Below are 72,089 nucleotides of genomic sequence, written 5' to 3' on the forward strand. Positions count from 1 at the left end.
AGGGCTCTCTTAGTTTTTTGGGTTTGTTTTTTTTTTGTTTTTTTTTTTTATCATTAGCATTATTAAAGGCAAGCATATCTAAGAACTTTGCTTTCATGTCATCATCCAGATCAGGGTGAGCCATAATTGCGGTGTGCAACCGATCAATAAATTTCCCATATGGTTCTGTGGGACCTTGCCTTACTGACGTAAAGGCAGGTCCGGACTTTTCATTGTACACCCTAGCAAGCGCTCTATAAGCCAAATCTTGGCCCAGTTGTAACACTTCAGTAGCAAATTGTGCTTGCCAATCAGATCGTGTGTAGGGTCCCGCTCCCATCAGCATTTGAGTTTGCACCCCGAATAATGGATCACCCTGTTGTCAAGGAGTTGCAGTCTGCCAGTCTGCTGAAAAAACTGCAGCTGCTGTGACGGTAGCAAAAGCATCTGGACAATCATTCTAATATCATAAGGAGTTAACAACTGTGACAAAAAAATATGCTGCAACACAGATTGAGTATATGATGATTTTAGCCCATAGTGAGTAACTGCACTTTTAGCTTCCTTCAATATTTTCCAGTCTAATGCCTGCCACACACCTCTCCCAGGGTCACAACTGGAAATGCCATAGGCAAAGGCTCTCCTTCTATCAAAGCATCTCGAATCACCTCTTTCCACTGCACTATCGGATTCAAATCCCCGGCCCCTCCCGCCGGCGTCCCTTGCAAAGGTGCAAAAAGACTGATCTCACCCGATGCTCCGTTCGGAACGAATAGGTTGGATGCTGGCAGGTCTCGATGTGGCACAGGCGAAGGAGTTGACAAGTTTCCCAGCGACGCTTCTAGGCGAACCTCTAGGGCTTCCAGCCTTTCTAGCGTCTCTTGCAGCTGTGCATCCTTCAAGACGGATGAGTGTTCATCCCCCTCTTCCTCACGCCGTGGTGGCAGGGAAGAAGGTGGTAACGGGGGATAAACCGGAGCTGTTGGTGCCGGCGAAAAGGCTCGTGACTCTGAGCCTGCACTGGCGCAGCATGGCGGGGTGCCTAGCGGTGGTACAACTGATGGTGGTGAAAAGCCTTTGGCAGTTTTTCCCTCTGGTGCCCACATATCTATAGTTATAGGGGCTGTGGCTGCATTTCCTGGAGTCCTTGCTGGGGCTCGAACCCCCCCACCCTCAGCACCAGCCGGGGCGGCGGCAGGGCTCGTTAAACCCGAGAACAGCATGCTAGTAGTGGAGGTGGACCTGCCGGCTGGAGTTAAGGCCGCAAAAGCAGATGTGGCAACTGAACGTTCGGCTTTCATGCTTATCAATGTTTCATTAATTAGCCTCCACACGGTGGAGAGTTTGCTCGCCTCCTTTGATACTTTAGTTATTTCATCCCACAGCTCTTTTCCTATCTTTTCCCATGTCGGGAGTTCAAAAGCATCATCAACTGTGGAGATTAATTCCCTTTTCTTTGCCCACTGCAGCAAAGCTTCTAGGACAGCCAAGTCATAAATCAGTCCTCTCATAGAGAGCATATGTTGGAGGAGCTTAACCACTGCTGACTCCTCTTTGGTCAGTGTGGACCCCATCTCCTCCCCGGCCGCTCGCCTGGCCAAGACAAGATTCCCTCCGTACCTTTTGTACCTTTTTGCGCTATAGCGACTTCCCGAGTGCCGGGGCAGCACTCGCCTTCGACCGGCTTCCGCCCCCTCTTCTTTTCCTATTTCGGTTCCGTCGGGATGTCCAACGCCGATCTGAGGGTCCCTGTTCGGGTGCCACCTGTTGACGCAGAAGTAACGGACACTGCTGACGACCAATATGATCAAGCAAATGCCGATTTATTGTTGATACATCCCGGTTAATATAGCCCTTCTAATTCCGTATCATGCGCAAGCTCTCTACTAATTGGTTAACTATATCATGCACGCGCTCCTAGCTAAAATATGATTCGTTAAGTCTCTATGTTCACGCGCACGGCTCTCTCCACCTGCACCCTGCTTCACGTTCAGCCCCCAGTCACGTATGCCAGCTGTTTTCCTTCTTCTCAAGGTTGCTTCCTTTACTTTCTCACAGGAAGCTTCATTACTTTCTCACAGGTGGCTTCAGTACTTTCTTACAGGCAGCTTCAGTACTTTCTCACAAGTGGCTTCAGTGATGTCCTTGAGGCCTGCTGCTCACAAACATAACAATTCCATTCGGTCTGGATTGTTCAGTAAGTGTCCCTGATACTCCAGGTATCCAACAGAGTGATCTCACCCAAGATGATTTGCTCCATAACTTTCCCAGGTACTGAGGTCAGGCTGACAGGCCTGTAGTTCCCCGGATCCTCCTTATGGCCCTTCTTGTAGATGGGAGTCACATCGGCAAGCCTCCAGTCCTCCGGGACCTCCCCAGATAACCAGGACCGCTGGTAGATGGCCGAGAGCGGCTCGGCAATCACCCCCGCCAACTCCCTTAGCACCCTAGGATGGAGCCCGTCCGGTCCCATGGACTTGTGGCAGTCCAGATGGAGAAGGAGCTCTCTAACTGTCTCCACCTGTACCACAGGGGGTGTACTCGGCCTGGCATCCCAGACTTCCAGATTAGGGCATAAAGTGCCCTGAGGATAACTGATCTGCCTATTAAAGGCAGAAGTAAAGAAGGCGTTGAGGACCTCAGCCTTCTCCTTATCCTCAGTGATCACATTCCCCGCTGCATCAAGTAAAGGGTGTAAATGCTCCTTATTTCTTCTCTTACCACTAATGTATTTGTAAAAGGATTTCTTGTTCTCTTTTACTGCAGTGGCCAATCTGAGTTCATGCTGAGCTTTTGCCTTCCTAACTTCCTCCCTGCATACCTTAGAAACTTCTTTGTAATCTCCCCAAGTAGCCTGTCCCTTCTTCCAGAGGACATAGACTCTCTTTTTCTTCCAGAGCCTCAACAATAGTTCCCGGTTCATCCACACCGGTCTTCTTCCCCTACGGCTCGCCTTACAGCATTCAGGAACAGCCTGTTCTTGTGCCTTTAAGATCTCCATCTTGAGGAGCGTCCACCTCAAACTTGAGTGGCACATGCAAATATTAACTGAAGCTTTTTGTTTGAGAATGGTTTCCAAAATCGAAAGATCACCCTGCTTAGAGGCCAAGCGTAATTCTAGCACTGTTATTCAAATGACCTGAGCATTCTAGAGGACGCAAGGTGAGAAAGCACTGCTGAAGGCATAACTCAGTAGAAAACAGAATCAAGCTTTGAGAACTTTGCTAGTTCTGCAGCACTATCCTGAGAAATGAGAGACTGCAATTTGTGCAATCTCCATCACCCTGTGTAAAAGCAATGCAACTTTTAGAAACTTTCTCACTGCAATTTTTAAAGACAGTCCTGTACTGCAGATGGTGTTTTAAGATAGCATGGGAGGAAGAGAACGGAATGTAAACTTATTTAACAGTTACAAAAGAAACTATACAGTTTGCATAAACAACCTGATCACAAGAGCAGCAGAATTACTCAGGGACATTTCAAACTGCATTGCTGGTGAATCTGGTCTGATCATGTAGTTCCTACACGACTCTATCCTCAAATTCCACTAACACCAAGTCTGGTCTTTATCATGATACTCAGGTACTGATCCTAAATACGAGACTAAGCAAACAATATGACAAAATAAGACTGCTGTGACACATGGAATGAAGAAAGATGTACTCGTTTTTGCTAACCACTGAATTGATTTGCTGAATTTGAAGGAAAATATTTAAAGGCTTCATACAAGAATAAAAGGGGGCACAGGAAGACTGTAAACAGATGTAAGGATAACTACCTCTGAAGATATGTGTTCTGGTTTTGTTAGTGAGGGGAGGTCTAAGGTGGTAGCTTCTGTAGGAAACTGCTAGAAGTTGCTCCCCTTTGTTCAGTGGACTCGGCCGGGCCTAGGGCGGACCCGCTGCTGGCCAAGGCCTAGCCAATTGGAAGCAGAATGTCCCGTGATAATGCCTCTGCGATAACGTATTTAAGAAGGGGAAAACAGAAAAAAAAAGGAGAAGGAGAGATGTGAAGCAGCTGAGCGGGGGCAGAGAGGGGGAGGCGCGAGCCTTGTGGGCCTTGCAGGCCTCACCCTCTGGCCTCCCGCTGGGCAGCCGACTGGGCCCAACTTGGCCCGGCCTGGCTGCAAGAAGTGGAGAGGAGATGAGAAGTGAATAAGATATAAAAAAGATCCTGAGAGACGTCTGCCAGCCTGTTGTGAGGAACGGCTGCAGACGCCAAGGTCAGTGAAGAAGGAGGGGGAGGAGTAACGCGGCTCCTGGCCAAGATTCCCCTGCAGCCTGTGGTGACAACCATGGTGGAGCAGGTTGTCCCCCTGCAGCCCATGGAGGTCCACGGAGGGGCAGAGATCCACCTGCAGCCCGTGGAGGACCCCACGCCAGAGCAGGTGGAGGCCTGAAGGAGGCTGTGGCCCGTGGAGGGCCCGCTGGGACAGCTGTTCTAGAGGGACTGCACCCCGTGGAAGAGATGACCCACGCCGGAGCAGTTTCACGAAAGGACTGTGGCCTGTGGGAGGGACCCCACGCTGGAGCAGAGGAGGAATGCGAGGAGTTCTTCCCCTGACGATGACACAGCAGCATAAAACAACGCGTGATGAACTCACCGCAACCCCCATTCCCTTTTTCCCCTCCGTGCCGCTCGGGAGGGGAGGTAGTAGAGATAATGTTAAGCCTGGGAAGAGGGAGGGGTGGGGGGAGGTTATCTTGTTCCCTGTCTCATTCTCCTGCTAGTTTTAGAAATAAATGAAAACTTTTCCCCAGGTTGAGTCTGTTTTGCCCATAATGGTAACTTTAAGGATTTCTCCCTGTCCTTGTCTCAAACCTTGAGCTGTTTTTCTTATATTATCTCCCCCTATTCTCTCGGAGGGTGGGGGGAGTGAGAGAGAGACTGCGTTGACAGGTTTTCACTAAAGAAAGAAATTTGTTTTCTTTGCGGTATTAAGCCATCAACATGTATAATTCTTTCTTAAACATACTCTTTGTCCTTCCAGTCAAGAAGTCTCAATTTGCAGTTTGTTTCAGCAACTTGCCAAAACCCAGACTACTGTCACAGTTTAGACCTGTACTGCTTCCTTCGGTAGTACACAAAAGTATAGCTGGCTTCAGGACACCGGCAGCTGTGTCACGGTATTATGAAAAAAAATCAAGTAAATAACAGAGTAACATATCTTGAAGAGGTGAAGTTTAGCTGAGTGCTAAAATGCCCACTGATTAATTACTTTTAAGCTTCAAACTATTGCATTTGCAGTTATACATACAAAAAGTACAAAAAATTTATTTCAGAGAGTGGTTTTTTGGTTCTGAGTCTTCCCAGGAAACAGAAAAGTGTCTGCAATTTTTTCCCCTTCCAATTTCTCACTGTTAACCTGTGGATTTCTCTTCTAAAAAAACCCCATTTTGATATAAATTTTAAATGGCAACATCTATTTGCTCTGATGCATTAAAATTAAGTTTAGAAATAAGATCTCTACACCGAGACATAATATAAAAACTGTGTTTCTATTATCTAACAAAGTGTGCAAAAAACATGACTTCCTGTTGTTTTGTACTCCCCATAATAAACATGTATTTTTTTTTAATTCAAAGAGTCTTCAAGCTATGTTTGAAAGAAATAAAAATATTTTTCAGTTGATGTGATGTTTGCATTCTAATAGAAACTATTTCCATTTGCCACTGCTAACATGATGTTCCATACTTAAGAGAAAGTATGGAATATATCCATGCTCATCCACAAGTTGCAAGACTTCTGTTTAATAAACACCAAGTACAGTATTTAAGATTTCCACTATTTTCACATATACAGCAAATATTCAAGTCCATCTTATTTCCTTTACAAAAGCATCTTGGTCCAATTTTAATATAGATAGTATGCCAAAAAAATACAAATATATAGTACTTTTTTCTGTACATGTATGTGCAAGATCTCCTGACAAAAAGTAATATGAATATGGAATCCTACAGCTTCACCATTTACACCTCCTTTGGCAAACATAACTTTGTATCACATGATGTAAGTACCATCTTTGTAGTATTTCATGGATTCTAGCTGCTGAGTCATTGCAAGGACATCCTGAAATCCTGTACTGAGTCCAGACATGTGTTGAAAATAAGCTTCCTTCTCAACTTGGACACTTAGGTTGTTTATGCCAGCATCTTTCAGAATCGCTGTAACCTGAATAGAGTAGTATGGTTAACATTAGTATTACACTTGATATGCATCCCACAGTAACTTGCAGTATTCTGGCTCTGAAATACTGTAGATTAAAAAAAAAAATATCATAAAGAATTCAATTTTCTGGAAAGCGAAGACTAGCTTCAGAGGGTATGCTTTTGTAACTTCTGCATAATGGGTAATTCTCAGTGTCTTGCATAAGGAGATAATGTCTTTTTATGGAAAAGAAAAACTCAAGGCAGATAGGTATTAGTCAGCCAGTTATAAACACACGATTAGCATCCAGATATCCCTAGTGTTTACTGCCTGTTTTGCAGCATGAAATCCACCTCCTCTTCCTTTTCCCACAGCAGATGTAGTGCCACTTTCAACAGTGAGAAAAAACATCCCCACATTTTTTTGTTGTTGTGATTTTGGCAGATGTTTTAGGAAACAACTTTTTATGCAGCTAATTCCAAGCTAGCAGGCAAGGGGAAGTACAGCATTAGAGACCAGCTCTGAGACATAAATTAATAGCTACAAAAATGATCACAAACAGCAGCTTCAAACTTCAGTCTATGACTGAAAAAGGTCTACAGAGTAAGAAATTAAGACATTAGGGTCTAAAACCCTTGCAACTTACCTGCTGTATAATTCTTTGTTCCCGCACGACATCCTTCTTTCCCGCATGACATCCTTCTCTCTAAACTAGAGAGGCATGGGTTTGATGGACGGACCACTCGGTGGATAAGGAGTTGGCTGGATGGCCGCACTCAGAGAGTGGTGGTTAACGGCTCAATGTCCATGTGGAGACCGGTCACGAGTGGCGTCCCTCAGGGGTCCATGTTGGGCCCAGCCCTGTTCAACATCCTTGTCGGCAACATGGACAGTAGGATAGAGTGCACCCTCAGCAAGTTCGCCGACGACACCAAGTTGTGTGGTGCCGTCGACACGCTGGAAGGGAGGGATGCCATCCAGAGGGACCTTGACAGGCTGGAGAGGTGGGCCTGTGCCAACCTCATGAAGTTCAACCAGGCCAAGTGCAAGGTCCTGCACCTGGGTCATGACAATCCCAGGCACAAATACAGGCTGGGCGGGAAATGGATTGAGAGCAGCCCTGAGGAGAAGGACTTGGGAGTGCTGGTGGACGAGAAGCTTAACATGAGCAGGCAATGTGCCCTTGCGGCCCAGAAGGCCAACCGCATCCTGGGCTGCATCAAGAGAAGCGTGGCCAGCAGGTCGAGGGAGGTGATTCTCCCCCTCTACTCTGCCCTGGTGAGACCCCACCTGGAGTACTGTGTCCAGTTCTGGAGCCCCCAGCACAAGAAGGACATGGACCAGTTGGAGAAGGTCCGGAGGAGGGCCACGAAGATGATCAGAGGGCTGGAGCACCTCTCTTATGAGGACAGGCTGAGAGAGTTGGGGCTGTTCAGCCTGCAGAAGAGGAGGCTCCGGGGAGACCTGATAGTGGTCTTCCAGTACCTCAAGGGGGCCTACAGGAAAGATGGGGAGAGGCTGTTCAGTAGGGCCTGTTGCGATAGGGCAAGGAGTAATGGTTTTAAAATAGAGGGGGGTAGATTTAGATTGGATATTAGGAAAAAAATTTTTTACAATGCGAGTTGTAGAACACTGGAACAGGTTGCCCAGAGAGGTGGTGGAAGCCCCATCCCTGGAAACGTTCAAGGCCAGGTTGGATGAGGCTCTGAGCAACCTGGTCTAGTTGGGGATGTCCCTGCTCCTTGCAGGGGGGTTGGACTAGATGATCTTTGAAGGTCCCTTCCAACTCTAACCATTCTATGATTCTATATCTGATACTACTTGCACATATATTGTACCTGCCACAACAGGTGACACCAAAAATGAGGATCTCTGTAGGATATGACTCCCTCTGTTTTCTGAATCTGTAAAGAAATTACATTACTGACAATTAATTTAAGAATACATGTTAAACTTGTGTATGTACATGGATATTGGTGGTAAATATTTCACAGGGAAACAAAGCTGTATAGCAAAGCAGCTTTCCAGCTAAGCTGTATACAGAAATCTATAGTATTGAAAGGTCACCTTACTACTACTGTCAAAGACTAGAAGCTAAAAGTTAAAATAAATTAAAAACCCAGCAGAGTGAAATGCTAAAGAGGATGAGAAAAAACTGATTTAGTATACAGATCACAGTAACACCAATGGACAGACAAACCAGAAAGTTGGCAGGGCATTTAACCATTTCTAGGGCACCTCACTATTCAGGATAAGCAGCTATTTAGTTATCATAGCTGGACTTAATTCAGAGACATAATATCTTCCCATAATATATAATTTTTTGAAATTGATCTTTGTACTGGGTCTGGCTGAGATGGACTGATCTCTTTTCACAACAGTTGGTGAGGTGCTATGGTTTGGATTTGTGCCTAAACCAGTTTTGATAATGCACCAATGTTTTGGCTATTGCTGAACAATGCTTGGGCACTGTCAAGGCTTTCTCTCTCACTCTGCCCTCACCTCAGCAGGTAGGGTGGGGGCAGCTGGGACAGCTGACCCAAGTTGGCCAGAGGGATATTGCATGCCATGCTCGGCAATAAAAACTGGGGTACAGAAAGAAGGGGGTTTTTAGCTTCCAAGGTGGCTGTTGCTTGGAGACTGTCTGGGCATCAGTCTGCTTCTGGGAGATGGTGCACTGTTTTGGGTTTGTTTTTTTTTTCAGCTCTCTCCTTCACCTCTTAAATTGCCTTTATATTACTCCCAGATTTTTCTTGCTTTTGCTCTTCCTGTTATCTCCCCTGTCACAGTGGCAGGGGTGGTAATAAAGGGGGGAGCGAGCAAGTGGCTGTGTGGATGCCGGGCTGCTGTCTGAGGTCAACCTATAGCAAGCATATTGTTTTATTGTGATGTATTTTTTAAAATGCTTTTCTTATTATCTTTTAATGAATTGCTCTTTGACTGTTTTCAAAAAGTATTTTCTTCTTCCTCAGTCTCCCAGAATTGCTGTCTTCCCTCATCAAAAAGTGAAACCCCACTCTGCCTCACTTTCCTTTCACTACACAAGTCTCTCCCAGCCGATTTCCTTTTTTTTTTTTTTTCTCACACAGACAAGAACACATCTCCTCCTCTACTAATTGACAGGACACCATCAGAATAGTCTTCCTTGCTGACTCTAGTTGACAGCATCCTCAAAGATCATGTAACTAGTTCTTTGATAGAGAGCACTTCTCCACACTGAGGTCTGCATTACAATTCTGGGCAGGAACTTCAAATGAGCCAACAGTAAAGACTTAAGTACCACCTCAAAGTAGATATCCTACTGTGGCAGACAGGAAGAGAATGGACTAGAATTGTCGTAGTTCAGCCCGGATCAGGACCAGACTACGCAGTCTCTCTCTCACTCCCCCCACCCTCCGAGAGAACAGGGAGAGATAATATAAAGAAAAACAGCTCGAGGTTTGAGATAAGGACAGGGAGAAATCCTTAAAGTCACCGTCACGGGCAAAACAGACTCAACTTGGGGAAAACTATTCATTTATTACTAAAAACAGCAGGAGAATGAGACAGAGAACAAGATAACCTCCCTACACCCCTCCCTCTTCCCAAGCTTAACATTATCTCTACTACCTCCCCTCCCGAGCGGCACAGGGGGAAGAGGGAATGGGGGTTGCGGTCAGTTCATCACACGTTGTTTCATGCCGCTGCTTCATGGTTGGGGGAAGAACTCCTCGCATTCCTCCCCTGCTCCATCGTGGGGTCCCACCCATACGCCACAGTCCTTCCTGAAACTGCTCCGGCATGGGTCATCTCTTCCACGGAGTTCAGTAGTCTCTCCGGAACGGCTGTCCCAGCGGGCCCTCCACGGGCCACAGCTGCCTTCAGGCATCCACCTCCCCCGGTACAGGGTCCTTCACGGGCTCCAAGTGGATCTCTGCTCCTCCGTGGACCTCCATGGGTCTGCAGGGGGACAACCTGCTCCACCATGGTCGTCACCACAGGCTGCAGGGGAATCTTGGCATTACTCCTCCCCCTCCTTCTGAACTGACTTTGGTGTCTGCAGCCGTTCCTCACAACAGGCTGGCAGATGTCTCTCAGGATCTTTTTTACATCTTATTCACTTCTCATCTCCTCTCCAATTCTTGCAGCCAGGCCGGACCGAGTCAGGCCCAGTTGGCTGCCTAGCAAGAGGCCAGAGGGTGAGGCCTGCAAGGCCCATGAGGCCTGCGCCTCCCCCTCTCCGCCTCTGCCCCCGCTCAGCTTCTTCACATCTTCTCTTCCCTCTTTTTTTTTTTTCCTGTTTTCCCCTTCTTAAATACGTTATCGCAGAGGCGTTATCATGGGACATTCTGCTTCCAATTGGCTCGGCCTTGGCCAGCAGCAGGTCTGCCCTAGGCCCAGCCGAGTCCACTAAACAAAGGGGAGCGACTTCTAGCAGTTTCCTACAGAAGCTACTACCTTAGGCCCCCCCTCACTAAACAAAACCATGACAAGAATGAAAATGTAATTAGAAAAAACGGCTTTACTTTTGCTATCTCACCTACTGTGAACCAGCATGCCCTTCACGATATGGACGAATAAGAAAACCTGCAATTACAGGCTCAAGATATAATCCTGTAGCCTGAACTGTACACATCAGGTTTAAAGAGGCCATAAGCTTTTGGCAATTGTTACATTACTTTCTTAGTACTAAGTACTTAGTACTAAGTACCTTTTCCATACTGTTACTATACTTGTCTGAAATCATGAGCCACCCAAAAAAGCAAAAAATAGTACAAGTTTTTTTAGTTGCAAAACAGTAGAACTCCTAATCCTCTCATATCTCTGCAAAATAGATTTAAAACAACTTGAGACATGAAGCTGTCTAAAACAACAGAAGCTGTCAAGACTGAACTCCTTGAGTTTAATAATTACTAAAATTAATTATTAAATTAATTATTTAATTAATTGTTAAAACCAGTTGTAACTTTTCATGTTTGTATATGAAAACATTTAGAATTGTAGTTCTAAAGGAGCATGCAGATCTTTCTCCTGTTCTGGAGGTATCCTCAACAAAAGCACTTGACAGGCATCTTTCAATAGTGGGATAACACTGAGAAAAATCAACGTAGCAATAAAAAGAGAGCAGAGTGGATCAGCTATGAGCCATCCAAATTGCGGAATAAATATCGTAGATATGATAACACCAACACTGCCAAGAGTGTCTGCTAACACATGCAGAAACACACCTGAAAACAAAATAAACTGAGTGATTAAGTTGAACAGTTCTGTTTAAAATGTATGTATATGTTCAACAGTGGAAACACAGAAGGGTTTATTAAATATAATAAACACCCCTCAAGCTAAACAGAGGCAATTATCTGCCTAACACAGTATAAAATTAAGCAAAACATTTAGCTTTTCTAATGTTAAATTACAAATCAATGTAAAAAAATAAATACTCTACAGTGCAATAGGCAGGTATTCGCAGATTAAACCAAACATGAATAGTCTTTAAATTGTTAGTGGATTTCGTACTATATAGCATAATCATTTAATTTTGTGTAGGACTGATCCTTAACAGACGATAAATAGATCAGTGTAAATGTACTGGTCTGCTAATGTGGGCAGATATTAATGTACCATTTGGTTTTTGTATGCCAACTCTGCTCCAGTTTTGTAAGATTGTCTATCTGCTACTGCTGGGAATTTTATACTTTATACTGTTTTAATGGTGGGTAACATTCTCAATGTACACAGAAAAATAAATCTCTAACCATTTGTAAGACTAGTGCCAGTTAAGCATCAGAATTTTAAAGAATATTGAAATAGCTAAGAGTATGGGCAGGCCTCACAAAAATGCCAGAAAACAGAATAGCCAACTGAATTAGGATGTAAAACAACAAATGAAATACAAGACTATTAGCTAAAATGCTTATGCTCTGACAAGCTTACAGAAAAAAATTCATTCCTTTATAGATTTTTTTTTATAAACCAGGCAGTTGGTAAATAACTACTTTCTAACTACTAGGCAAAAAATTCTAAGTAGTAGCTATGCTGAAATTTTATATACATTGCCCTTCTCAGTTAGCTTCTGATTTTAGATTTGAAAAAAAAAAAAAGAAAGTTTCATCTTTACCGCCTTATCTTTTGAATCACAAATAGAAGCATATTCTAGATTGCTGGTCTGCATTTGTTCTTCTGCTTCTTATCCCCTCCCCCAGTGTTTTTACAACCAGCTGTTATATGATACCTAGAAGCATGGTAATATCTTTATAGAGAAGACCTTGTACTTTCATTTCCAGACAAAACTTTGAAACAAGGACTTTAAGCTTATTCGATAAGGTTTACAATTACCATTTATTAATGTTAGTGAAGACTGTAGGCTAATGCTTTTTATTGGTTCTTAGGTATTGCCCACATCTAAGAAAGCCATGCAAAGAAACATTTCAAGTTATGTTTCTTCAAGTTAAACTCATTAATGAAGAAATAGTTTGAGAAATTCAGGTATACCACATTAAATGGCTGTCAGATCACTCCTGGAGAGAGATTTTAAGAATGATGCATAGCACTGGGTCTGATTCTGAAAATCTTCAAAATCTGCTGGAAATCACATACATCATGTAAGATTCAACAACCTGTACTTGCTTCTCATGTTGGTATTCATGCCTCCTCCAGAAGACCCATGGGACTGTCCCTGGCTGTGCCCATGGCTGTGGCTGTGCCCGTGGAAGTGACAACCTCCCCGAAAAGCCCCATGGGAGTGAGCGTGGCTAAAGGCACAGATACCAACAAGGTTTATGATCAGCCCTCCAGAGACTGGCTGTGAGAGGGAGAAAAGTCTTTAACATCACTGTATCTTGCCAGGTCTTCAAGTTTATTTCCTAGAAGACGGTAATCAGAAACACTGTGCATCTAATTAAGAAAAATCATGGAAGCTTTAACTTCAACTGAAGGATTATTCTAATATGGATTCCCCATCATATTCCTTTCAACACACAAGCTGGTTTCAAAGGAATTTTCTTCCTCCCTCAAAAAAATTCAGTTCTCCCCAACCTTCCCAAAAACCCCACCCAATAATCACCACCAAAATGCAAAACCTAGTATCTACAAATCAGGACAAGACAGCAAATTTAATTTTAAAAAGGGGTGTTTTATTTTGTTTACTTTCAAAAATAGATAAAGTGGTTTGAATACAAGCTTTGCTTTAATTGGTAAAAAAAAAAATTATATTGTATCTAGGATGCACACTTTTTATCTGTCTGCTTTTTTTTCTACTCTTCTCTTGCATAAGAGTAATTCCAACTAATAAAGGAGTTAAGCAAGTCCTACTTGGGGGCTATTAGACCTTTCCTTGGCTATGCAGACTGTGCTCACTCATGTAGAGGGGGTAACTCCTTCCACCCCCAAGAAACATAATCAGTAGTTGAAATAGAGCAAATATAAAAGATTAAAAAGGAAAAAAAAAAAATCAGGCCTCAAGTTCCAGCAATGCATATTTTTAATTGTGTCTACATAAAAATCTTTTACACTTTGTTACTGAGAGCAGGAGAGCACCAATTCGTGTGTGTGTGAGAGAGAGAGAAAACAAGTGAAGCTGGAAATGTGGTAAGTGACAGCTTGGATTTGCAGAATTTCATAATAAAAAAAAATAGTTTGAAGAAAATGAACTATTGCATTTGAAAGAAAGAGATGGAAGCTTGAAAATTTAAGTGGAGAGCCCCTCAAGAAGCTGTGGGAGGTAGAGAGACACAGCTGTAGTTAAGATTAGCTATGCGCAGCTTCATGATTGTTTATGCCATAGTAACACACTCAGCATAATGTTATGAATTCTGGCTGATTTTTGAGGTTCCTCAGAGACTAATACAAAATCTTTTGTGTAGTAAATTGACATTGGTATACATAACAGCACAACTAAATTTAGTCTTGTACAGATTATTCCCTTACTATGTTTTATTGTAGAAAGACCACCATCTAAAGAGATTAGAGCTGTAACATCTCAGAAAAAAATTCAATTTAACTGTTATAATTAAATTATATTCACCTCTATATATTTTTGCATTTTAAAATTAGATGTGGTTTGTATTTTAAAATTAGAATATGTTAAAAAGTCAAGGTACAGTTTAGATCACTTGAGTATGCAACTTTAGTTTCCTTAACTTTTTATTTTAATTAAGATGAACATAATTGAACCATTAACTGCCAAACAATATTCAAACAGAATGACAAAATTTACAGTTAGTATGTTTGTATCTATGTCTGGAGGATCTACCACTCTGGCCACCGATTCCATGAAGACAAAGAAAGCAATTACCATCAGAAAGAGGCCATTAATAAATCCAGAGAGAATTTCTACACGTCCATACCTGAAAGGATACATATGTACCTTTGAGAGTGAAGAATGAGTACTCTGAATAAATTTCAAAGCTATAATAAAGTTATGATACATTTAATACAGCATTAACATTTATTTGATTTTTTCTTCAGTGCTACAAAATTATGCCTTAATTTCTGTATAATTTATTTCTGACCACCAGGTAGCTAGTTTGCAATTGTCCAAACACCAATAGTATAAAGCTATAATAAAATAAGTATTTTCATATATATAGGGCACATTCAGGGTTTCAAACTGCTAAACTGCTATGCAGTTCAACCATACACATTTTGATTATGTCAGCAGAACTGAAATCCTCATGTAAACACTGACTTTCAATATATTTTTGTTTGACATACATACATAGATAGAGTGAGGCAATTTCTAAATAGCATTCACAGTTATAACGTTTTATTTGTAGAGATAAATGCAAATTACATTTTAGACACTTTTTCACAGGGGGGAATAGCATGAATACAAATGGAACAGAAGACAAAGCAAAAAACCCACAGAAGCATGCACCATTAAAATATCCCAAACATACCTTTATAACAGGGCATTTTGAAAATGAGCAAGTAGAATAATTTTCAGATAGTCCTTAAAGATTCTAATATACATAACCCATAGGAAAATATGCAAGTTGCTTTCCATCTTGTCATCAGAGCTGCAAAAAGCCCCATCACTAATGCAAAACAATCAAAAAGCATGTTAAATCCATCAGAAATAAGACCAAGGCTATTGGTCCATACTCCATAAAAAAACTCCCCAAAAGTGAAAGCCTAAAACAAGAGAGTTTCAATATTTCCTTGAAGATTAACTTATAATTTAATGTCTTGGTAGCTAGCAGGAAACTTTTTCCATGGGACACTTCATAATCTTAAAAGGTATTGTTCAAAGTGTTTCTAGACCATTTTCTCTCTCCTCCAACGAAAAAAAAAGTTAGCAACACATTCCAAGTCTACGAAGAGATATTTTTGAACCTACCCTCCCAAAAGCCTTAGACCTAAGAAAACAACCTACAGGAGTAAATTCAAGTTTTCTTTTAGAATTTTAAACTAACGTTGTGCAGAGAAGATTTTAAGCATTTTGTCATTAAACAATGTAACAACTGTGATCTGATCTATTCTTAGTGTAAAAGCAATGCTATCTATACATCTGTTCTGTAAAACTTAGAAATCTTAGAAATTAGCTTTGAGAAGGGTACACAAGGTAACATTTTTAATACATACATTTTCCCTGTACGATTTACTACTATTAATTGGTCTGCCTATAAACGTTCTTTCCCATCTTTCATATTCCATAATGGAATTCCTTAAAGTTATGGATACTTCAAGTTTCTCCCCCTATTTTCTTTGATAATTGCCAAGGAACGAAGGGAGATCTCTGCAAAAGAGGTTATATCAATCTTTCTTACTGTATGATCTTTTCCTATTCAAGAAAGAGAGAAGCTAGAAATAAAACCAGTCTACTCCAAAATGACACTAATTGATCCCACACTTATTATTTTGTTGTCCCCATCCTTGAAGGCCTTATTAGTTTCAGCTGGTAACATTGAGATACCAGTATCTGCTGGTAACATTGAGATACCTCAACCTTAAACATACCATTATACAAATATTTACTTACTGGTATAAATTACACATAGAATCAGTGTCACACTGTGACAACAAATCAAAGTGACCTGCCACTTACTGTAAGATTAGCATAAGAATATTCTATTTTCACATTCCATCTAATGAAACTACTCTATCAAGGGTCACTTTAAAAACAATCAATCATGGGAACCTTTTAAAGAATAACTCTTCTTACTGTACTATGCATGTACTACTGTGATTTGGTTTGGAAAAAAAAAAAAAACAAACCATGCACTTACCAGATTTAGGCACAAGAAATAGAAGCTCTGCCTAGAATCATACTCCTCAAGGATTTGTTTCAGTGACTCCTTAACAAACTCGGGTAATGACTGAGAGCTCTGCTCCAATGCATCACCCATGAAGTTATAGAGAGGAGTGCCTTCAGGGAAATAGCCAATAAGGGTACCCTTCTGCCCTTTCCTGGAGGGGGAGGACAAGCTGCAAGGAAAGTATTGAAGTTTTTTGTTGCTGTTTCTAAGCTTCACAGCTATTTTATAATGTGTTTTATCTGCAATCAAAGCTTACAAGAAATCTGCAGGCAGCAAAGTGTCAATTTCATCTTGAGGTTTATCATTAGATTTCATTGCTATGTAAAATTAGATCATCGCTTCCACAACAGAGTAGATCTATTACATTTTTTTTGTAGACAGACAGTAAAAGAGCACAAAGTTCATGCCCTTTTTATTCAAAAGAATCCACAAAAGCTCATCCAAAAGAATTCTGCACACATCCATTTTCTGATTGGCTTCCCAGTCACACAGACAATAGATTTTATTAAAAGACAAATAAGAACATGTACATAAAATGAAGAAGACAGCACTCACTACCACCCCTCCAGAAAGAACATGCTCTGTGCTTTCATGGTGTGGTGGCTTGTTCATAGCTTGAAGCTGGTCTGTTATTGGATGTGTCCAAAAGTTGCCAAAAAGCAATGCACTAATGAAAATAAGAAAGGATCCATATCAAGCACATGTGGAAGCTTCCATCTTGACAGAGCATATGGACTCCACATAGAAATCCAGGATCACAACAAAAAAAGATTACTGTTACAAAAGGCATGATGAGAGAAGACCAAGACTCTACTTTGCTCTGCAACAAAAAATACATTTCAAACAGGATTGTTCACCATTAAATGTGACTGTATATACAATATTAAATCCATTTCACTTTCAGCGATCCATCAAAACATAAATACTTTTATAGTTTAAATTTATCATATAAAACCAACATTCCAGCTACAGAAAGACACATATACCTAATGTGCACTACAGTACCTTATTTAAAGTACTTCCATGTGCTTAAAAGCAATGCCATATGCAATGGTCTACTCTCCCTCAGCACGCAGGCAAACCAAACATGTATTTAAATTAAAATAATCCACTCCTTAAGAATAAAAGAGCCCTCTATTTATACAGTCATTAATACTTGTGCAATGTTAGTATGTGACTCCAGAATATAATACCTGAGCTAGAAAGATGAAATAAAGTTATCACACAAAAGAGGAAATTAATGTATCACACATATATGTTGGGGGCGACGAGTATCAGAAGCCATGAGAATGAGAAACAAGAAGCCTTGGGAATGAGAAACAGGGGACTTCATGAGAGAAGAAAACAAGATAAAGGACACCTAGTGGTAGTTGGGCAATCGGAGGGTATGTAAGCACATAAGCTGTAACAATAAATGATTTTCGCTTAGCATGCGGCGGGGCTCCGTGACTACGTTACCACAGATATACATCAAAATATAGAGGAAAACTTTCAAACAGAACTTACTACAAAAATAAAGAAGGAAACTCTGGTAATTTTAAAGATATTTTAAAGGAAAGATTTAAATTGCACTTCACAAGCAGAATCATTAGAAAAAATTATTTATTTTTATACTTACTATCTTACCTCTGTTGTCAGAGGGATGACAATGATCCACGGGGATAACAGAAGGACAGAAACAAGATGAGACAAAGCTTGAAGATGCTTGGCTCCACCTACATCTACAGACAGTTTTCGGGACGCCATGTGAAAACCAACCTTGCAGCACAATGCCAGTACCAGAAGCAGTACTCCTCCCTGGAAACAGAGGGATCCTGTTAGCATTTCTTAAGAGACAAATACCTCTGTCATAGTTCAGCCCCGATCGGGACCAGACTACGCAGTCTCTCTCTCACTCCCCCCACCCTCCAAGGGAATAGGGAGAGATAATGTTAGAAAAACCGCTCGAGGTTTGAGATAAGGATAGGGAGAAATCCTTAAAGTTACCGTTACGGGCAGAACAGACTCGACTTGGGGAAAACTATTCATTTATTACTAAAAACAAAGCAGGATAATGAGACAGAGAACAAGATAACCTCCCTCCACCCCTCCCTCTTCCCAAGCTTAACATTATCTCCCCTCTCCAAGGTCATGTTCTCACAGCTGTGTGAGATGATGGCAGGTGGCTGTGATGGTCTTCTGATGGGGGGCTTGCCACGCAGCTCCCTCAGGCAGTGTCTTTTATAGTCTAATCCCTGCCTCCAGTTCTGCCCCTTGAAGCGTCTGGTTCCAGAAAGTTCTGAGTCCTCTGCGCAGGTGGCAAAGCGGGTGCTAATGTGAGGAGTAGTCGGAAGCCCCCTCCTCAGATGAACGCTGTGTGACCTCTGGCCATATTTGGCAAGTCGTTAACAGGGGCTTGGGGAGCTGCACATCCCCCATGCAGCCTCCACCTTCCCTATGCAGACTGCAGACTGCACCCTGTGCCACAGCCACAACAATGTTTGAGACATTAACTCTTTCAGTCCCTGACACCTGCAACCTGACCACTTTTCCCAACCCTGCTCAAGTGATAACCATCAGTGATAGGTGTGTCTGGTTGGCATCTGGCTCAAAGTGGATTCTGGGGAGACAGATAACAACACAATATCAAGGGCTAATTTATGGTAACGTGCCCACCTAACCACAGTGCTGGTCAATGTCCAACTCAAGTCAAATTTGGCAGAAACTAACATCTACAGGCACTGTGCAAATATGACTATGAGTCAATTCTCTTACTCCATAAATAGTGAGCAGCCCAAGAGCCCTTTGAGTTCTCCTGCATGGCAGTGAGCTGCACGTTGAGATCTCCCCTTGAGCAGAGACACCTCTCAAAGTTACTCCTTGAGGCTGAGAGATTCCTTGCCACAACAGATCCTCATTAAGTGACTAATAGCATGCTAAACTTTGAAATCTTAGCTAAGTGATATAAAGGATTGATTGTGCACATATAATCCTTTAGATATAAACTGTTGATCAAGCCTGGAACTAGGATTTGATCCAGTCGCACCTAGACTCCTCTCTTAGGAGAAGTTTAGAAAGCAAGGGGGTCCTTTTTGAATCTCATGACTCAACAGGAGGGTCTCCTTGACAGTTTTGTGTGACCCTGTCCTCTATGCAGTAAATAATCCAGTGTACCTTGCCATCAAATCTTGTTAAATCAGTCACATTTACCATTTACTATCAAACTTTGTTAACTCACTCTTTTGTATCAATAAAGTATATTGTTACTTCTCTCTTATGAGTGAAGTGCATCACTCCATCTGCAACACTTTGTGACTACACTGTTCTTTTATAATTTAACTTAATTCAATGTTAAAATGCTCCTTTCTATAAAACTAATTATAACAGGGGCACATTAGGCTTGAAGAACACAGGCAGATTTGTTTAATTAGTTTATCAATGTAAGCACATCAAACTCCATTAGTTATTGACCAAAACTTACTTTCGTTCTGTGGTAATCTGTGAACTGTTTGTTCATCAAACTTTGTCAGAACAATGGAAATTTACATGAAGTATGCAAGGTCAGCCACAAGCATCCGGTTATGTAAACATGGCATGCAGGATTGCATGAGAGACTTGAGAAAGAAGGGGGGGTGGGGGCTCATGAAGACGAGGAGTCGGTGACGTGAGGAAGACAAGGAGCCTTCATCCCCACGACCACCAGGAGGCTGAGGAAGGCAGCAAATGACCCCCTAGCAACAAGCCGCGCAGACGCAGAGTGCACCACTAAAGGAGACACGTATACCGGAAGACGAAGGGTATAAAACCAGTGACTTTCGGGAAGTGAGCACGCGCCGCTGGTGGAGCAGGAGACTCCCCAGCCGCCCAGCGCTGTTTTGCTTACTTGTCACTTGCTTTAATAAATCAAATTTTGGAATTGGCCAGTCTCTGTCATTTAATTGGACAGGTAAACTATAACAATTTTGGTGCCGTGACTCGGATGAAGGCAATCTGGCCTGAGGTCCTTGGCAGGGGAGGCGCCCCACTGGATAAGCGGCCCTTGTCAGGGTGCTTCTACGCCAAATCCTTTACTGACGAACCTCAAATTTGACAGTAAGCAAATAAAACCGGTGACCCCATAATATTTGTGCACGAAGCCCGAACGAAGACGCAGGACGCGTGAGTATAGGCCGGTTAACCGTTTGGTTGGGGTTGGGTATCCTGAAGCATGCTTGTGTGAGACATCCACCGGACTCAGTAGTCTACCGGGCGAAGTGAGCGCGGACCCTCAGTAGTGTGGTTCCCAAACCCCGCGAGGGGCTGGGCCACGAACCAGGGGAAGTGAGTGTGTGAGTGAAAGAAGGCGCTTCAGAAGATGGGACAGAGGAAAAGCAAGCCCTCTGATCCCATGGGTGGTTCTGAGGTTCAGATTAGGCTCCCACAGATACCACCGGATAGTCCGTTAGGCTTAATGATTAAACATTGAGATGATTACCCCTCTAGGCGGGGTAAGGATAAAGTAAAAATGATTCACTATTGCATGGAAGTTTGGGGTGGTAAACAAATTAGAGGGGACCATCTATATTGGCCTGTATTTGGGTCCTTTGAAGACTGGATTTGCCAGGCCCTAAACATCTATGTACACTCAAAGGAACCTTTTAGTTTGGAAGAAAGTGAATATGCCCATTTATGGATTGGGTCAGAGACCAGAGTGAATCTATATCCTTTAAAGGAGAAGAAGGAAGGGGCTAGGAGAAAGAAACAGAAGGACGAGGAAGGGGTTCCTACCTCGCCTCCCCCTTATATTCCACCACCCCCTCCTCCGCAGCCTTTGGTGCCCCCCCCACCGGTGGCGCCAGGGTATGAGAATGACTCAGCTCCAAGTTCCCCTGAAGAAGATAGGGTAGTAACCCGTAGCCAAACCAGATGGAGGGAGGAGTGGACAGAGTTATACCCCCTTAGAGAAATTGCGATGGGGGGACCTCAACCTGGCGTGGGGTATGTATCCGTCCCACTTAACTCAGGGGACGTGAGAGAATTTAAAAAAGAGATGGGGAGTTTCTTGGAAGACCCCCTAGGGGTCTCGGAAAGATTGGATCAGTTCCTAGGTCCTAATATATATACCTGGGATGAGCTACAAGCAATTTTGAATATTTTATTTACGTCTGAAGAGAGAGATATGATGAGACGAGCTGGAATGAGGATATGGGACCATCAACATCAAGGAGGTCCGGCAGCAGATATAAAGTGGCCAACCCAGAAACCTAATTGGAATAATCAGAACGAAGTTGATAGAGGCCACATGTCCGATTTACAGATAATAATTATACAGGGAATTAAAGAAGCTGTTCCTTGAGGACAAAACATTAACAAAGCATTTAATGAACAGCAAAAGAAAGATGAAACCCCTACAGAATGGTTAGAAAGACTAGGGAAGAGTTTACAATTGTACTCCGGGTTAGATCCAACCACTGATTTGGGGCAAGCATTATTGAAAACTCAGTTTGTGGCTAAGTCATGGATCGATATCCGGAAGAAATTAGAAAAGATGGAAGACTGGCAGCAAAGGGGATTAGATGAGTTACTCCGGGAGGTGCAGAAGGTTTATGTTCGGAGAGAGGAAGAAACTCAGAAGAAACAAGCTAGGCTTTTGGTTGCAGCAGTAAGGGAAGGACAGAGAGGTCCTCCGCCCAGACGGAATACAACCTTAACCCATCGGGACCCTCTGGAAAGGAAAGTAGGGACCAGGGAAGGGAGAAGGAAACGAGGACCTGTTTCTATTGTGGGAAGATGGGACATATTAAGAAGGATTGTAGGAAGAGGATGATGGATGAGAGAATATTTAAAGAAGATTAGAGGGGTCAGGGGCTCTATCTGCTGGGGACCTGGGAGAAAACTGAGCCCTTGATAAAATTAAAAGTGGGTCCCCAGCGACAAGAAATAGAGTTCCTAGTGGACTCTGGAGCAGAAAGATCTACTGTTCAAAAATTGCCCCGGGGGTGTAAGATATCCTCGGAGAAAGTAGAAGTTATTGGAGCAAAAGGGGAGCCTTTTGGGGTTCCCGTAATAAAAAATGTGGTTCTGGAAAGTGATTCTAAATTTGGGGTGGGGTCCTTGCTGTTAGTGCCTGAGGCGGACTATAACTTATTAGGCAGAGATTTAATGATAGAATTAGGGATTAGCTTAGAAGTCATAAAAAATGAACTAAGAATTAAATTGTGTCCTTTACGGACAGTTGATGAGGGAAGAATAAACCCTGAGGTATGGTACACTCCGGAGACCATTGGACATCGCAATACACAATATACAACCTGGAGATAAAGTTTTAATCAGGTCATGGAAGGAGTCCTCATTAACTCCCCGCTGGGAAGGGCCTTATCTTGTTTTACTCATTACAGAAACCGCCATTCGGACTGCTGAAAGAGGGTGGACTCATGCCAGCCTAGTGAAAGGACCCATCTCTGAGGAGCAGTGGGAGAGCTCTGGAGATCCAGAAACTCTAAAATTAAAGCTGCGTAAGAAAAAGGCTAATGAACTGGATTAAAACTAACACTATATTCTGCCCTAGGAAGGATTGTATTTGTTATCCTTTTGTTTGTATGAAATGCAATTTATGTAAGGAGAATTGGTGGGATCACTGTAGCGAGGACTTTCTCTTATGGGATCACTGTAAACAGTGTTATAAAAAGGAAAGAAAAGTAACTCAACAAGCTTTAAGGTTGTTGGTGGCCACTGGATGAATAATTAAGTGGACCCAAGCCTGGTGGGAAATTTTGGCACTCGGTATTAACCCAGAAAAGGGGTGTATGCATCCAAACGAACCTCGAGAATACTACCACCCAGAGATTGTACAAGTAATTTGTAGAACTACAGTGCCTAACATTCCTTGTATACGACCTCAAGTTAAAGCAAAAAAACTGGGAGGCCTATGAGAAGCAAAAAGAGAAACAAGAGCATTCTCCTGAAGAATACGTTTGCTGCCGAGAAGATGGTACACCTCGCTGCACTAGGCAAAAGTGTAGGCGAAGGAGGCAGAGATGTAAAGAAGTGGAGGCTGAAAAAGAGACGCTCAAGGGGGATGTATAACAATGATCAACATAACTCACCCCCGAGGCCCCAGGCCTTATTGCTTGAGGTAAAAGGGACACAACCAAATTATATAGGTTAAAAAGGGAAGTTTAAATTAGAAACAAGAACCCACCAGTCCTCCCCAGCATTGGATATTTATTTGCTTTAATCTGTGTAAACTTAGTACAAGCGGAGGATAACCCCCATCAACCTTTTAAATTGACCCTACTCCGATTTGAAGATCAACAGGTTATTGCAACCCAAACAACACCGGGAGGACCAAGCTTTAATGCCACTCTATGCCAGCTTGTCCCGAGATCCCGATGCTGGGAGTACCTGGGATTTTATATGTGCCCCAGCTCGAATCCTGGGAAAGGTTATTGTAACTCCCCTAATCAGTATTATTGCAGTTATTGGGGTTGTGAGACCATAGCCCCTAGTTGGATACCGGGTAGTGGTATAGACAAATACCTGAAGGTCCAATGGGGTCCATACGGGTGCCGTCCACCACAAGGGTGGAAAGGACGTGGAAACTGCCTAGGGTATAAACTGAAGGGTATAAAACCAGTGACTTTCGGGAAGTGAGCACGCGCCGCTGGTGGAGCAGGAGACTCCCCGGCCGCCCAGCGCTGTTTTGCTTACTTGTCGCTTGCTTTAATAAATCAAATTTTGGAATTGGCCAGTCCCTGTCATTTAATTGGACAGGTAAACTATAATAGTTCTATACCATCAATTATTTATTAGGTCACTTTTTGTATCCTTACCATCCATGACACGATGCACATAACCAAGTTGAGGTCAGTCTGTACTTACAAAAACAAAAATCACAAGGTACTGAGAGAAGGAGTTAAAGAAAGTTTAGTAGATATGGCATTGATTAATTATTGCTGTGCACACTAAGGAATCAAGTTGATAAATAGTGCTTAATGTTTTGCTAACCACTTGCTTAATGATTTGTTAACCATTGTGCAAACTATCTGAAGCAGAAAGTCTTGCAATTCTTCACGAAAGACAGTTCCTGGTAAGGACTAGGGGGTCGCTTCAAGAACCAGCTAAAACTGACCCTGCAGCTTGAATAAAAGCCAAGGGATAACTGAGTTTGCACAAGAACAAAAGGTTACTAGCGGTGACGAAGAGGAGTCACCTGCCTTCATCCCCACAACTCCGGACGACCACCACCAGGAGGCACTGCGCAAGCCCAGATGGGAGGAGTTTATGAAAATGACCCCTTGGAACTAATTTTAATACAAAGCGGGGATAGGTCATGCATATGTATAGGCGTATTGTGAAACTTTATGTATATGTAACACTTGGCTATATAAATTCAAAGTGAGTTGCCGCGTCAGGTGCGCACGGTTTTGGTGGGACTACCTCCCCGTGCTGCCCAGCGCTGAATAAACATACCTACTTTACAATCTTACAGATTGTGGAGTCCGTTTTCCACACGTCAGTACTTCTATAAGCAATAAGATGCCCTTTGTTTCTCTTAAGAGAAATGAACATGTTCTACTGCTTCTTCACCTCCATTTCTCTGTATCAGAGCATTCAGCTCTGATTAAAAAAAAAACCAACACCACAGCAGCCATTTCCAGGCAGGAAAGTAACTCAGATAAACTGATGTATTTTATGCTACTGCATTGTAGCATAAAGTACGGACAAATTTCTGTAAGTATTCTTAAGGACAGAGAAAAATTTGGCAAAACTTGCTTCAGAAAACAGTATCAGGATCAATGTACTAAGAATCTGACTTAACCCAGTAATCTCTTACAATTTCAAAAGTAACCTAAGAACTAGATCACTATAAAAGTTTCTGAGACCCAGAAGTACTAACTAGATAGCTGTAAGTATAGCTATAGTATGACCTAAACTTGTCACCTAACTAACCTTGATAAAGAAGATAAATGAGTCAGCTAGTTTTTCTGATCACCCTGATCTCTTTTCAGTTTAACAGTCTCCTCCCACATGTATATGTTAACACAAAACATGGAAAAATAAACAACAAGAGAACTTTAACCACAGCATAGAGGAAAGCAAATGAATTCACATAACTGTCTGTTAGGGGCAACGCATTTCAGAAGCCATGGGATTGAGAAATAAGGGACTTTTTAAGAGAAGGAAAGCAAGATTGAGGACACCTGGTGGTGGGAAAAAGATAAGGGACACCTGGTGGTGGTTAGAGGATCTATGGGTATAAAAGCACAGAAATGGTAAGAGGAGTTGGCTCTTTGTGTAGCATGCAGTAGAGTTTAAGACTATGCTCTAAGTAACTGAACTATATACTGACAACTGATGCCTAAACAGGTAGAATTGAACCAATCTGTTGCTAGAGAACTACAGGTTTGAAGCCTGCACAGCAAATTCATTATCTCAAATAATGGAGGTAACCAATCAGGAATTATGAAAAGCATGGTATCAAAGTTTACTACCAGTAAACCTTACTATCAAAGGTTTACTACCAGCATGGTGTGTAATGTCTGAGAATAATGTGCAGAAAGGAATTGTGACAGCACCTGTTATCCTGTCTGCTCCTCCATTTGAGACTGATGGTGAGTTGGAAAATTCCTTTGATCCAGGCCTAAAAAAGAAACCAGTTTTTTTCCCCACTCTGCCCTGATAATTTGCAAAGAGGTTGCTCTTCAGCTAATTTAGTAGCTCTGGTGATGACCACAGAATTGGTCAATTGGTGGAAAGATATTCAAAAGCAAGCTGCTATGGAAAGGGACATAGAATTGTTGAAGGCTCTGGCCATGCCCGTGATACTGCAGCCCAATGGCCCCCCTCAGTGGGAAGGGTTTCAATTTGGGCTAGTGAAAGAACAACAACTCCTATCATCAGAGTGTTTTTATCAACATTCCTCACATACAAAACCCAAAGCTACTGAGAGGAAAATTAACTCCATCCCCGCTGAAATCAGGACAGTATTCACCCCTTATTCCATACTATTTACTTCATTCTTATACATATACACACAGCTTGCTTATACTTGTCTAGGAAACTTCATTTCCTCCAGACTATAATCTGTTAATTCGTCTGTTTGCACTGCCTATCCGTCTCCACTTAAAGATCTTATAACACTGCGCCTTGCACGGCAATAATACCAACCTGGATGTATCACTTGTTCTAATGGGGTTGACCTGTGACACTGCATACACAAAAACACTAAGCTATAGTACAAATATAAATCAGCTGGAATAAGCTTACGTCCACATCAACAACGCTGAAAAGTAACAAAAGTATGACACTGTCAACAAAAAGGACACACAACCACACAAAAAAAGTATGACACGGTCAACACAAAGGACACACACACAAACATGCCACCTCTATCATGATGAATCAAAGCTCCAAAGACTGAGGGCTCCTTGCCCCCCACCCACATGGGACAGCGCACTCTTGGACAGCATGCACTCCACTGACCAAGCCCCGTCCACTCGCTCCTTACTTCCCACTCCCTGGGTCATTTGTGCTACAGGAATCCCATCCTCGTCGCCAATTTATGTAACCGGTTCGTAGGATTCCTATGCACAAAGCTCACCCAACATATGATATTTAAAAGCACAACAGTATTTATAGCTCTGTTATAGCCTTGCATAAGCAGTTACAGTTCCTAGCATAAACAGTTACCAGCGCATTGTTTTCCCTTTGTGAGAGTCTTACCACCCTGACTAAGCCGGAGACACCGCCGAACAGGAGGATGATGATCAGCGGGGTCAGAGCAGAGAAGGGAGGTAGGCACAGCACATTCAGGGCATCCCCTGTTGTTCGTAGAGTGTGCTCTGGGTCCTTTCTCTCTCTTTCTGCTCTGAGACGCCTCTGTTTATACCCTCAGCAGATGCAGTGGAAGAGTACTGACCAGGTGTTGATGCACGCGTGGCCAGCACATGCAGCAAGGCCTGCCAAGTATGTGCCCTGCTGGCTAACAGCGGTTCCTGGATAGCAGCAACATCCTGCTCAATAACAACCCTCCTAGCTCCCCTCTCCAAGGTCACATTCTCACAGCTGTGTGCAGCTTGTAATTTCCCACAGTGGCCCTACATGGACCATCACTGAAATCCCTCACACAGTGGAGGGAAGTGAGAGAGAGACTGCGTAGTCTGGTCCCGATCGGGGCTGAACTACGAGACCTTGGCCTCCAAGTCTTTCATAACCTTTTAATTCACTTATCTTTAATTGCACCACACCATATTTCTTCACAAGTCTTTCAAAATTGTTCTATAAATGAATCACAAGATACACACACAGCATCTCATCTCCCTTAGATCACACTTGCTTTGTGCACAGTTAACCAGTCTCTCTAACACTTGATTTATTTTTATATTAATACTGTCTCAACTACTCCATATATTTTTTTTTCCTGTTTTAGTGTTCAATACAGCCACTTTTGCAACAAGACTAAGCTAACAACAACTCAATCAGCCAGGTCAATACCACACAGTAAGATTTTGATACTCAGTTATTCATCCCACCAATTATAATGGGACTATACTACTGAGAAGTATCAGAATCTGCATCTCCAAATACAAGTGACTAATGTAAAGGAAAGACTGTGGAAAGAAAAAGAAGCAGCAACAAAATACAGATCTCAAAAGTGAGCAAGAAACGGCTTGTATACAAAGCATTATGAACATCCAGAACAGTGATGACAGAATACTTTATGACAATTTTAATGAGACTTTTTAGATCATGCATTACAGCAAAGTTCTTATCAGCTGTACAAGCTGAATCTTGTATGGTTTGGCTTGCTGTACTGAAGTTGCTTATACTTAATCAGGATGTAAAAATTACAGTGCTACTTCAGTTCCAATATGGGGTGGGGATGTTGAACATTTTTGGTTTTGATTTAGGCTTGGACTAGCTCTGAGCTAGTGAAATTCTTACTTACAAAACTTAGATAAATATTAACTTACTAAAATATAAGTTATTTACCTTGTGATCCGCAACACCTAGGAAAGCAATGATTGTATACAGAACATGGGTAAGAGCACTGTCATGATGACCCTCAGTGTGGTGGTTTAGCCCGAGTCACCACACAGTTTCTCGCTCACCCTCACCCTACCCAGCGGGACAGGGGAGAGAAATTGGGAAGAAAGGAAAACTCGTGGGTTGAGATAAAAACAGTTTACTAAAATAATAAAAACTAAAAAAATAACAGAACATAAGGATATTCATATATACAAAATATACAAAATGAACAATGTACGATTTCTCACCACCCGATGTCCGAATGACCGACGCAGCCTGAGCAGCAGTCATGAGAACGACACCGAGCAGCAAGCAAACGGGGGAGAGCAAGCCAGCAAGGTAGAGGGAACGATGCCAGCAAGCAAGAGAGAAGAAAAGGATGCCAAGGGTGCATGCCAAAATGGATGCCTGAATGGAATGGATGCCCCCTCCCATAGGCAACCCCCACTTATATACTGAGCATGACGTTTATGGCATGGAATACTCTCTTTGGCCAGTTTGGGTCAATTATTCTGTCTGTCTTTTGCCCAGCTTCCTGCATCTGCATGTTAACGAGACTTTAACGAGACTTGGAAAGCCAGACAGTGTCCTTGGTCTCATTAACAACAACTCGTATTGTCAGAGTGTTTTTATCAACATTCTTCACATAGGAAATTCAAAACACACTGGCTACTGAGAGAAGAATTAACTCCATCCCTGCCGAAACCAGAACACTCAGCTAAATAAAAAAAAAAAAAGAATTTAATTTTATTTTTTTTAAACCAAATAATAGGTAGAGGTAGCAGAAGATCACAGAAAGCAGAAGTAAGCAAACTCAACAGCATTAAAAATGAGATCAATTTTCACTTAAGCACTAAAACAATGAGGTGTCTAAAATATGGTCTATATCTTTCCAGTTTCTAAGTATTTAAACTTTAGAAAACAAAGAGCAATTGACAAGCACAATGGAGCAAATATTAAAATAATGATAACTTCTGGGAAAAATACTAGAGGGCATTTTAACAATTAATTTACTCACTGAAAACTCAATGGATTAATCAATACTATTCCTGAATATACCATTTGCATCTGTAATTCCGTGTTTTCATCCTTCCTTGAGAAAGTTTACTTTCACCTTGTTCGTTTTTAATGTCCATCCTTATATGTAATACTTTTTGACAGTATAATTCACTATGATGAGATGACCTGTTGAAAACTTGCTTCAGAATCACTTCCAATTTACTCAGTGGCTTTGAAAGCGCATTAGCCAGTTTCCATTTGCAGCTTAAAGTCCATTGTTGTTGGAGCTACTGCAGGCTACTTTTCACATCCCTTTTCAGCCTAGAAGATGAACTGAGATTACTGCATTTGCAAAAGCACAAAACAATCTTTAAGCCACTCTCCATGATATTTGAGAAGTCATGGCAGACAGGTGAAGTCCTGGGACACTGGAAAAAGGGAAACATTGCACCCATTTTTAAAGAGGGTAGAAAGCAGGACATTGTGAACTACCAACCTGTCAGCCTCACCTCTGTGCCTGGGAAGAACACGGAACAGATCCTCCTAGAAGCTATGCAAAGGCACATGGAGGACAGGGAGGTGAGGACGTGAGGTCCTGATCCATAATTCTGCATAATCGCTTTCCTCCTAACTAAAAGGTTCCTTTAAGTTAACATATATATCTAAAGCCTGGCAGATCCAGTCTTCAAAGGATCCAAAAACAGGCCAAAAGACATGTGGTTTTAAAGGTTCCTTCGGCCATTCAATCATACAGTATTGAATCAATTTTAATTTACTTTTTCCTTTTCTGGGGCCCCTTTCATCCCAATTCCTAATCATTATTCCTAATGGACTTTCTACCGGTATGTCTGGTAATTTGCTCCCTTTCTCCTGGTCCTTGGTCTTCGATTTTGTGTGACCCACCTAGGAATTTTGCTGTGGCAATTCCTACAGCCCTTGGTTACCGGTAAGAGTGTCTTGCAGGGGGTTTAGGACCTATCACCCACCCACGACTCCTATAGGAATTGCTTCGGTCCTTCACCGGCCAAGTCCCTCGCGGGAGATTGGAACCGCGGTTAGAAGACCTCCACACTCGCTTCGGAACCAGGTTCCGTCTCACTCACACTCTTACACACACAGGCAACCGACTTCCACCCAACCAAACAGTATACGCTTCGTTCGGATCCAACCGAACGGTGCTCCGTCATCTTCGTTTGGATCTTTGTGCACAGAATTACGGGCAAAACAAACTGCTGCAGCCGGCAAGGGAGCTCATAAAAATCAAATTCTTTGCTTGCTTCTATTCGGGTTCAGGATGGTGTCAGTCCCGACCCGACCTGACCAGGAGCCACTAATCAAACAAAAAAAAAACGGTGGGGCGCCCCTCCTAGATCAAGTCAGAATTCAGGAACTAAGACCATCCCAGACGAGCCCCCAATTTGTTATAAATGAGTTGAGTCCCAAAACAGGCTTCCAATTATAGTTTCCAATTTATTGCATAGAGGCAAGCAAACAGCGCTGGGTGCGCCGGGAGTCTCCGCTCCACCAAGACGCACACCCCTTTGTTTACAGTTACAGTATTTATAACCTCTCCCGGTTCCCCCATCATGCCTGTCTCCTTTTTTTTGGGAGCTCACAATCTACGTTCCATTGGTTACTCACACCGTTCGCGGCAGGTACTGATTGGCCAAGAGCGTATCACTAGCCACTATACAGGTGTTAATTGGCTAAAAGTACAGAAGCGGCTGGTCCCATATGTCCTGGTTTCAGCAGGGATGGAGTTAATTTTCTTCTCAGTAGCCGGTGTGTTTTGGATTTTGTGTGTGAAGAATGTTGATAAAAACATTCTGATGATACGAGTTGTTGTTAATGAGACCAAGGACACTGTCTGGCTTTCCAAGTCTCGTTAAGGTCTCGTTAATGTGCGATGCGGGAAGCTGGGCGAAAGACAGACAGAATAATTGATCCAAACTGGCCAAAGAGAGTATTCCATGCCATAAACGTCATGCTCAGTATATAAGTGGGGGTTGCCCATGGGAGGGGGCATCCTTTACTGTTCGGGCATTCTTGTCGGGTATCCGTTCAGGCACCCTTGGCATCCTTTTCTTCTCTCTTGCTTGCTGGCATCGTTCCCTCTACCTTGCTAGCTTGCTCTCCCCCCTTTGCTTGCTGCTTGGTGTCGTTCCTGTGTTTGCTGCTCAGGACGGGCTGCGTCGGTCATTCGGACATCGGGTGGTGAGAAATTGTACATTGTTCATTTTTCATATTTTGTAGATATTAATATCCTTATATCCTGTTAGCTTTGTAGTTTTTAGTATTTTTAGTAAACTGTTTTTATCTCAACCCACGAGTTTTCCTTTCTTCTCAATTTCTCTCCCCTGTCCCACTGGGTAGGGGGAGGGTGAGTAAGAAACTGTGTGGTGATCCGGGCTAAACCACCACAGTCTTTTTGGCGCCCAACGTGGGGCACAAAGGGGCCTCACTAGATCAGTCGTGAGATCATCAGACCTTAGTCTGATTATCCAAGGTTCAAGCCCCGGTCAGTCCCGAAGGGTTGAGATAAGGACAGGTTTGAACACAGTGTGTTGAAAACTGATTTGTTACAAGTGTTCATTAAGCTGGTTTGGTCATCGCTGGTCGCAATGTTGTTTTATTTGTTCTCGCAGTTGTTTTTAGAGCTGTACTGGATAGCACCCTACTTGCCGTATTTTCTGTTTGTCGGTGTTTGTGCACGCTTTATCAATGATGTGTGTTGGATCAAAGGTATCGTTCTGCTGTGCTATGTGGCACTGAGTTGTTTAGTGAGATTGCTGGTAATGGGACCATTTTCATATCTGTACTCAATGGCGGCGGGCAGTGTGCAGAGCGAGGAGGCAGAGGCAGCTCGCCCGGGTATTTCGGGAGCCATCTTGTGGGTGTTGTTTGGAACTATACCTGTTGTTTTGTTCCGGGAAGCCAGGCCACGGGGGGAACATCTGTTTACAGCTATCCCCACCTCGCCAAGCTAATTTCAACAGCTTTTGAGAATTTTGAATACCCTTTTGATACCCCTACCACCGTGTTCATGGTGACAGGTCTCTTGCAGCTATCTCAGATCTTGATATTGATTAAGTTGAAACAATTTTTTAAAAGTATTATGGCTCCTCCAACCCCCGCAACAGACACTGTGGCTACTCAAACTGCTGCTACAAATGCTGCAGCTACTTCAGCCGCTGCGGCAGGCGCTGCAGCTACCCCAGCCCCTGCTATGGGCACTGTGATTGCTTCAGCCCCCACGCCAGACACTGTGGCTACTCAAACCTTGGCAAGCAGTACCAAAGAGAAACCAAAAAAGCAATCTACACCAGTATCAGTCGCCCCTGTACAGAAGAAATACACCAAAAAATCAGTTCGCATAGTGAAAGATGATGATGAACCAGGCCCATCACATGATCAGGGAGAGGCAGAAGGAGAGGTAGTCACCCGGTCCCTATCCCTGAGTGAGCTGCGAGATATGCGAAAAGATTTCAGCCGTCATCAAGGTGAGCAACTTGTCACCTGGTTGCTCCGATGCTGGGACAGTGGGGCCAGTAGCCTGGAATTAGAAGGCAGGGAAGCCAGGCAGCTGGGATCCCTGTCTAGGGAAGCAGCCATTGACAGGGCGATTGGAAGAGAGTCAGCAGCCTGCAGCCTCTGGAGGCGACTCCTGTCAGGTGTGAGGGACAGGTATTTCTTTAAGGAAGATATTGTATGCCACCCAAGCAAGTGGACCACCATGGAGAGAGGTATCCAGTTTCTGAGAGAATTAGCTGTTCGGGAGCTGATTTATCATAACCTGGATGACCCACGGACATCCGTAGATCCAGATGAAATTGAATGTACCCGACCCATGTGATGGAAGTCTGTACAGAGTGCACCATCATCGTATGCCAACTCATTGGCAGCAATGAGTTGGAAAGATGATGAGATGCCACCAGTACGTGCAGTGGCTAACCAGCTCCGACAATATGAAGACAATCTCTCTTCCCCGATGCGGGCCTGTGTCTCAGCTATAGAAAGACTGACTGAGAAATCTGAAAGCCAGTTTGAAAAACTGTTAGAAAAACTATCTGAGGTGTGTCAGAAACTCGAAGATTCTTGCTCCCCACCTGCACGGACTAATATCTCAGCTATTAGAAGACGACCTCATCCTCCTCCTGCTCAAGGGAGACGGTACACGTGACGAGATGACCTATGGTTTACCTTGCGTGACCAAGGAGAGGATATGAGGAAGTGGGATGGAAAGCCTACCTCGGCCTTAGAGGCACGTGTACGTGAGTTACAAGGTAAAACAATCACAAAGGGAGGTTCTTCCAGGCAACTTGCTGCTCCAGTCTCCAGTGGGCAGTTCCCCAGACAGCGTAGAAGGGCTGATCTCACCTCTGATCCTATGGAAGGAACTTCTGATTCATATTCACAGAAAGTGAATAGAAAATATTATAAACAGGACTAGAGGGGCCCTGCCTCCAGCCAGGCAGAGGAGAGGGACAACAGAGTTTATTGGACTGTATGGATTAAATGGCCTGGCACATCAGACCCACAAGAGTATAAAGCTCTAGTAGACACTGGTGCACAGTGTACCCTAATACCATCAAGCTATAAAGGGGCAAAACCCATTTGTATTTCTGGAGTGACAGGAGGATCCCAAGAGCTGACTGTATTGGAGGCTGAAGTAAGTTTGACTGGGAATGAGTGGCAAAAGCACCCCATAGTGACTGGCCCAGATGCTCCATGCATTCTTGGCATAGATTACCTCAGGAGTGGGTATTTCAAAGACCCAAAAGGGCACCGGTGGGCTTTTGGTATAGTCACCGTGGAGACAGAGACAAATAAACAGCTGTCCATCTTGCCCAGACTTTCAAAGGACCCTTCCGTTGTGGGAAAGCTGAAGGTTGAAGAAAAAAAGGTACCAATTGCTAACACCACGGTGCACCGGCGGCAATATCGCACCAACCGAGACTCCATAATCCCCATCCTCAAGCTGATTTGTCGACTGGAGAGCCAGGGAGTGATCAGCAAGTCCCGCTCACCCTTTAACAGTCCCATATGGCCAGTGCGAAAATCTAATGGAGAGTGGAGGTTAACAATGGACTATCGTGGCCTAAGTGAGGTTACACCACCAATGAGTGCTGCCGTGCCGGACATGCTAGAACTTCAGTATGAACTGGAGTCAAAAGCAGCCAAGTGGTATGCCACCATCAATATTGCCAATGCGTTCTTCTCCATTCCTTTGGCACCAGAATGCAGGCCACAGTTTGCTTTCACTTGGAGGGGTGTCCAGTACAGCTGGAATCGACTGCCCCAGGGTGGAAACACAGCCCCACCATTTGCCATGGACTGATCCAGACTGTACTAGAAAAGGGTGGAGCTCCAGAGCACCTGCAGTACATTGATGACATCATCGTATGGGGCAACACAGCAGCAGAAGTTTTTGAGAAAGGGGAGAAAATAATCCAAATCCTTCTGAAAGCTGGTTTTGCAATAAAACAAAGAAAAGTCAAAGGGCCTGCACAAGAGATCCAGTTTTTAGGAGTAAAATGGCAAGATGGACGTTGTCACATTCCAATGGATGTGGTCAACAAAATAACAGCTATGGCTCCACCAGCTAACAAAAAGGAAACACAAGCTTTCTTGGGCGTTGTGGGTTTCTGGAGAATGCATATTCCAAATTACAGTATGATTGTAAGCCCTCTCTATGAAGTGACTCGAAAGAAGAATGATTTTCAATGGGGCCCTGAACAACGACAAGCCTTTGAACAAATTAAACAGGAGATTGTTCATGCAGTAGCCCTTGGGCCAGTCCGGACTCTTTGCTGGCACATGCTCAATATACATCCTAAACCTGTTGCCAAATATTTACCAGCCCAAATTGGTCTGAAACCCTTATCCTCCTTGCTCAGGCTGAGCAATGAGCTGCTTATTTAAGGAAAAAAAGAAAACATTGTTATCTAGCTAGGTTCAGCAATTATTCAACTTGGAGCATCTTTTGATCTTTTCTCTATCTTTGACTTGCTCTTTTAGTCTGGTATCAATCCCTCCTTTTCTTCAAGGGTGATAGGTTCCAGCCATGCCTGTACATTCCAAAGGTTACAGTGACCTATTCTATTCTTAAAGAAAAATGTTAGTGAAACATTTTACTTACAATTTCATTTTACTTACATTACCATTGGGTGTTGTTTTTTTTTTACAAATATTTAACAGTACTCCTGCTTCCCTCCTGTTATTTATCTGAAAAACACCTGGGAAAAGAGGCTGCCTCGTTCCCTCCTTGTGCCCACCGCGGGTAGAGTTTTTCACTCTTTAATAATAAGCTAACAAACGTCCTTCTGATGGCCTGAGGCACCGTAGCTCAGACACAGACCCTCCCTCACTACCTCAGGGAACGACGGCCCAGGATTAGCCGGAAGCGCATGGGCTGCTGGGGAGCCCCGCCCCATTAGGCAGAAGCAATCGTCGAGGGGGGCGCGCGAGGCCCTTGGAGCCGTTACAGTGGGAGGCGGACGCGGTGGCGTCTGAGATAGGGACCAAGGTGGACGTCCTCCTGCAGCTCTGGTCAGTGTCGGGGGTCGGGGAGCCGCTGGGGCGACGGCGGCTCCGAGCAGGCCGAGATGGGCGTGAGGGGCAGTGGCCGTGGTGGAGCCGCGGCGCGGGATCTGACCATTGTCGCTTTGCTTCTGCTGCAGCCTGAGGGACCAGATGAAGCAGCAGCTTCTGGAGTGCAGCACTGCAGTTCAAGCCAGTAAGCTTATCCCTGCTCTAACTCCCTCCAGCAACTCCCTGTGCTTCCTCTTAGTGTGACGGTATGGTAATAGGAATGTAACGTGGCTAGTATGGTGCAATCGACACTGGAGGGGAGGGATGCTATCCAGAGGGATCTTAACAGGCTGGAGAGGTGGGCCCGTGCAAACGTCATGAAGTTCAACCAGGCCAAGTGCAAGGTCCTGCACATGGGTTGTGGCAGCCCCCGGTATCACTACAGGCTGGGGTATGAAGTGATCGAGACAGCAGCCTTGAGGAGAAGGACTTGGGAGTGATGGTGGATGAGAAGCTCAACATGAGCCAGTGTTCTGGTTTCATTAGTGAGGGGGGGCCTAAGGTGGTAGCTTCTGTAGGAAACTGCTAGAAGTCGCTCCCCTTTGTTCAGTGGACTCGGCCGGGCCTAGGGTGGACCCGCTGCTGGCCAAGGCCGAGCCAATTGGTAGCAGAATGTCCCGTGATAACGCCTCTGCGATAACGTATTTAAGTAGGGGAAAACAGGAAAAAGAGAGAGGAGAAGATGTGACGCAGCTGAGCGGGGGGCAGAGAGGGGGAGGCGCGAGCCTCATGGGCCTTGCAGGCCTCACCCTCTGGCCTCCCGCCGGGCAGCCGACTGGGCCCAACTCGGCCCGGCCCGGCTGCAAGAAGTGGAGAGGAGATGAGAAGTGAATAAGATGTAAAAAGGATCCTGAGAGGTGTCTGCCAGCCTGTTGTGAGGAACGGCTGCAGACGCCAAGGTCAGTTCAGAAGGAGGGGGAGGAGTAATATGGCTCCTGGCCAAGATTCCTCTGCAACTCGTGGTGAAGACCATGGTGGAGCGGGTTGTCCCCCTGCAGCCCATGGAGGTCCACGGAGGGGCAGAGATCCACCTGCAGCTCGTGGAGGACCCCACGCCAGAGCAGGTGGAGGCCTGAAGGAGGCTGTGGCCCGTGGAGGGCCCGCTGGGACAGCTGTTCTAGAGGGACTGCACCCCGTGGAAGAGATGACCCACGCTGGAGCAGTTTCACGGAGGACTGTGGCCCGTGGGAGGGACCCCACGCTGGAGCAGAGGAGGAATGCGAGGAGTTCTTCCCCTGACGATGATACAGCGGCGTAAAACAACGCGTGATGAACTGACTGCGACCCCCATTCCCTTTCCCCCCCCCCCCGTGCCGCTCGGGAGGGGAAGGTAGTAGAGATAATGTTAAGCCCGGGAAGAGGGAGGGGTGGGGGGAGGTTATCTTGTTCCCTGTCTCATTCTCCTGCTAATTTTAGAAAATAAATGAATAGTTTTCCCCAAGTCGAGTCTGTTTTGCCCGTGATGGTAACTTTAAGGATTTCTCCCTGTCCTTATCTCAAACCTTGAGCCGTTTTTCCTTATATTTTCTCTCCCTATTCTCTCGGAGTGTGGGGGGAGTGAGAGAGAGACTGCGTAGTCTGGTCCGATCGGGGCTGAACTACGACAGCCAGCAATGTGCCTTTGCACCCCAGAAAGCCAACCACATCCTGGGTTGCATCAAGAGGAGCGTGGCCAGCAGGTCGAGGGAGGGGATTCTGCCCCTCTACTCCACTCTCATGAGACCCCACCTGGAGTACTGTGTCCATTTGTGGAGCCCCCAACATAAGAAGGACATGGACCAGTTGGAGAAGGTCCAGAGGAGGGCCACGAAGATGATCAGAGGGCTGGAGCACCTCTCCTATGAGGACAGGCTGAGAGAGTTGGGGCTGTTCAGCCTGGAGAAGAGGAGGCTCCGGGGAGACCTTACAGCAGCCTTCCAGTACCTCAAGGGGGCCTACAGGAAAGATGGGGACAGGCTTTTAAGCAGGGCCTGTTGTGATAGGACAAGGGGTAATGGCTTTAAACTGGAAGAGAGTAGGTTTAGACTAGATATAAGGAAGGAATTATTTACTGTGAGAGTGGTTAGGCACTGGAACAGGTTGCCCAGGGAAGTTGTGGATGCCTCATCCCTGGAAACATTCAAGGCCAGGTTGGATGGGGCTTTGAGTGACCTGTTCTAGTGGAAGGAGTCCCTGCTCCTTACAGGGGCTTTGGAACTAGATGATCTTTAAGGTCTCTTCCAACCCAAACCATTCTATGATTCTGTAATATATATATTTTATGAAATTAATTATTAAACGTACTTGTTACAGTAATGAAATGTTTTTCTTGGCTGAGCATCTTAATGCATTTTCTAGACAACTCTTTGAGACATGTTTGGACACTTACAAAACTGCCATGTGATTGTTACCCACTACCCTTTCCCCTCTTGGATTTTCACTTCAGACCCCTCTAACACTCTGACATGTGATGATGATTTTCAGGAATCTGATCACTGGGGCTGAAGTCTTACCAAAAGTCTGCCGAAGTGTTTCTTCTTGTTCTTGTTGTGTTTCTGTTACCTGTGTCCTCTTCTACTGAACCATCCAGTTGCATTTATAGAGCAATGCTGTGAGCCAGCTGTGGCATGTCTAAAAAGTGCTAAATTGAAGTATTTTAAAGCCTGATTATTTCCCTGATACAGCTGATTGGTAGTGTAGTCTCACTAACAGTGGAAGAGATGATAAGGTGTGGAGGTAGAAATAAGTAATACTTTGTTAGTGTAGCCATCAAACTGCTTATCCTTTATGCACTGTAAATTGTATTTAAAAGTTTCTGTTGCACTTCTTTTAGTGACGTTCTTGCTTTGCAGGTCAAGAAAGTTACCTTGATCACATCACTGAAGAAAAGCTTATTGAGAAGTATGTCATTGTACAATTTTAAACTTTTGATGTATTTTAAAACAAAGAGGAGAAGGGTTGAGAACTGAACTTGGAGGTTCTCTTCTAGTTACTCCTTCTTAGCAAATCTCTGGTTTAATGATCAATACTTTGCAGGAGCCTGGTGAAAATAAAGGAAATTAAGAGAAAATATGGGAAAGAGATATTTTACTTGGTCTCCTAATGTAGTTCTGTATCTGATGTGGCTTCTAAATTTGCAGTCCTTCCTGTGGTGGCTAGAATTCAGTAATACAGTTCTACATGCTAAAATACTCCTGGCCTTAGTAATTTGTGGTTTACAGGAAAAAGTCTTACTTTAGACATGTAGAGAGCAAGTTAAAAATGTGATATTGCTCTTTTTCTTTTTTTTTGTTTTTTTCTTTGTTATCTTCACACTGTTTGGTTTTGTGGTGGTGTGTTGTTTGTTGGGGGTTTTTTGTGCTTTTTTTTTTCTTTGTTTATTTTTTGTTTTGTGTTTGTTTGGTTGTGTTTTTTTTTTTCCTTCAGTACCAGACAAGATTTGGAATGAAATATGGAGGAATTAAAAGTATCTTTCCAGAACAAGACATTAGCCTTGCAAAGGTAGAATTTTCTTCCTGTTTATTTGGAGGTTTTCTGTTTGTTTATGTGTGCACACATACATGCACGTATACATAATTCTGATTGAAATAGTATTTCTAAGTGATATGATGTGTGTTACAAACATGAGGGATTTTAGTACCATTTAACCAGTAGGAATGCAAATGGAAATACTGTACAGAACAACAACAACAAAAATTACAAGTTGAAATGTGTAAACACAAAGGTTCCTGCAAAATTGTGAAAGGCTGACTATATAAATCAGTAAACATATTTCTTGGCAGTGTTTTACAAATGCCTATGAAAAGGTGGAAGTTGATAGGTATTCTACATCTCTTGTGTTATGTGGCTGTTCATTTGAATTCTCACCTTTGACCAGCTTCCCTTCTGCAGACTCTGGGATTAATGGTGTCTGAGCGTGTTTGGCAAGAGAGAAAGGAGTTGTCATTCTCACAAATGATCATTGATATGCCTTTCTTGTCCTGAGAGTTAAGCCCCATTATTTAAGAAGGGTGATATTTAAAAGATACTGAGTATTTTATATATAAAATTCCAAGGTGAAAGTGGACATAAATGGAATCTTGGAAAGACCTCTTCCATTATCTCTCTAAATCTACTTCTCTCAGTTTCTTATCAGTTCCTATCAGTTATATGTTTCTTCTCCACACTATGCAGGATCCAACTTATGGTTGCTCTGAGAAACAAAATGAAGCAAAATGATAATGACTCACTGTAAGGTGTTCTTGGGGAAAGGATGGCTAGAAAGGAATGGACTTTACACAGTTTAATGTGACACACTTCTACATTATTTCATTGTACCTTTTTAAAAGCAAGCTTTCTTCTTGTGTTGACTGAATACTTTACAATCCACCTTCTGGCTAGAATCAGCATGATCAGACCTCTTATACCCAGGGTGGATTTACAATTGGGCTCTGAATTAACCAGCCTTTGATTACAGGGTTCATAATTTTTGATTCACTAGTGAGAACTGTTTGTAGTTAACAGCTTTTTTGTCTTTAATGCATTAATTACCTGCATTTAGAATAGCTGAGCACATATTACAGGCTTGTAACAGAGTTTTGCCTCTGTTTTGCTGCCTTCGTTAACTAATTGTGTACGAGCTTAATGTCTCTGAAAAAGAACTGAAAGTTTAAAGCATGTTTAAAATTAGTTTTTAATTTCCTCCCCAATGTTATGCACTGGAACAGGTTTCCCAGAGAAGTTGTGGATGCCCCATCCCTGAAAATGTTCAAGGCCAGGTTGGATGAGGCTCTGAGCAACCTGATCTAGTAGAAGGTGTCCCTGCCCAGGGCAGGGGGATTGGAACTGGATGATCTTTAAGGTCCCTTCAACCCAAACCATTCTATGATTCTGTGATTAATGGATGCACGCATATGAAGTATTATATGAGAAATTTAATTTCTGTTCAGAAATACAGCTGAAAACACTGCACCTCCATTACGTCCCAGCCACACGCCAGAATTCAGGAGCTCAAATTGTTAGCCATTCTCAGGTGCTTAGGTTTCCTTGATGCCTTCCAAGCTCTATGATTTTAAATGTTAGACAGACTTAACTAAAACAGTAGGGAAACTGAAAGGAAAATAAGGAGACAGTTTGGCCCCTACAACAATACTTGGTATAACTGTAAAAAAGAAAGTGTGTAGATTGTTTTTTAAAAAAAATGCTTTATGCTTTATTTTGGTGTTAAAGGAAATGGGGACTTTGTTTAATCCAAAAAACTTTGATTAAAACATTTATGCTGTTGACTCATATTAATGGTCTTAAGGTATGCAACTTTCCTTCCTTAGACTGATCTTGGAAACTGTGAAACATGTAGTAATGCTCAGCAAGGCAGTAATTGAATATCAGCAGTTAAGTGGCAGTTGTAGCTTCTGTTGCAGTTGTGTGGGTCTGCCAACCTCAGGTTGTAGGAGTGCAATTTGAAAGTTAACAGGTTTGCACAAGTCATTTGAAACTAAATACATGGCTCAAAGGGTGTGGGTTAAAATTACTGAAATTATTACTTTAAGTGACTATGTAAGAAAGTCTGCTTCTAGAGCCACCCTTAACTGCTTTTGTAGATTGAATTAGCATCTTTCCATATTTTTTGGAGCCAAGAGTCTAGGAAATATTTTTTTTTTCTTTCAGAAAACATGTTAGAAGGAACAGAAATTCATTGACCTTAAAAGGAAAAGACTCTGTAAGTCTGTTAGTTATATTGACTGGTTTATATTTGAATGTACAGTTCATATTTTAAAGTAGTTCTTGTAGCAATATTAATTTATATCTGAAGTAACCACGAAACTTTCAACACAGTTATAAAACTTCTGAAAAGAATAGGAAGTACTGTAAAAATGAGCTGGGATGTTGTCTAGTTGAGCATGAGACTGATGTGTTAGAATGAGAGATGCAAGAAGATACTCAAAGAATTTTGTGGTATTTCATTACTTAGCGTAATTTAAGCTCCCCAGAAAACTGCACATCATTTAGTAATTTAAATCTGTCCTACAACACCTAAAGGATTCTTTTTTTTTGTCAGACCACACCTTTATGAAATGTTTGTAGAATAGAGGAGGGGATTTACATACAAAGAACTCTCATAATACTATATATGTTGGTATTCAGTAGGCTTATTAGAGTGGGTCAATTTAGATGTGAAGTCAAACTTCAGAGCTTAATAAGTTTTTTGAATGCTCCTACTGTCATATGACCAGGTTTGCCAACAGTTTTAACAACTATTGTTTGATTCATGCATGGGAAGTGGTGTAAATGTTGATGGTAATGAACAAACACAATGAAATATCTGTCCTCATAGGAAAAAATAGCATTCCTAATATCTTTGGAAATAAGGGAAGGGATGCTGTGTCAGCACTCTTTCAGTGTATGAACTGTCCCTAAATGGTTTTATTCAGTCTAGTTTTTAGCCTGATTTCCTATAAAAAAACTAGTAATATTCACTGGTGTTGTCTGTATGTCCCTTGTATGACTTCGAAATTTGGTTTCGATGAAACTTGAAAAAGGGGAAAAGATCTTAAACACCTCTGACTATAATAGTTGTGACAACCGAAGACAGGGTGTAGGATGGATGTTCAAATTACTGTCCGTGTCTGATGGAAATGCAGATAGCATACAAAGTGCTTTTTGTTTTGCTAGCAGCCAGGGAACAAATTGATGTACTTTGATACCAGGTAGTCACAGCACGTGTTGCCTCTTGTGTGAAAGGAATACCTTGAGGTATATTGGAGGGAAGGGCTGGAGTGTGAAGTCAGGGTTATTGCAGTGGAAGTGCCTTAGAGGTCTGTGAGGAAAAAAGCATATTTTTAGTTCTACTGCTCACCTAACTACTTCTTAATGCTTTATTTTCCTAATAATGGAACAGCACTAAAAAAAGCTGGAGGACAGAAACTACTGCAAATTCATACTATGATCAAAAAAACAAAAGGAGGAACAAGCAAGTACGACAGTGAATGAAACACTGGAGAAGATACATAATAACTTAGAAAAAGAAAGACAAATTACCATAGTAATTCAAAATGTATTCCAGGTAATGTGTTGTAGCTTTTAGAAGCAATTTTGCAGTTTTGCATTACCATCAAGATAACATAGTTTATGGTAAATGTAACTTCAAACAAAATTGTGTTTTCTAAAAACTTTAAGTAGCAATGGTCATGAAAAACTGCTTTATGAAAAGAAAACTTTATTGCTTTAAAGGCAATAAGTGTGATAATTGTCACAAACTTCTCTGGAATAATTATTTACGGAGTTTAGAGACAGTCTGTCAATCTATTTTTATTCCTTTGTTCCCTTAAAGTACAAAAATAATGCATTTTCTCAGAGAATGTTTGTCACAGCAGTGGCTATATTTACTTACACTGAGAGTCACCCCTATACCCCCCCAAATCAGTTCCCTGACAGGGTGGAAGGGCCTCCTGCAGCATCCTGTGTGCAGAGGGGCTCTGCTAAAGGTGACATACGTTGTGCTGCAGTCTGGTACTCTGCCTCTGTGTGACTTGTCCTGGCTTCCTTTGCCTGGCTCCACAGATCAGTGACCTAAGTACAAAGATGGGAGGCACATTGAACAATACATTGCAATTGCAGTGCTCTTGAGTTCATCTGCAAACAGGTTATGAAATCCCAGTTAAGTGTGCACAAAGTTTATTTTAAAAACTTAGACTGGGGAAAAGAGAGAACATATTGGAGGGCTTCAGGTAGAAGACAGGATATAACCATGCTGTGAATTTGGGTGATCAGAACAATTTCAAGGACAGAAAAAGAGCCACATATTTTTTGTATTGCGTGCTATGTCTACTACTAGTTTGCACTAATAACAATGCTACATCTCAAATTGAGAACAAGAAATCAAACATTTTGTCAGGTTTCAGATTAGATTCCTAGAATGATCTTCTCATTTTGTATTCCTGAAGTCTTCTGAGCTGTAAGTAGAGCCAGGTCAGCTCTTCTTTGGTTATTTTTAATGATTCCCATTTTCAATCCAGAATGAGAATGTAAACTGCATTATTTTGTGTTTGAGGCAAACTTTATTTCATGTGTTTAAAAAAAAAATTCTCTAAATTCCTATGTTTAAAATAGGGGTGGTGTGCAAACATCTCTAGGAGATTCAAAGCACCACTTTTTTTTTTTTTTTTTTGCCTATGTATTGACAATAGGATCTAAAACAATACTTCCCTTTCTCCTCTTCCCCCCCCATCCCACCTACTTCAAGCACTGCTGTGAATTTCAAGGGCTTCCAAATTAAAAACTAAAGCCCAGACAGCTTTTGAGAGATTTTACTAGGAATAATCCTCTTTAAAGGCTGCTTTTTTTTTTAACCAATAATCTTTCTTTCTTGTAGAATATCATAATTGGAAGCAGAGTTAACTGTGCAGAAGATCCATCTTTAAAGGCAATTGTTCTACAGCTTGAAAAAAATGTCTATTTCCTGTGAGTCAGGGGAAATGGTGTTTAGTTTTATACAGTGTATGTAATCAGTGTACTGAACTTGATAGATTAACATGCATCATAAAAGCACACATGAAGAATTTGAAAATCTAACCTTTCTGGAAGTTGTTGGCCTCTCTGGAGGCTCAGAACATGGCCGCACAACTCTGAACTGAAATTTAATTCCTGGTACACAACAAATGTTTGAACAGGTAGCGTAGCTGATGAAACAACCTGAAGAGCCACTTCATAGCTGTCCTGTCCCAAGTGCTCCTCTCCCTCTCAAAGGCAGCAATAGCTCAAGAAAGAAGCATAATCTGTGTATTTCAAGCTTTTATGTAGAAGTGGGCTTAAACAGAGGCTCTGCTGTTTCTGTCTTCTTCCCCTGGGCACCAGCTGGCTGCAGAGCTCAGACAGGGTATGTGACCCTATGCTGCCACTGGGGAAAGCCCAAACTATAAAACTTAAAGTCAGTCTTTGGGGTTTTCTTTCCTTTTTTTTTTTTCTTAAGAGCATTATGTATAAATTTAAACACTGAGAAGTTTGTACTCATAATTGTAACAGCCACTTGTGACTGTGCTATATGCTGATTAGTTAAGCAGAGCATCCAGCAGTAGACGAAACCCTAGGGAAACTGCAGGCAAAACAGAAGAGACGACTTCATGCTATCAACCTTGAGGCTAAGCAGTACTTTAAATGTATTTTAATGTATTTTTTTATTGATATCTTAAATACGCTTTGAATTGGCAATTGTGCTTTTATGTTTGAAGAAAATTGACTGAATCATTGTGTGATAAACTGTGAACTGTTTGTTCATCAAACCTTGTCAGAACAATGGAAATTTATATAAAGTATGCAAGGTCGGCCACAGGCATCCGGCTATGTAAACACGGCATGCAGGACTGCGAAAGGAGGGGGGGGGCTCATGAAGACGAAGGGTATAAAACCAGTAACTTTCTAACCAAATAGTTTGAAGAAGCAGTTAGTGGGAGGGGGAAGTCTGTTTTCATGAGGAGTGAGAAACAGTCTCACATTATCTCGAGGGAGTGATTAAGAGGAGCAAGGATTCGAAAACAGGACGGCATCCATCACATAAATCTCCTTGCTCAAGGAAAACAGGTGGTTAACAAGGACACGAATCGGCTCAGACTGATAAGGACACTGCCAACTTGTAGGATCAGCACATTCCAAGCAAAGGTGAAAAGTACACCGTGAAGAAGACCTACGGCCTTCCTCCCAAAAGACCCCCGAAGACCCTCGCCCACAATTCCTGGGAGAATTTGCGCAAGCGCGAAGGACTGATAAGCTAATTAACATATGAAGCGAGAGCAGGTGGGTTTAGGTAATGAATATGTATAAGTGTCAACGAAATATTCATTGTTTTACTGTATAAGAATGGGGCGGTTTGCTATCTCGGGGCGCGCCGTTGGCGGAGCAGGAGACTCCCCGGCCGCCCAGCGCTGTTTTGCTTACTGGTCGCTTGCTTTAATAAACCAAATTTTTAATTGGCCAATCTCTGTCATTTAATTAGACGAAGAGGACAGATAAACTATAACAATTGTGTGTAGCATGTTAAAATATTGCCACTTTTCATTTGGTAAGTGGATATCATCTTTTAAAAGGCAGATGGGACATGTCTTGATCAAATAAAGATAAAACACAGACTTACTTTAAACGGTTTTTTGTTTCGTTGCTGTTTTTTTGTTGTTGTTTTTTGTGGGTTGTTTTGGTTTTGTTTGTTTTTTTTTTTTTAACTTTTAACACGCTGCCCCTGTGTTTTGCTGTATTGTATTTTGGCAGAGTCCTGTCGCGGGGGCCCCGCCCGCTGGGGGGCGTGGCTCAGCGCTGCCCCTCGGGCGCGGGCGGCGGGGAGCGGTGGCGGGGGGTCGCTATGGGCAGTAAGATGGCGACCGCCGTCAGGGTCGTTCAGGTAACGGCGCTCGGCGTGCGGCTTGCGACGGGGGTGGCGGTGGTGGCTGGGTCTGGGAGCCCGACTTGGGTGGCGGGCCTCGGCTGGCGTGAGGCGGCCAGGGCCTGAGTCGATGCCGGGGGGGCCAGTGTCCTTGGCGCGGGGGAAGAGGCCTGTGGTGGGGCCCGCCCGGTGCCGCCGGTCGGTTGATGCCGGTGTCTGGTTCTCTGTTACCTAAGGATGCTGCAGGGCAGCCTGCAGCCTTTTGTGCGCTGTTGAAGAAGGGAAGGCGCCAGCTAGCAGCTCCTTCTTAAGCCATCCCTCTTCAAGGCGAAGATGAGATGTGAAGTCTTCTTCAAAAGACGCGTTCCAAAAATAAGCGGTGTGCCTTCCACTACCAAGCTTTATAATCTAGGTTTTTTCCCTTAATGGAACACGTCAATCCCGTCCAGCCACCTGAAGTAGTAATGTGCAGGCTAGCAAATCTATGTACTGAAACTTTATAATTGCATTTATGCGACTACGGTAGCAGCTTCTGCACGCATACATGCTGATTGCTGTGAAAAAAGGAAGAGAACCAGCTCTGGACGTTAGAATAGAGGAATGCCTGTAAAGGTGAAGTTTCTCTGTGAGTGAACATAGAATGTTAATAAGTAGTAAGTTTATTGGAGTGGTGGTACAGAAAGCAGTGGTGTGGAAGTGGTTGTTTAATACATTATATGTTCCATTTTATTACTGCAAAGATAATGTGTGTCTAGAAATATATTTTATTCTCCCTGTTTCTCCTACGGCCTTGCCTTGTTCTAGGTGGTCAAGCCGCATACTCCATTAATTAAGTTCCCGGACAGAAAAAGTAGTCCCAGACCTAAAAGTAAGTTATTTAATCTCTACATACAACTTGAGCCACCTTTCTTTGTATTAACTGTCTTATGTAAGAACCAGCACGCAATTTTTATGCTTCAACTACACAACTCAACTGATTTTGAGCAGGGTTTCTGCAACATAGCTGTTCTAGTTTGAAGGCCACGTGTTGACTCTCCCTTTTCAGACTCTACACAACTGTGGGAATACACATAATACATGCATGTATTTATTTCTTGGTCAGAGCAGATTCACAAAGATTTCCAGTGTTGTTTTCTACTTACATATAAAGTCCTTAGTATTTTTTCCAAATACTAATATTTGCCTGAAGTGATTGTGCCCAAGTCAATTTGAAGCAGCTTTAGGTATTCAGTGATATTTACAGAAATGATGTTGCATTTTCTTTATGTCTTCTTCTCTTCGTTGGAGTGTGTGATATCTGTGGTATTTAAAACCATTATTATAGCTGGGAGAGCCATCCCACTGTACATTTTAAGAAGTATTTCCTTGTGTTGCTAATTAGTGCTGAGAAAAAAATAATTTCTTTGCAATCTCTGACATTAATTTTTATACCTATATCTATGTTGATATTTATGGGATTCCCAGTACAATTACATTTAAGAATCAAAGTTATATGAGCTGTATGTTGTTTAAATACTCCCTTTCAGTCAACAAAGCATTTGAAACTCAAGTAGGAGATGTCTTAAGAGCTCTGTTATGTTATTCTCACATCTTTAGAAATGATACCATACCACATTATTTGCCACAACATTATCACCTTTGTGATTTAGCTTTAAGTTTAATTTATCCATTAATAGTGCAAATATCTACAGTGCACATCAGTGTTACTTCCTACTGACCTGTGAACTCTTAGAATCATAGAATCGTTAGGGCTGGAAGGGACCTTTAAAGGTCATCTAGTCCAAACCACCTGCAAGGAGTAGGAACATACTTGACTAGATCAGGTTGCTCAGAGCCTCATCCAGCCTGGCCTTGAACATTTCCAGGGATGGGGCTTCCACCACCTCTCTGGGCAACCTGTTTCAGTGTTCTACCACCCTCAGTATAAAAAATTTTATCTAATCTAAATCTACCTCCCTCTGTTTTGAAACCATTACCCCTTGTCCTATCACAACAGGCCCTACTGAAGAGTCTCTCTACATCTTTTCTGTAGGCCCCCTTGAGGTACTGGAAGGCTGCTCTCTCCAAAGCCTTCTCTTCTCCAGGCTGAACAGCCCCAACTCTCTCAGCCTGTCCTCATAGGAGAGGTGCTCCAGCCCTTTTATCATCTTTGTGGCCCTCCTCTGGACCTTCTCCAACTGGTCCATGTCCTTCTTATGTTGGGGGCTCCACAAATGGACACAATACTCCAGGTGGGGTCTCACCAGGGCAGAGTAGAGGGGGAGAATCACCTCCCTTGACCTGCTGACCATGCTCCTCTTGATGCAGCCCAGGATGCGGTTGGCCTTCGGGCCACAAGGGCGCATTGCCTGCTCATGTTGAGCTTCTTGTCCACCAGCACTCCCAAGTCCCCCTCCTCAGGGCTGGTCTTGATCCATTCTCCGCCCAGCCTGTATTTATGCTTGGGATTGTCCTGATCCACATGCAGGACCTCACACTTGGCCTGGTTGAACTTCATGAGGTTGGCACAGGCCCACCTCTTCAGCCTGTCAAGGTCCCTCTGGATGGCATCCCTCCCTTCCAGTGTGTTGATGGCACCACACAGCTTGGTGTCATTGGCGAACTTGCTGAGGGTGCACTCTATCCCGCTGTCCATGTCGCCGACAAAGATGTTGAACAGGGCCGGGTCCTGTTTAACATACAGTAGAGGAAATCCTTGGCAAATCTCTAGACATTTTTGTGATGTATGAAACAAACTTGGAGAAACTGTTTCTTGTCTTTTCATATATGCGGTGTGTTATTTATTGAAACAAAAATACTTTGCCCTCTGCTCATAATATGCTCCTTCTGATGGGCTCTCTTCCACCTCACTCTGTCTGTCACCTTCTGTTGTTCCTGAACCACCTGATCATTTTGTGACTTTCAGATACAGTCTTCTGATTGAGAACTTCTGAATATGCCTCTCAATGGTGGCTTTTTTCTTGGTGTTTTTTGTTGTTGTTGTTGTTCATTTTTTTACCTATGGTGGTTTGATCACATTGCTGCAGGTGTTTGATGTCCCAGTCCTGCCATTGACTCAGACTCACTATGGCTAAAACTGGCTCCTCTCCTTTCTCGTCATTGATCTTGTTGAAGGCAGGAGGGAGAGAGGCAGGCAATGTTGTGGTATTTTAACTCCTTGCATTCTTTGACTCATCCAATCCTGATGCTGCTTATTTTATAATTATATAGTCCCTCTGCCCCAGCTGTTTAGATGTTGCATTTGTCTTGCTCATTTTTCAGGAGCACCGAGAGGGACTTCTTGTGGAAGCATTCTGCTTTTCAGGTGTTTTAATGTTATAGATAGAGATCTGAGTGCTTATGAAGTAAACATATTGCTGTGAGACTCCATCCTGCCTGGTCCGGTAATTGCGTACTTCCATTGTAAAATCAGCTATGGTGGGACAGGCCTAAGGTTCAGAATGCTGACTTTGACAATGCTGCCCTTTTGTTATCTCTTCTCCTGTCCTCAAACTCAAGGCACCTTCTCTAATGTGAATTCCTTATGCCTAGCTCCTGGCCCCCACCTGTAAAGTACTTCATGTACTCCTTGGTCTTTGCCTTTCATTAACGTTGATTGCTGATGCCTGCTTGTTGTGGTTTTGTTTAGTGAGGGGGGCCTAAGGTGGTAGCTTCTGTAGGAAACTGCTAGAAGTTGCTCCCCTTTGTTCAGTGAACTCGGCCGGGCCTAGGGTGGATCTGCTGCTGGCCAAGGCCGAGCTGATTGGTAGCAGAATGTTCCGTTATAACGCCTCTGCGATAACATATTTAAGAAGGGGAAAAAAGAAAACAAAAAAGAGGGAAGAGAAGATGTGAAGAAGCCGAATGGGGGCAGAGGGGGAGGCGCAGGCCTCATGGGCTTTGCAGGCCTCACCCTCTGGCCTCTCGCCAGGCGGCCGACTGGGCCCGACTCGGCCTGGCCCGGCTCGGCCCGGCTGCAAGAAGCGGAGAGGAGATGAGATGGATGATGTGAAGAGATTCTGAGAGGCGTCTGCCAGCCTGTTGTGAAGAACTTGTCTTGTGAGAGGAACGGCTGCAGATGCCAAGGTCAGTGAAGAAGGAGGGGGAGGAGTAACGCGGCTCCTGGCCAAGATTCCCCTGCAGCCTGCGGTGATGACCATGGTGGAGCAGGTTGTCCCCCTGCAGCCCATGGAGGTGCATGGAGGAGCAGAGATCCACTGGGAGCCTGTGGAGGACCCCACACCGGGGGAGGTGGATGCCTGAAGGAGGCTGTGGCCCATGGAGGGCCCGCTGGGGCAGCTGTTCTGGAGGGACTGCACCCCATGGAAGAGATGACCCACGCCAGAGCAGTTTCACTAAGGACTGTGGCATATGGGTGAGACCCCACAACAGAGCAGGGGAGGAATGTGAGGAGTTCTTCCCCTGACTATGAAGCATCAGCGTAGAACATCGCATGATGAACTGACCGTGACTCCCATTCCCTCTTCCACCCTGTGCTGCTTGGTGGGGGGAGGTAGTAGAGATAATGTTAAGCTTGGGAAGAGGGAGGGGTGGATGGAGGTTATCTTGTTCTCTGTCTCATTCTCCTGCTAGTTTTAGTAATAAACGAATAGTTTTCCCCAAGTCGAGTCTGTTTTGCCTGTGACAGTAACTTTAAGGATTTCTCCCTGTCCTTATCTCAAACCTCGAGCCGTTTTTCCTTATATTATCTCTCCCTATTCTCTAGGAGGGTGGGGGGAGTGAGAGAGAGACTGCGTAGTCTGGTCCTGATCGGGGCTGAACTACGACACTGCTATTTGGTGGTCATTTTGCACATCATTAACAAAATTTGATATGATTCCATTTTGTAATATTAAAAATGGGTGCAACACTGCATTTCATGTTGTAGTATGTCATAGTTGTGAGCTTTGTCTTTCAGTAAGCCTCTACCTCTTTTTCACTTTTCTGTCTTTACAGTCACAGTAAACAAAAAGCACAATCTCAGTGGATCTTAGTCATTTATCTTGATTATCTTTCTACAGAATTTCCTCCACACACATATTTATGATACTTTATGCTTTTTCTGCAAGTACAGCTTCCCAGTGAAAAAGCCTCTGGTAGGATATACAGTGATTTATCTTCTAGTTCTAAATCAGTATTTCTGCCACTCAAACATGCTTTCTTTCACTGACAGAATTTTTTCAGTATGCTCTTGATATATTTAACAACAGTTAAAACAGGTTGTGAGAAGTGGAGTGTCTTAATTCTTTTAAGTATTTGTTATAACTAAGAAAATTGTCAAGAATGGGTAACTTTTATTGGCTACTCATTAATTAATTTTATAGTCTTGTTATATCTCTGTAAATAGTTTTGCGATCTGGGTTTCAGTACAGGAATCTCTACAAGCAAGTGTGCCATCTCTCCATGCTTCAAAAGCACAGGAGTCTGTAGGAGGCAGATCACCGGCATTTCAAAATATTTCACCTGTTAGTAGAGTACAAGGTATACCAGACACTTCTGAATTAGCAAGAACCTTACCTCAGAAATACAGAAGGAAACTTCTGTCAGATGGAGAGATTGAATATATTCAGGTAAGTTTCATTTATTGGTGTGTATTGTCTGTATTGACCTAGCATTTATTTCTACACTTATTTTTACACCTTCTTCCAAGTTTCAAATACAGTATTGCATTATAATTCTTGGTAAGGGTGTGCTCCCAGCTTTCATAGCTTTGATGCACAATACCCAAACTACAAATTCTTAGTACACAAGGTACCCAACTGTCACTTATTAGTACCTTGTGGTATTGCTTAAGTAAAGAGATACGGACTTAAACCAGATATGCAGATAGCTAGCGATAGTCATAGCCTATGTTAATCACCACCACTACCTGTTTTGTAACAGCTGTTTAACGTGTAATTTGAATGTGCTGGACAGGAGCACAGGAGTCTACTCTTAGAGCAAAGGCTATTACCAGGTGATTAAAGTCCAAAATATTTCTCAAACTAGTTTATTTAAGTTATTTATTAGTAAGTTAACTATTATATTTCTGATAGTGGAAACAATTTATTAAACTTGATAGAAATATTTTCTGCAGTATTTACAAATATGGCATTGTACATGAAGGGCAAGAAATACCTGCTTTTGATCTGTAACAGTTCTCAGTTGTAAACACTGATGCTTAAAAAGGGAGAATACACCAAATTTGAAGAATGTGCCAGATGGGTGTGCGTTTCAAATTAAAAGACGTTTGCATAGCTTTGTTACATGATAAGGAGACCTACAGTGTAATCATGTTAGTAGAGGAAATCTGTTTCCCTGCATGTATGTGGGTAGGGTATTAAAATTAGAAATAAAATTAGTTATTTCCCATAGTAATACACTTCTTGACCTCTAGCTTTAATTTGCTAATGGTGAAGTAAGTTGTGAAATAATATTGTTGGCAAAATAATGAATTGAATACTGTGGTGCTTTAGCCCTTATTACCACACAGTTTCTTGCTCACTCTCCCCCTATCCAGTGGGATTGGGAAGAAAGGAAAACTTGTGGGTTGAGATGAAGACAGTTTAAGCAAAGGAAAACAACAGTAATAACAGAATATAAGGATATTAATATATATAAAATGAACAATGCATGACTTTTCACCACACGATGTCCCAATGACCGATACAGCTCGTCCCGAGCAGTGATCATGGAAACAAAACTGAGCAGCAAGCAAAGGAGAGAAAGCAAGCCAGCAAGGTAGAGGAAACAATGCCAGCAAGCAAGAGAGAGGTGCAAGAAGATGCCCCCCACCGTGGGCAATCCCCACTTATATACTGAGCATGACATTTATGGCATGGAATACTCCCTTTGGCCAGTTTGGGTCAATTATTCTGTCTGTCTTTCTCCCAGCTTCCTGCATCTGCACATTAGCGAGACTTGGAAAGCTATGTCCTTGGTCTCATTAGCAACAACTCATATCATCAGGGTATTTTTATCAACATTCTTCACATCTGAAATCCAAAACACACCAGCTGCTGAGAGGAAAATTAACTCCATCCCTGCCAAAACCAGGACAAATACCTTCTGATTTCTCGTAAAGATTGTAATGGCTTGCCTTGGCTTTGTTTTTACTTTGCCCTTTGGAATTTGGGCAATGAAAATAATTTTAAAACTTGTGTTCACTACTGCTGTGTTTGTCAGACCTTTATGAAGTGAGTAAGAGTCAGGTTTCTTCAGAATGGAAGAAGAGGAAGCAGCTGTAATTGTAGGTTACAGGTGTTGATTTTTGTATTCTCCCCGATAAAAATGGAGCTGTTACTGGTAGATGCTAGTATTGGACACTGTGCATGTTCTTCTATATATTAAAAATCAATGTATAAATCAGAAATTAAAACTAGAACTTTGGCTGTTACTCTGAAACAGTGCAAAAGAAGATGTGATCTCCATTTCCTGTTATTTTAGTGGAATATATTTCATTGTCTGCTTTTTTTTTTTTTTTTACAGCGTGGAGGTCCAGAATAACTGGATGATAGTTTGTTGGCCACTGTTGAAGAATGAAGTACTGTATTCACAATAAAGGCAATTCCTTAATATTATAAAAGATTGTATACTAATAGATTTAATAGAAACCTATGTGAAGGGTGAGAAGGTTAACACACCACGTGATGTATTCATTTGTGATGGAGGAGGATTTTCTGTTGATGGCTGACCAGTATTTGAATATATTTGATGTCCACACCATTAAAATATATTTCTAATTAGCCATGTCAAACTTGAAAATAGAACTGAGTAATTTTATTTTTCTACTTAAAAGGATTCCTCATCAGGGACGATGCCTCATCAGTGTGGGGTAACGTTAGCAGGGCTGCATGTATGCAGGAGGGGCGGTCCGCGGTGATTCGCGCGCTAGGCGCAGATAAGTCCATGGGCGCAGGGGGCAGGTGAGTCCACATACGTGGTGAGCACAGATAAGTTCATGGGTGCAGGGGGCAGGTGCGGTCGCGTGCATGGTGGGCACGGATAGATCCATGGGTGCAGGGGGCGGGTGCGTTCGCGTGCGTAGCGGGTGTACGGGTATTTAACCCTGTGTTGCGCAGCATTAAATTGAAGGCTTGGCTTGACGGTATCCGTGTGATGCCCTGCTTTCCCTGGAGCGGAGCTCCGGTGTGTCCTGGGTTGGTTTGCTGGCAAGAGAGCCGGCAAGTGGTGACCCCGATGTGATTCCCCGGGATGGGATCCCGATAGAGGGAGGGTCTGTAAGTTGTCGTGCGGCGACAACCGGTGACCCCCTGTTATAGTTTTATCTGTCCTCTTTGTCCAATTAACTGACAGAGATTGGCCAATTAAAAATTTGGTTTATTAAAGCAAGCGACCAGTAAGCAAAACAGCGCTGGGCGGCTGGGGAGTCTCCTGCTCCGCCAACGGCGCGCACCGAGATAGCAAACCGCCCCATTCTTATACAGTGAAACAATGAATATTTCGTTGACACTTATACATATTCATTACCTAAACCCACCTGCTCTCGCTTCATATGTTAATTAGCTTATCAGTCCTTCGCGCTTGCGCAAATTCTCCCAGGAATTGTGGGCGAGGGTCTTCGGGGGTCTTTTGGGAGGAAGGCCGTAGGTCTTCTTCACGGTGTACTTTTCACCTTTGCCTGGAATGTGCTGTTCCCACAAGTTGGCAGTGTCCTTATCAGTCTGAGCCGATTCATGTCCTTCTTGAACAAGGAGATTTATGTGATGGGTGCCGTCCTGTTTTCGAATCCTTGCTCCTTTTAATCACTCCCTCACTCCCTTGAGATAATGTGAGACTGTTTCTTGCTCCAAAACAGACTTCCCCCTCCCACTAATTGCTTCTTCAAACTATATGGTTAGAAAGTTACTGGTTTTATACCCTTCATCTTCATGAGCCCCCCCCTCCCTCCTTTCGCAGTCCTGCATGCCGTTTTTACATAGCCGGGTGCCTGTGGCTGACCTTGTGTATTTAATGTAACTTTCTTGTGGCCGACTTTGTGTATTTCATATAACTCTCCATTGTTCTGACAAGGTTTGATGAACAAACAGCTCACAGTTTATTACAATCCCCCCTTTTTCTTTTCACTATTTTTTTCATCAAATCGCTTAAGCACCTGCTGGCTCAAAATGAGGGTCTCCTCCACCTCCGGTATTTCTCCCAGAGGTTCATGCTTGGCTCTCATAAGCATCAAATGAGCTGCTTCTAATCTGTTTTTTACAATTGTAACTACTCTATTGAATATACAGGGTCCAAAAGTTAATACCAGTATTAATATAATCAAGGGTCCTGCAATGGTAGATAGTAATGTGGTAAGCCAAGGAGAGTGGTTAAACCAGGACTCGTACCAGCTTTGTTGCGTTTCTTGTTCTCGTTTTCGTTTTTCTAGGCCTTCCCGAAGTTTTGTCATAGTATCCCTTACAACCCCTGTGTGATCAGCATATACACAACATTGTTCTCCCAAGGCAGCACATAGCCCACCTTGTTGTAGAAACATTAAATCTAACCCCCTTCAGTTTTGTAGCACCACCTCTGATAATGAACTAACAGATTTTTCCAAGGCAGTTATTGATTGTTCAATTCTTACCAAGTCTTCGTCTACCGCCATTCTAAGTGATTGAAATTTCTGATTTTGTTGGACCAATGATGTTATTCCTGTGCCCGCGCCTGTTGCTCCTACAGCTATCAAAGTGGCTATTGTCAAAGCCGTAAAGGTAAATGGTTCTCGTTTCTGTAAGTGGTGACTCTGGGTATTCTGGTTATTATGCACAAATTCCTCAGGGTGGTATATGATCCGGGGGATTATCATCACTTGGATGCAATATTCCTCGTATTCGTTGAACAATTTAAGAGATAAACAGGGAGTGATTCCAGTTTTGGAGCAGATCCATTTGGTGTTACGGGCTGGTATTAGCCAATCAACAGGGGGCTTCCCTTTTAGGGAAGCTTTTATCTTGCATAATTTATTTTTCTCTGGGGGTACATTCCCAATACATCTCCCTTGTCCCGATACATGTTGCATCGTCAGGCCTGGTTTTCGACCTTCAGAATCCCATAAACATTGTGTTGGGTTTGAACCATTTACCCTTTTCGCCTTTGAGTGGATGCCTATTGCCTCATAGAAGGGAGGTCTAGTATCGCAACACAACCAGCAATGTTGGGTCATATTTGGGTTTGTGTGGTTTAATACCAGGTAACTGGCTTGCATCAGTTTCCAGAGAGGGTTATCCCCAGAGTTTTCGTCAGGGGTTTGGATGGTTTGGGTACTATTCATTACAGTAACTCTCGTTACATCACCCTCTGTTTCCTTGACCAAACTATCAGTCAGTGTCTGGTCAGGGCCTGTTTTCTTAGCCAGATCATCAGTCAGGACCTGGTTGGGGCCTACTGGCAGTGGATCATTCGAGGCTGGTTTCTTCTTAATGTGTATTAGCCCACCTCTATCTTGCCCTAGTTCCTTATAATAACGAACTCCCCAAGTTCTTCCTACTAGCCAGCTAGGGTCCTGAGGTCGGGTCACATTCAAGTGCCAGTAGTTGCAGCTCCACTTTGCGATACTGACGGACCCACTTCTATCCAGTGTACGTACCACTTGCGGTTTACATCCATAAGGGGCCCAAGATACCTTCAAGAAGGGATCTTTTCCAGGCTCTGGAATCCACCGGTTAGCAATTGTTTCACAACCCCAGTATGCGCAAAAATATTGTCCTGGTCGGTTACAATACGATTTCCCAGGGTTAGAGCTCGGGCATAGATAAAATGGTGTACCTTCATTTTTACACGCTCCATCTACTGGCGCTAACTGACACAGAGTGGTCTTAAAGGCAGGGGCCCCTGGAGTTATTATAGTTTGTATGACTTTATCATCATCATTGCCCACTTGATGCAGTGTCCATTCGAATGGCTGATGAGCTTGGTGGCTCAATTTCCCCCATGTTTGTGGTAACATTAAAAACAGAATAGTCAGGACGTACCGAAAAGGGTGAAGCCTCCAATTTTGTTTTAAGCTAATTTGACTAGTGCCTTTTTCCCATTTGGAACCTCGGGGCCTTTTCACTTGGAGGGCCTTTAAATCATCTGCAGTGACAGGGGTCAGTTCTCCACAGCACCTTGTCCCTCCACCTCGCTCGTCAACTCGGTTGCTTCGAGCTACGAGGAATATCATCTTCTTGGTGGCAAGGACAATCTTCAGGAGAAATGTGATAGTGAATCGGCCTTCACTTATTTATTTTCTGTTCAGCTCCCGATTCTCCTGGGAGTAGCACTTTGGTATTTTATTTTTAAATTGTTTAAACAAGGCTACTCCTGTTTTTGGCACTTCCAAAGATATGTAAGTTCCCTCCCTGCTACTACCAAACTTATTACTACAATTAATATGAACTATGTGACAAATCACTTTCCGTAAAGGATCATATATATAATGATAATTACAATTACAACCACAATTCTGATTTCAATATAGTCTTTACGTATCCATGTATTTTCCAGGTCTCCAAGTGTCGTTCTTCTGTAAAAAAAAGGTTAACAAGCGAAGCGTCTCCGCCTTACCGATACATATTCATTGCTCAGTTCAATTTATTAGTCTCTCTTTTTCTTCGCAGTTTTAATTTCAAGGTATTCGGGTCTCCAGAGCTCTCCCACTGCTCCTTGGAGATGGGTCCTTTTACCCGGCTGGCATGGGTCCACCCCCGTTCAGCAGTCCGGATGGCGGTTTCTGTAGTGAGTAAAACAAGATAAGGCCCTTCCCAGCGGGGAGTTAGTGAGGACTCCTTCCATGACCTAATTAAAACGTTATCTCCAGGTTGTATATTGTGTATTGCAATGTCCAACAGAGGCCTTTGTACTGCTAGGCCTTTATCTCGCAATTGTTTCCTCATAGACATGAGTTGGATTATGTACTGTTTCAGTTGTAAATTTTCAGCCTGAGGATGATCTCGGGGAACCTCCAAATCATAAGGCATTCCATATAACATTTCGAAAGGGGAGATTCCCACATCCGTGCGAGGTTGGATTCTAGTATTTAATAAGGCTAAGGGAAGGCATTTTACCCAAGATAATTTGGTCTCCATCATTAATTTGGTCAGTTGTTTCTTTATCTCACTGTTTACCCGCTCTATTTTTCCCGAACTCTGTGGGTGCCAGGGTGTATGATATTCCCACTTGGTCCCCAAAGCAGTAAAAACTTCTTTTAGGATTTTTGAAGCAAAATGTGGTCCCCTATCAGAGTCAATAGTTTCAACAGAGCCATACCTAGGTATCACATTTTCAAGCAATAGTTTTGTCACCGTTTGGGCAGTGGCCCTGGCTGTTGGAAATGCTTCTACAAAGTGTGTTAAATGATCTATTATTACCAACAAATATCTATACCTGCCTACTTTCGGTAGTTCGGTGAAGTCTATCTGAATTTTGGCGAAGGGTCGGTGAGCCAAATCTCTTCCCCCTAATGGTCTTTCTCTTAATTGGTGCTTGTTCACTTTTTGGCAAATTAGGCAATCTCCAATTATTCTTTTTGCTATATTATATACCCCAATGCAAGCATATTTTATGGCAAATTGATCTACTAGTGCTTGAACCCCCCAGTGGGTGTTTTCATGGTACTTGCGCATGATTCTTATAGCCATAGTTTTTGAAATGACCTCTCATCCATCAGGAAGTTCCCATTCTCCAGATTTGACTTCCCTTGCCCCCATTCGGACTAACTTGTCTTTCTCCTGCACAGTGAAGCTGTACAGGTGGTACTCTTCCCCATGCACACAACAAAACTGATAATTAGGATTCGCACAGCTACAATGAAGTGTGCTCTTCCAACAATCCTTGCAAGGAAACTTTCTATCTTTCTTTTCCTTGAAGATCATTAAAGCCGCTTGTTTTGCTTCTTGATCTGCTAGCTTGTTTCCCCTTGTCAGTGGAGTTAATCCCCACTGATGCCCTTTTAAATGGACCACTGCTATTCCTACCGGCCTCCGTAAAGCCTGCAAAATTTCAATTATTAACTCCTGATGAACCAATCCCTTTCCCTGGGAATTTATTAAGCCTCTTTCTTCCCAAATTTTCCCAAATGTATGCACTATTCCAAAGGCATATTTGGAATTCGTATAGATGGTGCCGATTTTTCCTTCTAATAATTGTAAAGCTCTTAAAACCACGTATAACTCGCACGCTTGAGCCGACCAACTGGGACTCAGGGGCCCTGATTCCATTACCTTAAATGTTTTTCCATTAATTATCGCATATCCTGATTTTCTTTTCCCCTCTATTACCCGGGAAGATCCATCTACAAAAAGTTTTTCCCCATCCTCTAGCTCTTCTTCCTCCAAATCTGGTCTAATTTTGGCTTGTTCTTCAATAGTGTGCAGGCAATCATAAGTTATTTCCTCTGACGGTTCCCCGTACAGAAATTGTGCTGGATTCTGTAAACCAGTAACTTCAAGTTCTAGTTTAGGTGAAGATATCAGGATACCCTCATACTTCAGGAGCCTGGCATCAGTAATCCACTTTTCAGTTTTCTGTTGTAAAATTCCTCTAATATTGTGGGGTGATAATACTTTCAGTTCTCCCCCAAAGGTAACTTTGTGAGCCTCTTCCACTAGCAGAGCTGCAGCCACTATAGCTTGTAGGCAGATAGGCCATCCTCTGCTTACAGGGTCTAACAATTTAGAAAGGTATCCTACAGGCTTTTTCTTCCCTGCCCATTCTTGCACTAACACCCCATATGCTGTTCCTTCATCAACATTAATAAATAAATAAAATGGTTTCTTGACATCCGGTAAACTCAAAACAGGAGTGTTTACCAAATCCATTTTTAAAACTTCCAATTGTTCATCATCATCCTTAGACCATTTTAATAGGCCATCCTTAGATATCTTAGCATATAAAAATTTTACTTTCCTACTGTAGCCTTCAATCCATTGTCTACAATATCCCAAAAGGCCCAGCAATTGTCTGATCTGTCTCTTAGTTTTTGGAGCCGGCAATGATAATATGCCCCGTACCCTTTCTGGGTCTAACTTCTTAGTTCCTTTACTCAATCTGTGTCCTAAATATTTCACTTCCTTTTCGACAAATTGCAGTTTTGATTTCGACACCTTTAATCCCTGTAAACTTAAAAAAATTAACAACCTAATACTCTCCTCCCTAACTGCCTCCTCGTCGCTGCCGGCCAACAGTAAATCGTCCACATACTGGACAAGGGTCACCCCCCCACCTAATTCGTACCCCCTCAATATTTGTTCTAATGCCTGTCCAAACAAATTTGGAGACTCGGTGAACCCTTGAGGTAAAACGGTCCACCGTAATTGTTGTTTTCTGTAAGTGTCAGGGTCTTCCCATTCAAAAGCAAAATAATCCCTGCAATCTTTCTTTAAGGGGCATGCCCAGAAGGCATCCTTTAAATCAATTACACTATACCACTGATCATTGGGGCCCAACTGGCTTAAAAGTGTATGAGGGTTTGCCACTACAGGGAATCTGGTAACCGTTCGTTTGTTAATTTCTCGTAAGTCATGCACTAATATGTATGTTCCATCAGGTTTCTTTACAGGTAAGATGGGGGTATTAAAAGGGGACATGCAAGGTTCTAATATTCCTTTTTCAATTAAACTTTGAATCTCAGGTTTCAATCCCTGCCTCCCCTCCATCGGTAGGGGGTATTGTTTTATTCTCACTGGTATTTCTGGGTTTCTTATTGTCACCGAAAAAGGTTCAATATCCAATTTTCCAATGGTCTCCGGAGTGTACCATACCTCAGGGTTTATTTTCCCCTCATCAACTGTCCATAAAGGACACAACTTAATCAAAGAAGAGAGAGATGTGGGTATTTCGCTGAGTCAGTATGGTATCAGTGAAAGCAAACTGACCTTGGGAGAGGGATACAATCATGCTCGCTGGAAGAAAGCCATGGAAAGAGAAGGGAAGCTTTAAGATACAAGACATTGTTAGCAGAATTTATGGCTTGTTTCAACAGAGGCTTGCAAAAAAGAAACTAGTCATTGCTCTTGTAGATAAGAAAGTTACTGGATTTGTTATGTTTGTAATAGTAGAAGAATGTTATCATAGAAAATTACTAGAAGGTAGTGAAACTTAGTTTTACTTAGCAGTCATGAATATGTATAACGTGTAATCAGTAACTTTATTGGCTAAGCTTGTGTGTGGCATAACTGGGTGGTTGGTATCATTGGCTAAAATCAGAATTGTGATATTGGGCATCATACTAGGTATAATCATTAACATTCCGTGCTTGGTCACCTGCCTACAAAAGTGATACAGAAAATACTACATCAGGGCGCGCACGCCATACGACGTCAGTTCTAACTGCCCATCTCACAGGCTGTGCTGGCAGCCTGTCCAGCATGTCAAGCAGCAAAGCCGAACCAGCCCTTATACTACCCAGGCATTAACCCCGGGGGTATGCTCCGAACCAGGTGTGGCAAGTGGATATCACAGAGTACACGCCATTTGGCTGTCTCAAATACATTCATGTTGCGGTCGACACTTGCTCCCGAGCTCTCTTTGTGTCCATTCACGACGTCCACGACACAGAAATCCATCCTATACTGGAAGCGGGCTTTTGCCTGCCTAGGGGTACCTCGGGAGGTAAAGACTGACAATGGGCCGAATTATCGATCACGGGTATTTCGCTACTTCCTGCAGACGTGGGGAGTCCGCCATACGTTTGGCATTCCTCTGAACAGCACCGGGCAAGCGATTGTAGAACGCACACACAAAACCCTGAAAGCACAGCTAATGCGCTTAAGAGAGGGGGGAGAGTGGGGTTCGCCAGAGGTCTTAGTCGGTGAAGCGCTTGTAGTACTGGATCATATATCCTTCGCTAACCCCCAATCCGTTTCCCCTATCCAGAACCATTTTTCCTCGTGTCAGCCGCTGTTTGGGGGCAAGGCACTCCCAAAGGTCTGGTTCCGCCTGCCTGAAAACCCACGTTGGGAAGGTCCCGCTGATTTGCTGACATGGGGACGAGGGTATGCTTGTATCCCCACAGGTGTGGGGACCTGATGGATTCCGGCCCAGTTGGTACAGCTGTGGCTGGAGGATCGGCAGGGTAACCGAGCAGCATGGCGCTCTCCAGCTCACCCTAGTGGGATTGATCCTGATTGTGAGTCTTCCAATGCCAGTGATAACGACTAATCTCTAGGAGCGGTTCGCGAACTGCGCCGACTCTACTGAGGTTTGCATAGCGCGTGGCCTGTTGGGCTCTTGGGAATGCCAACCGCACAGCCCTCGCCATATCTGAACTGGCGACTGCTTTAGCAGCACACGACGAAGGACTGACACAAATGAAGTTGGCATTAGGTTATGCCCTTGCGAGGCCTGGCATCGGTTGCAGCGACCTAGAGGGAGTCCTAGGTCTCCAGGGTTACTGCTATTTGAACTTCAGCAAGAACACCTCCTCGGCCTTGGAGAAGACATATGCGCATGCTGCCCAGTCAGTATTCAACGTCAAAGCCCTAAAAGGACTGGGGGTAGTTTCCAGACCTGTTCAGTTTACCTAGATGGCTAAGAAATATTGTGTCTATAGGTCTGACAATCCTAGCAGTTGCTTTGATAATGCTTTGTTTGTTTCTGTTATTGTTACGTTTCTTGCATGCTATGATTAAGGGGTCACCAGGTGACTATCCATGATCAACTATGTTATGGCGGCATCCGCCGCAGAGTACCAGCCATTAGACCAGGATGATTTAGCATAGAGGGGGGGAATTGTGGGGTAATTTTAGCAGGGCTGCATGTATGCAGGAGGGGCGGTCTGTGGCGATTCACGCAGTGGATGCAGATGAGTCCAGAAGTGCAGGGGGCAGGTGCGTCCACGTACGTGGTAGGCACGGATAAGTCCATGAGTGTAGGGGTAGGTGCGTGGCGGGCATAGATGGGTCCATGGGCACAGGGGATTGGGTGCGTTTGCGTGTGTAGCGGGTGTCCGGGTATTTAACCCTGTGTTGCGCAGCATTAAATTGAAGGCTTAGCTTGACGGTATCCGTGTGATGCCCTGCTTTCCCCGGGGTGGGGCTCCGGTGTGTCCTGGGTTGGTTTGCTGGCAAGAGAGCTGGCAGTTTGTACATGGCACTGTGGGAGGGAAGCTGAGGTTTGCCTGGACACAGATGAACAGCACGAGTGAAGCTGAGTTTTAAAAATTATAAAATACACTGTGTGTGTACTATGGAGGGGTTTGCCACAGATTTTTTTTTGTAATCTGCTTTCCCAACCCATAATTGAGTTTCCTCCTTTACTTTCACTGTGCTTTAAAGTTTTCCTTAAGCTCGTCCATGATACATCCAGCCTGCCTTACCGTAGTTTCATATTGGTGCTGTAGAGTAGGGCCGTGGCAGGGATTGGCTGGTTTAAGAGTTCCTGGTGCCCTGAAAATGGGGCTGTATTGCACCATCTGATACCAGTACACTGCAGCTGTTCTCACTAATAAAATGACATCTACCAGTAACTCTCATTTTTGCAGAACACTGCTGGCAGGAACCGGATGGAATAGGTAGCAGGAATTGACTGCAGTGTATTATGTCACCCCTTTTTATCTGAAGAAGTTGGTCAATATGTAGAGCCTTGCAACTTGTTTCCATTAGAAGGAGAAATGAATTGTGGAATTGTTTGTTTTTTTTTTTTAATGCAAGCCTGTCTATTTTGTATTATTTTATATTATGATGTTCAATGCCTTATTGTTCTGACCACTGTCAGAATCAAGCAGCAGGAGAGGATTTCCTTGCTCACAGTTTCAAGCCTGTAAGTCCTTCCACCAAAAATACATTGTTTTTTACTTTTTCTCAGGACCATTGCTGCACATCCTTCACTGGATATGTCTCCTTTTTTTTTCCTTGCAGTTCAGCAGTCTGGTGTGGTCCTAGTTTCCTAAATGAATTTCTAATTACACAGATTGTTGGGATCAGATTTTTTGTTTAAAACCCGTCAACTGAAATAGAGTCCCCCTCTAGCAGCCTGGTGATTTGTTGAATGAGCCAGAAACCTTTGCACAATGTGCCTTTTAAGTTGCCTGAGTGCTTCCATGGCTTTGAATAACCAATTCTTGGTGCTCCTGCCTGTGGCAGTGTTTACGGTAAGCCTCCCTCCCTTGATGTCCCCATTTTTTGGACAAGACATGAACATCACCGTCCTTCTACTCAAGCCTGATCTTGCTTGTGAGGCCATTATATGGCTTTTTCTTCATGCATACACTATATTGCTCATGATTTTCTGGTAACAGTCACGAACTTGGGAAGTCCTCCACAATGGTGAGTTTTGGTATTTATCAGTGAAATGCCTGACACCCAACTGGTTTCACCCTACCTCCAGTGTACCAGTAGGGTCTCTGCACAGGGATCGCTTCACTCACAAGTGGAGCAACATCCTGGATGACACACAAAGTGTGTAACAGTTTACAGAGATGCTACAGAAGAGCACAGGGGACTAAAATGTCCAGTTGAAATTCATGGGAAAATTGAGGCAGAAGATTGGAAATGTTCATATTGTGAGCTAGCAGCTTTCTTCCAGCCATGTATCAAATTCCCTGGTTAAAGACATCCCAATGTCAGTCCATAGTTGTTTAGAGCGTATTCCAGTTGATAGAGTGTAGTCCAGTTGATAGAGCAAAGTCTCAGTCATGGTCTCAGACTCTACTGCAAGCTAGACAGAGCGCCCCTTATTCTTACTGTTGCCATGCTTTTATACCCATAGGTCCTCTAACCACCACGAGGTGTGTTCCTTATTGTCTTCCCACCACCAGGTGTCCTCAATTTTGCTTCTCTTGGAAAGTCCCTTATTTTTCATTCCCAGGGCTTCTGATATTCGTCACGCCCAACAATTCTCCCTTCTTGTTTTCACAGTACAAAGATATCATAAAATACAAGGGAGAATACATGCCATGACCAGTAACAGTTCTTTCCAAGAGTAACATAAAACAAACACTTCCAGTCATGCAGCAAAACCCATCAAAATCCTAACAACCATAACTCTGTTAATAATACTAGATATTGCTGCATGTGTGGCCAGTGCATGCAACAAGGTCTGTCAAGTGTGTGCTCACCAGCTAACAGCGGTTCTGTTTTGTAAAGTAGAGGTCCATTGGAGTATTGCTGGATTTTGATGTTCTTGCTTGCATGATTACACCACACTGTATCATTGCAATGTATATATGTTACAATCATTACTCCTTTGGTAACATCAGTTCCTGATTAGTTAAAAAAAATAGATCTTCTTTCCGTAACTGATGTCCATGGAGCTGCTATACAGCTTGTTAACACTCCAATGAACGCAAGGCAGCTTGGAGTGCTGGTCGTACCTATCGTGCAGGGATCCACTTTTTTTACTGCTCCTGTAGAGACACAAGCATATCCTTTCCCCCACATCATAAGAGGAAATGGTCCTTCCCAATTACCTATTTCCAGATTCTTGACCATCACTGGAGCTTGCCCTCGGATGGCCTCATGTACAGCAGATGATCCAAAATGTTTCTGTATTGGGGAAGAATTGTCACTCCAACGATTTAGAAAACTGAGCACATACGTTGCTTTCGCTAACTTTTCGTTTGCAGATTTCCATTCCCCCTTCTTGTTTTAACAGCATATTTTTAAGTGTGCCATGGGCACGTTCAATGATGGCCTGTCCAGTGGGGTTATGCGGGATACCAGTAACATGCTCAATGCCCCAAAGAGCAAGGAAGGTTTGGACTGCACGAGAAGCATACGCTGTCCTGTTATCTGTTTCTATATGCATGGGAATCCCCCATGAAAGCAAACGCTGACGTCCAATGTTGGCAAACATCTTGAGCACGTTCTCCTGTATGAGCAGAGGCAAACAATAAGCTGGAATGGGTATCAGTAGTTACATGTACATATTTGTGTCAGCCAAATGACAGGACATGAGTTATATCAGATTGCCATAATTCTTGAGAGCACAAACCACGCGGAGATTAACCCCATATAAAGGTGGCATAATTGTGTTCTGGCAACTGCTACAGGAACGCACAATTGCCCGAGCTTGTTCCCGTGTCAGCTAAAATTGTCGTTGAAGGGCTGTTGAGTTTTGATGATAAAACTCATGGGACAGCTTGGCCTGCATGAGTGTGTTTGGAACGAGGGCCACATTAGTGAGAGTATCTGCCCTCATATTACCTTCTGTGACAGGTCCTGGAAGCAAAGTGTGAGCTCTCAGATGTACACTGAAGTAAGGATGATCCCACAGATGTAATGCTGACAATAGCTGTTGAAACTGGTCATACAACAAAGGGTTATCAATTTCCCTTAACATTGCCCATTCAGCGTGTTGTACTACATTGATGACATAAGCAGGATCAGAGACAATATTGAGGGATTCATCTTTCCACTTATAACAAACCTCATACCACTGCCGCAAGTTCTACGATTTGGATTGAACCTTCTACCAATTGTACATCACTCACCATCCTGCTTCCAAACAATTAGATTTGTGCGTTTTTCCTGATCCATCTGTAAATACTGTCAAGGCGTTTTTTATGGGAGTGTAACTTTGATGAGTTGCTGGGTACAACCTTAGTTCTCCTAAAAATTGCAGCATTGGTTGCTTAGGTCAATGAATACATATCTGCCCTGTGAATCCCGCCATGGCATAGTTAAAATGGTCGCTAAACGGCCATAGCCAATTCAACTGTTCTATTGTGAGTGGCAAGTACAGCTCTTGTCCATCTTGCCCTGTTAATTGGCAAAGCCAAGTCCTACTTTTAACCACCAATCGTGCTAATTGCTCTGCCCAGGTAGTCAGTGTCTTTTTGCCTGTATGGGATGTCGTAATTCAGCTCCAATCGGGACCAGACTACGCAGTCTCTCTCTCACTTCCCCCACCCTCCGAGAGAATAGGAGGAGATGATATAAGAAAAACGGCTCAAGGTTTGAGATAAGGATGGGGAGAAATCCTTAAAGTTACCGTTATGGGCAAAACAGACTCGACTTGGGGAAAAGTATTCTTCTATTTCTAAAACTAGCAGGAGAATGAGACAGGGAACAAGATAACCTCCCCCCACCCCTCCCTCTTCCCGGGCTTAACATTATCTGTACTACCTCCCCTCCTGAGCGGCACGGCGGGGGGGAAAAGGGAATGGGGGTCGCGGTCAGTTCATCACGCGTTGTTTTACACCGCTGTGTCATCGTTGGGGGAAGAACTCCTCACATTCCTCCCCTGCTCCAGCGTGGGGTCCCTCCCATGGGCCACAGTTCTTCGTTAAACTGCTCCAGCATGGGTCATCTCTTCCACGGGGTGCAATCCCTCTAGAACAGCTGTCTCAGCAGGCCCTCCATGGGCCACAGCCTCCTTCAGGCCTCCACCTGCTCCGGCGTGGGGTCCTCCACAGGCTGCAGGTGGATCTCTGCTCCACCGTGGACCTCCATGGGCTGCAGGGGGACAACCTGCTCCACCATGGTCTTCACCATGGGCTGCAGGGGAATCTTGGCCAGGAGCCGCATTACTCCTCCCCTTCCTTCTTCACTGACCTTGGCGTCTGCAGCCGTTCCTCACAACAGGCTGGCAGACGTCTCTCAGGATCCTTTTTACATCTTATTCACTTCTGATCTCCTCTCCACTTCTTGCAGCCAGGCTGGGCCGAGTCAGGCCTAGTCGGCTGCCCAGCGGGAGGCCAGAGGGTGAGGCCTGCAAGGCCCACAAGGCTCGCGCCTCCCCCTCTCTGCCCCCCGCTCAGCTGCTTCACATCTCTCCTTCTCCTTTTTTTTCCTGTTTTCCCCTTCTTAAATACGTTATCGCAGAGGCGTTATCACGGGACATTCTGCTACCAATTGGCTCGGCCTTGGCCAGCAGCGGGTCCGCCCTAGGCCCGTCCGAGTCCACTGAACAAAGGGGAGCAACTTCTAGCAGTTTCCTACAGAAGCTACCACCTTAGGCTCCCCCCCCACTAACAAAACCAGAACAGTGGTCATGGACAGTGGGTTCCCTCGGGCTGTCTTGCGGTGCAGGTTTGGTTCTTTCCCCACAGAAACTCATCAGCATAGAATCATAGAATACAGAATGGTTAGGGTTGGAAGGGACCTTCAAAGGTTATCTAGTCCAACCCCCCCTGCAAGGAGCAGGGACATCCCCAACGAGATCAGGTTGCTCAGAGCCTCATCCAGCCTGGCCTTGAATGTTTCCAGGGATGGGGCTTCTACCACCTTTCTGGGCAACCTGTGCCAGTGTTCTACCACCCTCATTGTAAAAAAAAAAAAATCCTTATATCCAGTTTGTATCTACCTCCCTCTATTTAAAATCCATTACATCTTTGTCCTATCAGCATGACTCCACACAGCTAATTTACCCTGTGAGATCTCATGAGTTGGAGGCAGGGTGCAATGGTTGGTGCCTGGCTGGCTTAAGGAGTGTCTGTGGAGTTGCTGGCGGTCAAATGAAGTATTTTGTGCTGGTGTTGTGGAAGAAAGGGAACCTAAGTGGTAAGTCCTTGCTGTAGGAGACCAACTGACCAAGGCTAACTTGTGACTCCCTGCAGCAGGGAACTGGTTTTGCTCATTGCCAGACCAATGGCAGGAGGCAAAGCTTGATAAGGGAGCAGGGGGGATGGAGACCCCCAGAGCCTTTAAATCTGTCTCAGATATTCACAGACCGGAACGGTTGTCATGACCCTGTAACAGGATGTGGCTGGGGGATGGAACCTTGTGGAGATAAGGTGGCCTTGCCTTAGCCCATTACCACATTTGTCGTAGTTTAGCCCCGCTCAGGACCAGACTACGCAGTCTCTCTCTCACTCCCCCCACCCTCCGAGAGAATAGGGAGAGATAATATAAGAAAAAAAGACTCAAGATTTGAGATAGGGACAGGGAGAAATCCTTAAAGTTACCGTTACAGGCAAAACAGACTCGACCTGGGGAAAACTATTTATTTATTAATAAAACCAAGCAGGATAATGAGAAAGAGAACAAGATAACTTGCCCTCACCCCTCCCTCTTCCCAGGCTTAATATTATCTCTACCTCCTTCCCCCCTGAGCAGCACAGAGGGGAAGAGGGAATGGGGTTACAGTCAGTTCATCACTCGTCACTTTACGCCGCTCCTTCCTCCTCAGGGGAAGAACTCCTCACATTCCTCCCCTGCTCCATCATGGGGTGCCACCCATGGGCTACAGTCCTTCGTGAAACTGCTCCGACGTGGGTCGTTTTTTCCATGGGGTGCATTCCCTCCAGAACGGCTCCCCCAGCACAGGCCCTCCATGGGCCACAGCCTCCTTCAAGCATCCACCTACCCCAGTGTGAGGTCCTCCATGGGCTGCAGGTGGATCTCTGCTCCTCCATGGACCTCCATGGGCTGCAGGGTGACAGACTGCTTCACCATGGTCTTCACCACAGGCTGCAGGGGAATCTTGACTAGGAGCAGCATTACTCTTCCCCTTCCTTCTTCACTAACCTTGGCATCTGCAGCCGTTCCTCTCACAAGAAATTCTTTACAATCGGCAGGCAGATGTCTCTCAGGTTCTCTTCACATCTCCTCTCCACTTCTTGTGGCTGGGCTGGTCCGAGTCGAGCCAAGACGGCCGCCTGGTGGGAGGTCAGAGGGTGAGGGCCACAAGGCTCACGCCTCCCCAGTCTCTGCCCCCGCTTCAACTTCTTCACATCTTTTTTTTTGCTCCCTGTTTTTCCCCTTCTTAAATACATTATCACAGAGGCATTATCAGGGAACATTCTGCTACCAATTGGCTCGGCCCTGGCCAGCAGCAGGTTCGCCCTAGGCCAGGCCAAGTCCACTGGACAAAGGGAAAACAACTTCTAGCAGCTTCTTGCAGAAGCTGCCACCATAGCCCCTCCTCACTAAATAAAACCAGGACACACATTTCTCACATTTCTAAAGATACTATGTCTCCTGAGTGAACTTTGCCTCATTAACGCCAAAATGCATATTTTGAGTGACACTCCCAAGTATTTAAATGAAGGTTTAGGAGATCATACTAAGTGTCCTGGTTTTGGCAGGGATGGAGTTAATTTTTCCTCTCAGTAGCTGGTATGTTTTGGATTTCGTGTGTGAAGAATGTTAATAAACACCCTGATGATACCAGTTGTTGTGAATGAGACCAAGGACACCGTCCTGCTTTCCAAGTCTCGCTAATTTGCAGATGCAGGAAGCTGGGAGAAAGACAGACAGCATAATTGATCCAAACTGGCCAAAGAGAGTATTCCATGCCATAAACGTCATGCTCAGTATATAAGTGGGGGCAGGCCAGGGCGGGTATCTGCCTTCCTGGCATCCATCTTTCCTGCTCGTTTTGCTGGCATCGTTCCCTCTACCTTCCTGGCTCCCTTTTGCTCCTTTGCTTGCTGCTCGGTTTTGTTTCCGTGATCGCTGCTCGGGACGGGCTGTATCGGTCATTGGGACATCGGGTGGTGAGAAAACACATATTGTTCACTTTGTATATTTTTAATATCCTTATATTCTGTTATTATTGTAGTTTTCCCTTTTATTTTAGTAAATTGTCTTCATCTCAACCCACGAGTTCTCCTTCCTTCCCAATTCTCTCCCCCATCCCCCTGGGGAGGGGGAGAGTGAGCGAGAAACTGTGTGGTGATTTGGGCTAAACCATCACACTAAGTTACATGCTAACACAGCCTAGGTCATGCTAAGCATCACCTAACCCTGCCTAGATCATGCTGAGCATCAACTATGGTAGGAGGGACAAATTACCTTGATAAAAAGTATTGCCTCCTAACAAAGAGTGGGACTTTCTGGACTAGTGCTCCTACAGACCAGAGACTCCCATTGGCTGGACCAAAGCTGGAACTTGGACCAGTGATCCCTCTCTCTCTCTCTTCCTTCTTTCTCGTTTACCTTTCTTTCTAGTAAGTAACACAAGGCATGAAGTCCTCACATGTGTGGTTAACAATAAGTATTTCTGCTACACAATTATTTACCAACGAGCCTAACTATTGAATAAAAGTCTCTGTTTACTCACAGACTGGTATTGTATATACCTAATTCCAACCAGGGGAATCAGTGAATCCGAGTCACTTCTCCCTCTTCTCACCATTATGTGCTGAGACCGAGTAAGTTGAACGCCACGTAATTTTGAGTGAGAAGTTGGGATGTGACACTTGTTGGAGAAGCAATGGAAATGGAAACCAAAGGAAGAAATACAGGGGGATTGCAAGGAAAGGAGCAATTATTAAGATGGAGGTGCTCTGACGAACTACTTCTCACTTCTTTTTCTTTCACAATCTGGACATACCTACAGCTCTGAGCTCATATTTTTATACTCCCCAGCTTGCTCCATCTGCTCCCACTTGCTCTTTGGCAAGGCTGCGTATTTTCATGACTGGGCGACAGAGTACCAGGCTCTTTGGCACAACTGGTGGCCACCATCAAGGCTTGCATTGCATTCTGACTTGGCAGGCTGTGCTTCCTCTCACTGCAAGCCCTTTTGGCTTTTGCCACCTGTCACGGCCCACTCGGGACTCGTGATGGTTCTTTTAATGCGATCTGGAAGAGCAAAATTACGGCGAACACGCCAAAGGGGTTGGTTTCAATCAAACAGCACAAACTTTATTATTTTGCCCGTAAAGCGACGTGCAATAGGTGAAAGGGAGTGAAAAGGAAAAGTAAAGATAGGGAAGGGAAAAAAGAAGATAATAGCTACCACCGCAGGTCCAAGGCGTCCCTATGGTCCCAGGTCCAGGCAGCGTCCCGCTGGTCCTCACGATCGATGTTGATGTCAATCCTTGGTGGGGAGAGCTCTTCGGGGGTCTCGTTGTTAGGGGTCGACCTTTTATGCCAAGTGGCAAACCTTGCTCCTCCTTACTTCGGGGATCTCCGCCTGTTCTCGGCCCTTAGGATAGAAGTGTGGTTTTTGTACATTATAATTAGCAAAGTTCCGTTAAAGGGCACTTTCTCACCGTT

At 43.7% G+C, this 72,089-nt stretch overlaps 2 protein-coding genes across 2 annotated transcripts; one reads left to right on the forward strand and one right to left on the reverse strand.

Annotated features, from left to right (window-relative positions):
* Window positions 1-5,932: 5,932 nt before the first annotated feature.
* Window positions 5,933-30,535, reverse strand: LOC147596538 (proton-coupled zinc antiporter SLC30A5-like). Its single transcript, XM_086769408.1, is given in 14 exon segments — window positions 5,933-6,150; window positions 6,773-6,808; window positions 7,945-7,976; window positions 7,979-8,034; window positions 11,111-11,333; window positions 12,733-12,907; window positions 14,321-14,450; window positions 15,080-15,237; window positions 16,332-16,530; window positions 16,876-17,129; window positions 17,131-17,181; window positions 17,988-18,158; window positions 28,314-28,385; window positions 30,518-30,535. Coding segments are annotated over 14 exon segments (1,746 nt in total). The 3' UTR covers window positions 5,933-5,979.
* A 15,688-nt stretch (window positions 30,536-46,223) lies between these two features.
* LOC104475323 (alpha-ketoglutarate dehydrogenase subunit 4) lies at window positions 46,224-53,980 on the forward strand. The gene is made up of 4 exons (XM_086769691.1): window positions 46,224-46,284; window positions 47,071-47,134; window positions 51,613-51,815; window positions 53,713-53,980. Exons 1-4 carry the CDS (start codon window positions 46,246-46,248, stop codon window positions 53,728-53,730), a joined length of 324 nt encoding a protein of 107 aa, XP_086625817.1. The 5' UTR covers window positions 46,224-46,245; the 3' UTR covers window positions 53,731-53,980.
* Window positions 53,981-72,089: the final 18,109 nt, after the last annotated feature.

Source organism: Chlamydotis macqueenii, chromosome W (assembly GCF_036417535.1).
Source record: "Chlamydotis macqueenii isolate bChlMac1 chromosome W, bChlMac1.mat, whole genome shotgun sequence".
In the NCBI taxonomy this organism is placed as follows: Eukaryota; Metazoa; Chordata; class Aves; order Otidiformes; family Otididae; genus Chlamydotis; species Chlamydotis macqueenii.

Bases quoted from the DNA above. Each gene is read 5' to 3' on its own strand.
- LOC104475323 (XM_086769691.1), top strand. From the start codon at position 46,246: ATGGGCAGTAAGATGGCGACCGCCGTCAGGGTCGTTCAG. The intron at 46,285-47,070 runs GTAACGGCGCTC...GCCTTGTTCTAG, and splicing joins CCGCCGTCAGGGTCGTTCAG to GTGGTCAAGCCGCATACTCC. The intron at 47,135-51,612 runs GTAAGTTATTTA...TCTGGGTTTCAG, and splicing joins AAGTAGTCCCAGACCTAAAA to TACAGGAATCTCTACAAGCA.